Genomic DNA, 72089 nt, shown 5'->3' on the forward strand with positions numbered 1-72089 from the left:
CATGCATGCATAGAGCTGCTGCTACAGACAGAGCAGAGGGAGAGAAGAGAAGAAGGAAACAGATCTGGTAGTGATGGACATGGAAGCAGCTGTATTATGGGCAAAATGGACCTTCCTCCCAATGAAGCCACTCCCTGAGATGTGTATGGTATCTTCCTAATTTGCTCCCTTTCTTGTAGCATCTCTGACAATTCTCACTTAGCTCTGGCTACTGATGGGCTATGCGCTAAAGAACAAAGATATCTTAGCATGCAATGGGTGCTGGGCTTGGGAAGGTACCCCAGACAGCTTGAATCCTCGTGAGTAGATTTTCCTCAACTGAATGCTATTTTACTAACCCCCTTTGCTACCTGCTGCTGCATACGTATCTGTCTCTTAGCGCATCTTAATTTTTAAACATTCTCATTCCTACCCTGGAATACCTTGTCCATCTAAATTCATATTGATCATCAATGCCCACCTGGAATCTTGCTTTTTCCCATCCATCCTCTTAAACTAATGTGATTCTCATGCAGTTGCTGCACTCTGAGTCCTGGAGCTGCTGGTTTGGCTCTCTTGCCTCACTTTCCTTCTCTGTTCCTTTCTCGTGAATCTACACAAGATCTTCCCTTGGGAATTTTACAGTCGTTGAAGAGGAACAGCTCTTTCCTCCAGATATTTCCTTTTGAAAGTGACCCTGCATTTTAGCAGGCTCTGTCATATTGGGAAAACAGTCAGTGTCTCTGATTGGTTGTAAGATAGTGTAGTAATAGGTACCTTAGGAGATGCCTGTGAGAATTAAATGAATCCACATAACCAGCATGGTGGACTGTATCTGATAATTACCAGCAATCAATAAATGCTATCAATAGACATTGGGTTCTTCCGGAAGACATAGATGAGAGACTGGACCAGAGACTAAACAAAGGATGATGGCATTAGGGCATGAGGGGTTCAAACCCCAAAGCTACCTCTGAGCCTAAGGGAAGTTGTTATTCATTTTCTTCATCTGCAGATGAAATAATCATAGAAACTGATTTGTAAAGATCATAAAAATAACCTTTGGAAGCACGGTGGCTTTGCACAAAGCAAACAGTCACCAGAGGCTCTTTTTGTACCATCTCTGATAAAGGAAGTGCGAGCAGTTGGGTGATCTGGATTTCATGCCTAATATTTTGTTTGTTTGTTTGTTTGTTTTGAAAATAGATTCTTCTCTCATACAATATCCTGACCATACTTTCCCCTTCCCTCCACTCCTCTCAGCTTCTGCTGCACCTTCTCTCTCCCCCAGATCCCTTCACCCTCTGTTTCCTCTTCAGAAAAGAGCAGGTATCCAAGAGACTGATGCTTGTGTGTTAACAGTTAGATCTCCAGCAGCAGATGGTGGGATTGGGATAATCTGGGAAGGTAGGAAGGTGAGGGATGAATGGAAGGAGCAGGATATTGAGGTCCTGCCCATTAAGAGCACTGGGGCTCTGGCCTTGTCCCCACTTTGTTTCCTGGCTGCTATGAGATGAGAGCTGTTCTGCCTCAGCACAGTTCTCAAACAATGGAGCCAAGCAACTAGGATGCAAACTTCTGAAACCATAAGTAAACCTTCCCTTGTTTAGGTTCTTAGTTATCTTGTCCTGGTGATAGGCAGCTAACACATGCCTCTTGAGCCTCTGCTTTGGTTTTTTTTGTAGCTTTGGGAAAGTGAGCATCTCTAGGTCCCCTTTCTGTTATCTGGGAAGTGCAATGGTGCACCCATCTTTCAGAGTTGCTTAAAAATTAAAAGCAAAGCAAAGCAAAACAAAACTGGCAACATCACATGTGAAATCTTTTTATTTAACTGAAGGAAAGGAGTGATGTATCCATTTTTCCTCCTTGCCCCATAACCAGACCATAACATTAGCATAGCATGTCTCACATGGCACACTGCAGTAGTTCTGAGGAAATCCTCAACATCTTCTGGGCAGAATAATTGTGGGCAGAGAAGGAGGTCAGAGGCCATGTTACTGGTGCTGACAGAAGCTGGTACGTGCGAGAGAGGGTGGTCCCAAAGTAACCCAGAATGACCCTGATGGCAAGGCTTTACCAGAGCCAGGCTCTATCCTCCCAACACCACCTCAACCCTCTCAATTGTTGGCGATTTATGTTTGTTTAGTTTTTCTTTTTAAATCTACCAAATAGGAAAATGAGTCAAGCCTTGCCCTCTCTTAGAGGCTTTTGTAAGATCAACTGACATGTTAATTCTTGGGGATTCTGTGGCTTGGAACATGTGCTGTGACAGTTTTCAGACCCCTCGCTGCTCCGGAAGGTGTTGGGAGGGATGGGCTCTGTTGGACACTTCCTCAATGCTAATACCACCCCTGGCTGCTTTTAGCTGTGCACTGACCAGCAATACAGAAACCGGGTAGAGATGCCGTGCATCTTCTTAATAACTCACGCTACTTTTACCCCCAAATCCTTGTCCAAAAACTGCTGTTGTTTTAATGAGGCTGTGTGGACAGAGGCTGCTCCCACCACTACTTACTTGTTCCTGCTTATTAAGTGCAGCCTGTGTATACTTAATGTGAGTTATTTTCAGTAGTCACATCTGTCTGTGTGGTAGATATGAAACTCAGCATCAGATGACCGAGGGAAATACTCAGGGTCGTACCTTATTCACATTGAGATGAGGACTTGGGCTTGGCTCATTTGGTTGCAGATACCGGGCTCATTCCCTCATACCCCACCAGAAACCCACCAAGAATCCTAGCTGGCCTGTAACAGGCCTGTGAGGCAGTGGCTCCTCCTGTAGTCGATCAGAAACAATCTCTCACTCTGGGAATGCAGGGGGCGGGAGGGGCAGGCGGGCCAAGAGAACAGGCTAGGAAAGCAATTCTTCTTTCAGAGAAAACGTCTGTATTTGGGTTCTTTTTTTTTACACATCCAACCCGACAGCAAATTGGCTTGCAGAAGATGTAGGTCGTGCTTTGGGCCCGGCATCTGGACGCCTTATATTGTACACTATATTACCAGGGTAATATCGAAGTCTTTATTAGCACCAGCAGGATTTGGGATTCCCATGGGGACTGTTCTTTGCTGTCGGATGTATGAGGCCATTTAATCTCCTTTATCAGATCTGGTGCTGCCTCCCCACCCCCACCTCCTCTTGCAGACCAATAGAGAGAAATTTTCAGATTCATTGGTTTGAAAACTGGCTTCTAAACACACCTCTCCCTGCCCCCAAACTTGTGTATCTAATAAGCAAACAACCCAAGTCCTTGAAAAGCTGCCCTGCACAATTGAGGATCAATTTTCTTGGGAATTTCTAATTGTGAGTTCATTCTCCGTAAAAAGACTGGAGAGAGAAGCTGTTGCTGTTGGTGCTGAGCTTGCGCTGGCTTCTTCCAGGTGCTGTGGATTTGGGGAACATGGTTGGAGTTCTTTCATCAGACACCTGGTTACACCTTCGGTTTCAGTTGGGAGAAAAAGCGAGAGTGACCCGAAGCAGAGAAAATATTTCCCCACCAGGCACAAGTATATGCTTGTCCTCTGTGGGAGCCATTTTGACAGAACCAGATAAAACACTCAGGGCTCAGATTTGTCCCTCTAGTCCCAGTTGTGTGTTAACTCCCCGTGCTCTGGGGTATTTGTCCATGAATGTAAGTAGTGTGAACTATTTAGGGATTTGGGCTCGGAAGCTTGGGATTTGATGTAGCCTTGCCTTCGGGCATGCCACCGTCTCGGATGGGCGGCACTGTGAGCAAACACTGTTCACCAATGTGGTAAAAGCTGTGAGGGTCTGAAGCAGGTGTTTGGGCAAGTTGCAGGGGGCAGAGCAGGTGTATGGGAGAGGCTGTTGGGGCAGAATGCATCCTCTGGTTGTTTCTTCACCTCTGAGCCTCAGCATTCTTGGCTGTAAACTGGGGGCGGTCATACTTAGTTTGGAGGGCTGTTTGGGAATCCCCTCATGTGAAACACAATGCTCCTGTGCGTGTTTTCCCTGTGCCGCTGACCTCACATGCATTTTGCTGGAAACCAATCCCATGCCCATTAGTCACGGGATCATTGTGAAACAGAACACCTGATCCAAAAATGATGAAGAACAAAAGATTTAAGATCTTCATTGGAAGACATGGAATTGTGTGTGTGGTCATGTGTATTGTATGAAGTTTAGAGAATACTTATCTCAGTGTACTGTATAAGTAAGCAATAGAGATGTAGGGCTAAACATTACTGTGAGTAGTTCTTTCTGTTTGCATGGGAAAGCGCAAGAGAATGCTGAGGAAAAACCTGGAAAGCATACTGAGATGAAGGGCTCAGGTCCTTTGGCGCTGTGACTTTGGGGAAGTTACTCATGTCTTTTTATTGTTCTTGCTGTTTGTGCCTCCTTTTCTTCCAGAAAGGCATAAATTAGAATCAAATAAGAGATAAAGGGCAGGAAACTTGCACATGGTAAGGTATAGTAATCTAGAAGGGGTCTGCTGTGATATCACTGTCATAAGTAACAGGTGGAGGTGATACAGTCAGTTCTGCAGAAATGGGGAGGCTGCTAAATGCCCAGCAGGTTGCTGATTGAACAGGTTCTATACTTAGATCAGCGAGTGACTGTTTGCAGGACCTGATTTTAAGTAACATTCCTCCACCTAAATGGAGAGAGAAAGAGAGAGCAATTATTCAGAAACCCCTTCATAATATACATAATATATATGTATAATATACACACTACATATACAGAACCCATTCCCCCCTTCTCTTTTGTCCACGGAGTACCAGAATCTACAGTGATCATCGGTGGGGTGCATTTACAGTAAACTAATAGCCCCTTCCTTCACTAAAGTTTAGCTCCACAGTTATAGGGTATCGGAAATCCCACTGCATGGTGCACCCGCGTCTCTACCTGCTCTCCTCACCATTTTATGTGATTTACCCGCTGTATAAAGGATTGCTCTAGCAATTAGCAGGCAGATTTGGTTTTTACTGCTCTGCATGTGGGATCTCCTGTGTCTTCCATCAGGGGCGATTGCATAAGCCATCCAGGCTTTCCAGAGCTGTGCTGAAACTGAAGTTCCCAGAAAATCCTAAGTGGTCCAGGATCCTTGCTGGCTCTGGCTACCCTTGGCATACACCTGATGACGAGACATTGCATGCACACACAGTGACTCTTCATATGAAAGTCCCAGGAACATTCTCAGTGCTCTCATTTCACAGATGGAGCAAGAAGGTCCCAGAAGGGGAGGGGACATTCTTTTGGCCACAAAATTAGCAAGGGCTGGCATCACTACTCACCTAGACTACCCGGCCACATGCGCTGGGGCTGGGATGATCGTTGCCTTGGAGGTCTTGATACTGTAAAGGGATGTGGCATGGATCACTTGCAAGGAGGCACTACTAAGTGTTCTTTCAGACAAAGCATGCTCAGAAGTTGGGATCATTTTACAAGCTGACATTAAGAATCTGCTTATACATTTGAAAACTATTGTGCCACTTTCTCTGGCCTCTAATTAAAAATGAAGACCCTACTGCCCTTCAGTTTAACAATCTAGCTGTTTTTAAGATTTTGTCATTTTCTTCAGTTTCCAGAACTTTGGGTATGATTGAGGTTAACTATTTGAGTATAAGTATGGTTGAGGATAACTATGTATTTACTTTTTATTTATTTACTAAATAAGACAATGACTTACTCTGTAATATAGGCAGCCATCCTCCTCCTTCAACATCCTGAGTGCTAGGGTTATAGGCATATTTATCATGCCCTATGGGATCTCTTTGAATTTTTCTTTGAGGTCACATGGCACCTGGATTTTCTACATTTTGTGTGTCAACGTTGGCAGGTTTTCCATTATTATCTGAGTGGTTCTTAGACTCACCTTCTTTCTCTTCTCATTCTCGGACTTCAACCACACAAATATTTGGCCTTTATAATTCCAGAGGACTCTCCACCCTTCCTCTGCTTTTGGTCTCATTCCCCTCTGTAGTTGTTTCTTTTTAATATTTTTAAATAATTTTATGCATTCACTTGTATCCCTCTGTAGTTTTTATCATGTAACCATCCCCTTCTTTTTTTTAAGTTTATTAATTTTTTTCTCCCAATACCTCCCTTCTGCTACTGAGCCCATAATAATCTTCTATTTTAGTTATTTATTCTTTAGTTCTAAAATTTCTACTTCCTTCTTCATTATATCTTCCACTACTTTTCAGTGGCTTTTCCCCCCCACTTGCTTCAGGTACTTTTGAAATTGTTTGTTGAACAATTTTTATGGTCTCTGCTTTAGAACCTTTACAGGGTAATTGTGCTGTCTGTCATCTCTGTGCTCCTGTCAGTTACCTTTTCTTCCCTTTCAGCTTATGGAACTTTCATTATTGGTACATTAAATGATTTTTCTATTAAAGCCTGGACACATGTCATGATTATGTAATGATGCTCTTTTGTCAACCTGCTTTATTTTTAAAGTAAATATAAATTTGTTTCTAAAAAAAAAAAAAGAATCTGCTTATAATTCCACTTCTTTTCGTGTAGACTTCAAATCTTTTTACGCTATCATTTTTGGTCAGGTGTTCAGTTTTACACAGATCTCACAACCCACAGGCAGGTAGATAATTTCTAGAAATATACATACAACCCCACCATCCTTGAGGAGAAGCAATGTTCCCCCCCCCCTCAGGCCAAAGGTCAGTGGGATTACATGAAAATGTTTAAAAAAATCATGTATGTAGGTACATGCTTGTACTCATTTGTATGGCTGTGAATGTTTTTAAGAATACTCAGCCAAATCTCTCCAATGCACATGAGAGAAAAAACAACAACAACAAAAAAAACAAAAAACAAAAAACAAAACAAAACAAAACAAAACAAAAAACAACCTACAATTATCCGAAAAGGTTTCTGGACTTATAAAAGAAAAAAAAAATTTGTTCTTGTAGTTTTCCAGGTGAGTTGGCCAGTCATCACAACGATAATGCTAAATGTTTGCTCTTGCTTTACAGACTGTGTTTACATTGCTAATGTACCCACACACAAAGAAAGTCTGTATCATGGAGGACTCAGGTTGTGCTTGGCACTTGCTGGGCCCGTTTTTATATCTATCTTTTGAATACCTCCATGCTCTATGAGAATTATCATTATCTTCACTATAAACTAGAGATCTGGTCTTAGTAACCTGAGTTTGAACCCCGGTACTCTCGATGATAGAAGAAAACCAACTCCTGCAAGTTGGCCTCTGACCTCCCCACGTGTGCAGTGGTGCAAACATCTTCATATACGTATGTATATGAGCATCTTCATATACTTACTTATAGATAAGTAAGTAAATAAAAAGTACACTGTAATTATAGTAATAAAAACATTTTTCAAACTATCAGGCCACAGTCATGCTGACTTCCATTCGAATCGTCCCTGTTACTAAGTCAATACACTCCAGCTGGAATCCCTCCAGACCCAAGAAATCAGGCTCTCTAGGTTATCAATCATTACGGACATGATTTCAGCCTTCAGATGATTCTAATGCATAGCCAAGATGGAGAGCACCCTATGGAGTCACTGCCCGTTCTCCAGTACCCTTGCACAATGCTCACCTCTCCTGAGCCTGAGGGATGACAGAATGCCCAAGGCCCAGGAGGCAGCTGATTCATTTCTGAATACTCTGAATAGAGTAGAATAGTCTACCAAGTAACAAACAGAAGCCAGTCGCTTTTATGGGTCAGGCAATGTTATGGTTCTATCTAATTTCATTCGGTCAGGATTAGTAATAAAACATTTTCTCAGTCTATAGATGAGAAAACCCAGGCCCCCGATCCCTTCATTCAAGTGCTGTTTCTAGAGAGAGCCCGCACTTGCCGAATGGGACTCTTTGCTGTGCAGTAATGATGAACAACACAGGCACACAGACAACTTTCTAGAGCCAAGGAAGTCATTAACATTCAAACTGGGACCAGAGGTAGAGCATGTGCCAGGGCAGAAATCCTAGCCTCAGCGCCGGGGATGGTTGATATCTTCACCTTGTAGCTGCAGTGACCTGTGGGATGCTAGGGCTTCTCACAGCTGGGTCATCTTCACCCTCAGTCTTGCCCGGGTCCACCAGGAGTTTTAGAACCTGCACATTATCATTTAAGGCACTCTTTCTTTGCTCTCACATTCACCCTGGTTTCAGCACCTAGACCCTGCTCCAGTGGCATTCAGTCCTGTCTCTGTTGTCTGGAGTGTATATCCCCATTCTTTAAGGTCTGCTTGAATATGCTTTCTTCTGTCAGCTCCCTTCTTTCTTCCTCTGGATTGGAGACTGACCAGGCTAGAGGCAAGGGCAGTGTTTTCTATCCCTATACCCCTGATATCTTGCCAGTGCCCTGCAGAACTCAGGTCATATACTGGATATTTATTAAACATATATTAAAATGAGCTCTATGAACACTCATGTGATGTTGATATGTCTTACAGATATAAAATATGTGTATGATGAGCAGCTGAAGAAATGAGTCACAAGTGTGAAATATATGCATGGCAAGTGGCTGAAAAAGTGAGTCACAGGGCGTCAGAACTCCATTACCAACGATTTTCTACTATGCTAACTTAAACGTATCATCTCCATTCATCCAGCCAGTCACTCAAGTAGTAACAGATACCAAATACCAGGATCGTTGTTAGGCACTGTAGGAAATACACATAAAAGACCTTAAAATCACCTGTTACATAATAAGCATATAAAAATCATGGTAAGAAAGAGGACAAGTAGATATGAGGCTTCAGACTCTCCACGTAAAGCTGTACATTAAATGAGAACAGGCCAGCCAAGTTTCTTTTACACCTCCTTGTTCTCATCATGGCTCCCAACTTGCCTGGTGAGGTGAGGAAGGGGAAGCTGCTGCGGGAATGCACTGAATGTAGAAGAGTAAAACTAGTGGGGAAAGGGATGCTATCCTCTCTGCTTGCGTACCTTCCTGCCTGAAGCCGCCATGTCTGCTGGCCTTGTCACCTAGGTCTGGGCATTAGCAGGCTCCGGCTCCGTCGTTCTTCACCCCGGAAGCTGATAGGTAGGTTTCACTCCAGTCTCTTGTTACCTCTGGCCTATAGACCCAGGTAAAAACAGACTGTCAGAGAAGTCAGCCTGGGCACTAGAAGTCAGTCAGTTTTAAGCCAAAGACCCCAGAGGGCCCATTTATGCAGGTGTGGGAGGAGGGATAGAGCTTCTCTCCAAGTGGCCTTTGTCACTCTGGCTTCTCTGACGAAGCCATTGTAAACCTGCTTCTCCAGAGCCCTGCTCTTCTGGGCAGAGTCCCCAGCCCTGGCTCTTTAGCTCTCATGACTAGATTTCTTCCTCATTCCAGCTACAGACAAAGATGCCACAGCCACATGGGCCTGTTGTCCCAAGCAGTCACTTTGAATTTGCTCATCAGGAAATGGCAATCTTTTGGAAAACAATGATTTTATTAGTTTTTGAGAATTTCAAGCATGAGTACTATATTTACACTCTTTTCAGCCCGTAATCTCTAAGCTCTAAGTCCTCTCATATTCTCCCCACTTGCTCTCAGTTTCATAACTTCTTTATTATTGTTTCGTCTCTTTATTATATATACAAACATGTCATATGCATGCATAGATATATAAACATGTATGTATATATATATCTTTACACATACATGTATACATAGACACATACATGTATATGTGTGTATATTTATCCCAATGCCTGGCTGATATGAATCCAAATGAACTAAAATGAAGAAATCTAGAAAACATTCCAGTGCTGTATACCTAGCTTTACTACTCTGTCTTCATGATGTCTTCCTTTTGATTTGGGAATGGGGCATATATATGTATATACACATATGCATATATGTGTAGGCATATATGTAAAGACCTGCATACCTACGTACATATATGTATGTATGTATATATATGTGTTATGTATCTATTACAGATATATGCTATACATTAATTCTCAAAATATTTCTAGGTGTTTTTACCTTCATGCTACCAAAATGGGAGGTTGAGAAAAGTTAAGAGCCTGTCTAAGGGACAGCAGTAGGCTGAGGTCTAATCTCAGGCCTGCTGAGTCTGTAATGTTAGTTAAAGACTTGACCTTGCTCCAACATTAAACATGAGCTCGGTTTTAAAAGTTGCAACAGTGTTAGCTCTACAAGCCTACCACATGAGAACACTCACGAGCAAAATCTGGGTGGGAATTAACTGTGTACTTATTCATCACCCAGCAAACACTGAACGCTGTCTCTCATGGCCATCCACAGTTACTATGTTACACAGCCTGCTGGCCACTCTCCAAAGCACGCTTCAGCAGATGCCCAAGAAGACTTTCAGTGTAAGAGGGCACTGGTGTGAGGGAATGACAGAAGAAGCAGAGAGGAGTGGATGAGGCTGTTGACAGATGTGAGAAGATAGTGGGAGGTGAAGCCATCAGATTGTTGAGTGGGAAGAAGAGGCATCAAAGCTGCGGTCTGGAGAATGGAAAGTGCTAGAGATGAAATGTGGGCACTCCAACAGCTCAGCCAAGTAAATGGTTTTTACCAAACTTAACCGGTAAGCTTACAACCTCCCTCGGTAGAGTAAGTTATCCAGAGGTAAATAGTGATTTATCCATTCCTTATATACCAAACCTGACTTCTAGCCATGGCCAGACCACCGTAGGCTTGTTCCCAGCATCAGACCCACACCTGGATGAAGACTCTGATCTTAAGGACACAGCTACAGATCCGAGAAAGTCTTCCTATTCTCCTGTGAGTACAACTCAAAAGCAGCAGCACTGGGGGTGGGGGTCCTCCCCACTATTGAGTCTAACAACCTGATAACCCACCAGCTGTTGATGCTAATTCAGTAAAAGTTTTCAAAACCTGGCTGATGTGTATCTGAATGAACTGGTGAGGAAATCTAGAAACCATCCCCTGTGCTGTGTGCCCGGCTTCCCTCATGTCTTCAGCATCCCAATGTTGTGTGTCCTGCTTCACTCCTCTGTCTTTGTGATGAGGTTTTCTTTTTAATTTGGGAGAGGGACAACTCAAAGAGAAAAACACCTCAGATATTGAATCTGCCATCAAGTCAATATAAACTGGGATAGACTTAAGTTTCTGCTCACTGACTGCATTTATCTTGATTTCAGGGATCTCTAAGTGTAGGAGAGGTAGTGTTTTTTTTTTTTTACCCTTGATGTACTGAATGAGGATGATTTGCCCAGTCTACAAAGGACACAGATTTGCCATGGATTGGATTGCTGGGATTGCTGTCAGTGCTGCAGAGTTTTAAGGCCTTGCAATCCACCTCCATGGTTTCAAAATGTGCCTCTCATATAAGCCCTGTGGTCTTTGGCAGGTGTCCTAACTATGCTGAGACTCACTCAACCCAACTGTGAAATGGGGATAATCATGACAACCGCACAGGAATATTTTCATATTCCACGAGCAACAAACAAGTGAACGCATGCCATGCGCACAGCACAGTCCTTGGCACCTAGTGGGTGTTCAATCTGTTCTCTGGTTCTGCAATGTGCTGCTGCTGTAAGAGCCTTCCGCTGGAACCAAGGAATGAAGCAGTGGTTCATTAACAACTGGCCCAGGGAGAATACACGCCACAGGAAGCTGCAGGGTCATTAAGCACCAATGGTGGTAACAAGGCTATTAATTTCCCAGGGTTTCCTTTATCGGAGCCACAGAGTGAGGTGATGCTTAGCCCAGCAGGAGGGAAGGAGTTTGGAGTAGGATCTGGGGAGCTTGGGATCACAGCTATTTTGTAAGGTTGTAAGTTTGTGAAACGTGATGGGCTGGAAGAATGTTTCACTGTCTGCCTGCACAGTGGCTCATTCCCCCAAGGACTGAGCATCTGAAAATAATTTCGGCATTTGTTGTGGGCAGTGAGGTGTAGAGCAGAGAGTGTTGGCGTTAGCATCCTAACCTGCTTTTAAATCCCATTGCCACCAACACTACCTATGACACCAGGAGAAGTGACATCATTTCTCATTGCCGACATCTCCTCATCCAAAAAATAAATGGGAAAGTCACGATTTGCGTGAGGCTAAAGTTCAGGAATTCAGGAAAAGTGTTCTGAGGATACTTTTTAAACTGTGAAGTCTCAGGCAATGGAAAGCACCATCTTGTTATGGTTCTGCCACTTTAAACTTGTGTCTTTCCTGACTTATAGGTTTTAATTTTCTTCTCTTCCATTTGTTTGCTTGGACTTCATGGATGGATGAGTTAATTCTGGCAACAGTCAAATCCTCATACTTTGGCTAAAACCTGCTCCAAATCTCACAAAGCAAAGAGCAGGTGCAGTGTGCTCTTCAGAGTAAGTTATCTCATTAGAATGTGTTTCTGGGGTGTGAGAAATCAATATAACTTCAGAGGAAATTTCTAGAAAACCGAATAGACCTACATATCATCATATTGATTTGAATGAAATGTCTGAAATAATTTTAGCTCTGACTTTTTTTAAGCAACTAGGACAAAAAGGGAGAGTTTCTGTAAGTTACGTAGCTGGATGTGCCAGGGAGTGGAAATGTTTCCTTTTGGAACAAATCTTGAGTATGGAAATAATTCTTTAGATCTTTTCACAAGGATCCAGGTACTGGATACCCTTTGGCTTTTGAGGCCTCTTCCAGACCTTCCTAGTCTCTTTGGCTGGTATTTCTATTTGAGATGCTCCTCCATCTTACTATGAAAAGCACCTTAGGGTTAAATTTCTTTCTTTTTTTTTTTTTTTTTTTTTTTGAGCTGACCCCAAACATTTCCTCAGAGAATATGTCTGAGTTCTCAGCTTCCTGCATGGCACCCTCCCTAATAGAGCCAATGCCAGTGTCTGACTTGGTGCTTGGTGGCTATTTGTTTTCTATTTTGACTTTATGTGAATTCTCTTAAAGTGAGGCTCTGTTCATTATGCTTGCCACTAAAGTCCACGTAACTTATACAAAATTCAACACAGAACAAATGCCAGAAAACAGCTGGAATAAAAAACCATTTCTGAACCAGGGGCTGTAACAATAAGCAATACAGCTTTCACAAGCCCTTTGGACCAGAGCCGTCTGATGTTGCTCATTCTCATGCTGTCCGTGGGAGGGGTTTGGTCATGTGTTGTAATGGACCTTTCTGTGCTGGGGGGAAGAACACTGATTAGAATGGAGGCTCCATAATCACCTTTTCCTGATAACCCACTTAGATGTGTCTGGAGTGTGCGAACTATTTCTTAGCACATACAAAATGCTCCACAACATGGCTTTAGGATCCTCTTCCTCTGTTTCCCACATGTCCACATTCCTAGCACACAGATGTGCTCATAACTCATGTGTGCTGATTATAGTCTCTGTTCCTTGCTGCTGGACTCTCTCTCTCTCTCTCTCTCTCTCTCTCTCTGAATGGGGTACCTTTCTCAGGTGACAAAATGTGCAGCGAGAGGCCAAGAGCTTCCTCCTTGCAGTTGAGCTGATACAGATCCAAATCTTTCTGAAACGTAACCAGTAGATCTTAGACTGTATGAGGCTCAGCTGTCACAGTTTAAATATTAAGGTACCATCCACCTCATCCAGCTGCTGTATGTGGTAAGTTAGAAAATGAGTATTGCTTTGAGTGGCACACAGTCTTATTAAGTGGTAAGGGATAACTCCTTAGTGGGATTCAGGTCAAAGGTCACTTGATGCCTTCTCCAGCTGTCCTTGGTAGGGTAAAGAAAACTTTCTCATGCACCTTGGCTTCGTTTCTGTTATTTCATATTTTCCATCACTCTCCAGTTGTCTGCATATCTGTTTCTCCTATGATCTTAAAGAAGACATTGTTCAACTAGTCTCCAAATGTCCTCCTAGCCCTGAATGTAATATCAGATGTATTAATATCTGGATGACTCTCAGTTAATGAAAACATGCATTCTTCCTAAAACAGGTAGACAATGCATTCAATGTAAGAAAGCAAATTGGACTAGGCATTTGATTGGCTACTTAATTTGCTCACAGCTCACGCATGTGTTAATGGAGCATATTTAGCCTTTCTGCTAAAGGATCTGTATAAGGTTGACATTCCTGGTCTTTAAGAGAACATTAAGTAATGACTAAGTGGCAGCTTCTCTTCACTCTCTGTGCTATTTGCATAGGAAAACAGCTACTTAGCACATTTGCCAATGACTTTTTATAAGGTAGGTGTTTTCCCCCAACTTTTTGTTAGCCTCAGGTTCTCAGCATGTGAGAAGACAATGTTTTTGCTTCAGACTTGCAAGTGTAGTAGTGTTAGCTCTCAAATCCATTTGTCGCATGGGTAATGTTCTACAACAAAGGCAATTAATTGTTTTCCCCGATGTAAATGTTTTGAATTGGAAGGAAGCCCTATCTCACTGCATTCTGATAGGCTGTTGCTGCTAGCACTTCAAATAGAGTCCTTCCTTACTTCTACCAAACCTGAACTCAGACTCTACTTCTGCCTTCATCTGAGGTACCATGGCTTTTCACGTCAATCCATGCTGCTGTCCTGGTGTCCAGGCTGATCTCTCAGGACACACAGAATGTCCCTCCTCACTTCCCTAAAAACTCCACTTAGGTCTCTTGGTGCATCTCAGGTGTAGTTTTGTGAGGTTCAGGCTTTAATGCCAGGAACGGAGCACCACAGGCCATGGGACAGAAGACATTGTGGCGATCCATGGGCTGATAAAGATATGTCTTCTTCACCCTGGGAGAAGGCTGCCATACAGACTGTCAGGTAGGTGGCAGATGGGGGGTGGGGTGGGGGAGCCATGCAGGCACAGGTACACACCCTGGCACATAGGCTGCACAGAGCTAGGCACACAGGCCTATAGACAGACATGCACAAGCAGACCACCAAAGGACAAAGGCTAAATGACTTTGCCATTGGTCTTAAAGTCATATTTATATTAAAGTTCACACAAAAGAGCCATTTTGCCAGGATAGTTTTGTAACAGGTTTTTATCACTGCTTACTTTTGTGTTCTCCTGACATCTTGTATCAGATGTTTTGTTTAGCATTAGCCGTCTTGGCCTATCCTGGATAGCTACATGATCTCCATGATGTCTAAACAGAAGCTGGTCCTTACAGCATTCTGTCCCTACACACTTGGTCCAGGAAGCCTTCTTTGAGTAGTCTCACCTGGCTTGGGCCCCATTGCCCTCTCAAGTTCCGGCCTTTGCTTTAATGGGGTGTATACATGTGCAAAGGTAGAGGTGCACGAGAAAATTAGTTCCAGAGTGAGGCAGCCCAGGATAGAATTTTAGTTCTAGTAGTAATCACTGGCCTTTGTGATCTCAGGCAAGTTACCAGTTTGTGATGAGATTCCATTTTCTTCCGTGAAATGATGTGCCTTTATGAATAGGATGTAAGAAGTAACAATGACAACAATGACAAAGTTGTGTGAGCACTTTATATGAGGCTTGACCTGTCAGAATCGTTGTGTACGCTGGACACTGGAATTGGTGATGCTGCTATGGCTGAAGGAACTTCAATTGCCCAGATCAATGCTTATATACATACTAAAATAATCTATTTGGGAATTTACTTCTAAATGTTGGTTGCCAGGCAGTGAGGAGATTCTTGAAATGTGGGACTTCCAGTGTTTTAATTAGGACATTTGCAAAATAAATAAGGATCAGTGACCAGGTTGGTCCTCATTGGATGAAAACTAACTTGAAGAGTTGGACATTGTACCACAATTATTTAAGTACCACTTAAATAATTAAATAATTATTTAATGTACTACTAAGTACATTGTTTTAAATAAAAATGCTTTCTCTTAATTTTATTAATTGTGTGTGTGTGTGTGTGCATGCATATTTGTGCATGTTTGGAAAGTGTAATTTCATTGCTCCATAAAGAATAGTCTGATTCACATTGAACAGGAAAATGTTGCTGCTTGTGTTTTAATATAACAAATCCCATGACTACACAGATGAGATGAAAGAGACTGGACATTTTTACAATCTGTCACAGATCAATAAACATTCAAATTTAAAGCAAGCATATGAGCCACATAATTATCAGACACCTGTTATATGTTTTCCTTACTTTTTTTTTTTTTGTTTTGTTTTTACGAGACAGGGTTTCTCTATGTAGCCTCTAGTCTGTCCTGGACTCACTTTGTACACCAGGCTGGCCCCCAACTCACAGACATCTGCCTTCTGCTGCTTCCCTGAGTGCTGGGATTACAGGCATGTGCCACCTCTCCCAGTTTTCATTACCTTTTTTTTTTTCAAAGCAGCAAAAGCCAGGAAATCTGATGCCTATAAATTAAGGGACTAAATAAGGAATACGTATAATTTTTGCATGGAATTACAGCACAGATTTAATGCAGTGGTGACGTATGCTTGCTGAGAAGGTGCATTCTGAAATGAGGGATCCACAAAGCATCTTCAAAGCTCTGAAGGCCTAGAAGAATACTCAGGTGGTCAGTTGCAGAAAGCCTCATAAGTTGGCATTGTAGAGGAGTATGAACTGGGCACTGACTAAGAAGCTTCCTGCTAGGTATAGGGCAGATTGGGTCTGCTCTTTCTGGAGGAAGAGCTGCCATCAGCGAGGGTTCCTGAGCAAGGAGATAGGCTACTCCTTAGGTTCTGTGCCATCTCGATGTTCACATGCTATTTCCATCAGTCTGCGTCCATCAGATTTTGCTGCCACATCCTTCGTTAATTTAAAGAATTTTTGTGGTTATGTGGTTATGTTGGGGAAATCAGATGGTTTGCATCAATCACTGGTGAAGTAAAAACAAAAGCACTAGGCTAAGGAGGAGCCATTTAATTTGGCTTTTTTTTTTTTTTTTTTTTTTGGTCCAATGACTTAAACAGCTGAATTAATTAAAATCTGCTTTAGGGCCACTTTATGCACTTAACTAGACAAATACGATCTCAAGGCCTCAAGGGGCTGTGGGTGGGAGAACTTCTAAGAGTAGCAGTTTCAGAAACATGCTTGAAAATCATGCCCTTGTGGAGGAGTACTAGAGTCTGATATGAGATGTGGCAATAAGCCAGGTCATAAGCTATGGACTGAGAAGGCCTTGGAGGGTGGCGATTGGGGGGAAATAGATGAATCAAATGGAAGAAGCCTTCACGGAACTTTGCAGCATGTTATCGGACCAGGGTTATAATAGAAGAAAGAATTGCCTGAAGGTTGACTAGAGACAACTATTCCAGGATGGACCCCTGTCCGTCCATGGCTGTGCATGTGGGAGGCTGTTGGGCTGCAGAGTTGGGAGCCTGAGCTGGGGACTAGATAAGCCCCTGAGCAAACCCTGTCCATGGTGCTATGGACAAGTCACAGCAGCCGCCTTGATTGCAGCAGACTTGTCAGTGAAATGGACAGTGCTGTTATATAGAACCTAACTGCTGATATTATCCTGGCGATCCTAGTATTCATGGCTCGCAGCATCATTTAGTGAATTATTTAGGTGGAATTACATCACAGAGGATGATTTTCCTTCACCTTTGCTGTGTCTAGAGGCACTTTTTTTGGGGGGGGAGGGGTAGGTATAGCAAATGTTGCTGGCTGTACCTGCCTGTAAATAAGGCAGGCTAAATCAATATCCTAGGAACAAACAACTAGAAAGAGATCTGGTGAACAAACATCCTGTTTTCTTTGTTGGTTGGGGCAAGTCAGAATCAAATTGTTGTTATTATTTTATTATTGTTGGAGAGATTGCACACGTACGCCACCAGTGTGCTTGATGAGGTCAGAGGACAGTTCTCCGGATTTGGTTCTTTCCTTGCCCCGTGGGTACACACTGGGTACACATTTTGGATCATTTCCCAGGGGTCCCAGGCTTATCCGTGGAGGCCATTGTGTTTTGCCAGCCTTGGGATTGTGTTCCTACAGTATTATGTCCCACTTCTCCAACCCCAGCTCTATAATGCAGCACAGAGCTATAGATGCAAACATGCCATTTACATTTTATCTTTATGCCAAGGGCAAGAGGTTGTGCTGTTGCTGCATCCCATTAAAGCAACCATAGATGACATCCCTGTACCACGGATTTCGAAAAGGTAGAAGAAATGACCTGAAATGTTTTCACCGTAAACAAATGATTACGTACATGTAAATGCTTAATAAGTTTATGTGTGCATCTGTGTGTGTGTACCTAGTACTTATGTTCACATGGTTGTTGGTGGGTACATGGATATATGTCTTCATGTGGAGCCTGGAGGATGACATTGGGTGTCTTCCTCAGTCACCCTCATTTTATTTTCTGAGCCAGGCTCTCTCGTCTAACCAGGAGCTTACCTGTTTAGCTGGGCTAGCTGGCCAGTGAGTCTCAGGGACCTGTCTGTCTGTCTTCCCAGCACTGAGTTAAAGACATGTGTCACTGTGAGCATTTTTATGAAGGTGCCGGGGAACCTGAACTTGGGTCCTTGCGCCCACACAGCAAGCATTCTGACTGAGGAGCCATCTCCCTAAAAACTTTATCTTCCACTCCTAACTTGGGTCCAGGTTTCTTCTGAGGAAAGTCTCAAATGCTGGTAGTTCAAGCCTGAGACTAATAATAAACTTGGCATTTCCTGGTGTCCAGCAAGTGCAATCACTGTGTCAGCCAAGCCATTAGTTTTAAGGTAGAATAAGCAGCTGTGCTCAGATGCCTATTTTTTCTGTGCCCTTTGACTTTAATATGCAATATTTAGTCACTTGTTCAATAAGCATTCCCGACACTACTACACACAGAGTTTGAGGTTGGTGGGGGTTGGGAGGTCAAGATTTACAAAGAAGAAGAAGAAGATAGATGCCTGCACTGTCACTGGAAGACACGGCAGACACCTAATCCATCATTTTAGGTGGAAAGAGATATGCAAAGAGATCAGTGCTGTGTGGTGTGATCAACGTGGTTTTGGCAGGGTTTTCAAAGTGTTGCCTTTGGGTCGACAGCACCGATAGCAGGATTTCCTGAACGTTTGGAATTGCAGGTGTCTCCTGTTGAGTCAGAGACTGGTAGTATGCAGGCGGGTGATCCATGTTTTAACAAGCCCTCTGGTAACTTGGTGTCCCTCATACTTCAGAACCACTGTGACAGCAGAATAGAAGATTTGGGCAGAAGAGAGAAGAGACTGTGGCTTCTGAGTGCATGTTATGCGTGCATGTGGAGAAAACTGGGTGTGTGTCGAAGGAGAAACTGAGGAAGCTTGCCTGGATTATGTCAGTCCAGAACTGTCTTAAGAGACAGTGGGAGTATTGGCTGTGGCTTGACCTGATGCAGACCCGACACATTATCACCTAAAATAATGAAGGCCCCAGACATTCCTGATGCCAAGTCACAATGGATAAAGTGTTTTCAATATGAGCAGGTCTTGATTAAAGAAAATCATTACTAACTTATTATCACACAATGGAAGGTGACGAAACCCATTTTGACATGACAGAAGAGGCTGCAGTTTATTGGAGTGTCACCTGGACGTCCCTCAAACTGTGCCATCTCTCTTTGCTTTTTCTCCACCATCATTTTAAGCCCTTGAGAGCAGGACCTTCCCGACTTGAGTTTCATTGTTCAAATATCCAAGATACCACATAATTCTCTGTGCAGAGTGCTCCACAACTCTTTTTTAGTTTGATTTTCCGGAAACAAGGGGATTTTGAGTGGAAATGGTTGAACTGAAGACGACATGCTTTGCTGCTGCAGATATGTGAACTACCCTTGAAGAGTGATTTGGAAGGATAGGTGCTACGTGTTGTTCCTGAGGCCCCTATGGTCTAAATTACACCTATTGACAACCAAGAGGTCCAACTGAGCAGGTGATCTTTATTGTTATAGAATAATACCTGGCATAATTAGCATGTGTGAATGACAGTAATTCCTGATGCATCCTGTGCTCTCTATTTAAGAGAATGCATCCACATCTATTAACTCATTTGATCCTAGCAAACTAGCAAATTTGGGGTTGGCAGATACTATGACAATCCTTATTCCCTGGGCATAAGAATCTATTGCAAGAACAAATGAAAATGTTGTTTCTTTTGGTTTCTGGAGGACCAATCGATCACTGACCAGCACAGCTTCAGTAGGAGCAGAACTGAGCAGCACTTCTTCATGGGGGGATGCAAGAGGCGCTGCCTCCCCTTGATGACTACCGTGACTACAGTCCCTAATAGGTCGGGGCTGTGGCTGTGTCTGGAGAATGCCGTAATACCTCCATTATAAGGGGTAGAGTAAATTAAAGTAAGGGCAATTGTTTTTAACAGTGGGGAACGTCACTGGTGGCAAAAATATGTGGCAACGTGATAAGGCCTTGTATCTGCCTCTAGTATGATGATCTCAGCTCTATGTTCTTTCTGCCTTAAAATTAACATTTCAGAAAGCATTTGCAGTATGCAAGCTCTGTTTTAGGCGCTTACATTTATCAGCTTGTTCCTCCTGGCCACGCTCTGGGGTTGCTGGGACTGTCCTCCTCATTCCACAGTGGGGTAAACCAAGGCACAGAAGAGTAGAAGAGTCTGATCAGGGTGAATGGTACAAGCAGAGCTTAGCATGGTAATAATCCAGGCACTGAGATGCTATCTTTCTCTCCAGATGTGTCACCTGGATGTCAAGTCATTGCAGAACAGGAGTGTTTACCTGGAAAGTAAATAATTCAGTAGATATATCACAATTTACCCGAGATTTTAAAACAGAGAATTTGAATTCCGCAAGGAAATCTGGAGATTTTTTTTTTTTTTAAATTGAGAAATCTAAGGAAGTCAGAGATCAGTAACTAATAAAGTCTAGGTGAAATTCTGCTAGGAAGTCCTGGTGCCTTCCGGGAAGAAATCATACCTCTGAATAGTCTCCCCTGGGACTGAGGCTAACAGAAGGCTCAGAATACTGAACAGGCCTCTCCGTGAAGCTTGGGAATTAGGGTCCCTCATTTACTTTTAAGTATACATTTGTCAACTTCTGGAATTATAGGCATCCTTGACAGAGTTCCCTAATATCTTCACCTCATGGTGTGAGGAGTACTGAGGTGGGAGGCAGCTGAATTATTCATCAGTTCTGTATATAGACCTTTGGTATTCGGCAAGGTGCACACAAAACTTTAGAAGCACCATGTCCGGAGACTCAGCCTATGGAATGGCCACATTTCTAGTTTGCTGCCTGCATTTTCCGGAATGGTAACCGAATCAACAACAACCAGAATAGAACGTGCCACTTACGGGAAGTAGGGGATTTTGTTACAGACCATGCACCTGGTAAAAACAAACTAAGCTGCTTGCAAGCATCACAGGCAAAATTCTAAACTATAACTTCTTGTTTGTTGTTTCAAGTTTGGCTGCTTATTAGTTTCGAAAGACTTCTGTTTGGTGATACGGGTGTAAAGATAAATATGTTGACAGAACTTGGCTTTTTGATAAAGTGCTTAATACCTCAAATGAGAGCCGCATCTCATTCACCCATTGTAATGGAATAGGCTGTCACTGAAAAGAATAAGTTAAAAATAATCAGTCAATGGAACTGTGGTTCCAGATAGTCCAAGTGTTCCACCTCCCTGTCAGCTCTTGACCTTGTTGTGCACACCCTGTTGCTCTGACTTGGTAATAACAGAGGCACAGACACCTCTAGTCTCATCTTCTCACCTTCAATCCTAGCTCTCAGGAAAGGAGGCAGATGGCACAAGGCAATAAAAGTCTGTGGGCAGAAAAATCCCTGTAAAGGAGCAATAAATTATCTTCCAAAGGCAAACAGCTTGCTAGGACAACCTACAACTAGGTGATAGCTCATCAGATTTGGAGAGGACAACTTAGTTGAGGTTAGAAGTTAGAAGTGGGCTCACTGCCAACTTATACCTAACTGACCTTGGGGGATGCTGGTTGGACTTGACATTCCCTAAGGGGCCTTTGTCTCTCACAATGCCATCATTTTTATGCCTGAGCTATTCTCATTCAGCTAGTTCTTTTGCTCTGTGGTAGGAATTGCTGGTGTTCACCATTGTTTATTTTTTCTGCACCAGGCAGAGATCAGCTTCATTTCTCAGCATCTTCTTATATGACTGTGCGTCTGAGTTCTGGACAATGCCTAGTCCTGACTGGGCAGGACTGACCCATAAGTAACTTTATTTTAACTCCTGCTCTTCTTCCTTGCGATTTGGATGAATGACTGTCATTCCAACACTCTAGGAGAAGGCAGAACCACAGGATAAAAGAAAACTGGATCTTGCGTGACAGACTGGAGGAACGTTCTCCCATCTCATCAATGTATTTTATATTACGGGACATGAGTTAGATGTAACACTGTTTTTTTTTTTTTTTTCAAGATTGTGTATTATATCAATCAATCTTCTTAATGAGAGTAGTTAAACTTAGAGTTTGAAAAGCTAACTGTGATCAGTTGTGTCTTCTAGATAATAATACAATTAGTTTTTATTTCATGTTATAACAGGACTTTCATGGACCTGCCAGTGTTTACATAGAGACAAAGAGATTTATTAATATTTATAAAAACTTAGGCATTAGCCAGGTGCAGTGGTGCATTCCTGTAATCCCAGAACTCAGAGAGGCAGAGACAGGAGGAACTCTGTGAGTTCAAGGCCAGTGTGGTCTACAAAGTAAGTCTAGGACAGCCAATGCTATGCAAAGAAACCCTGTCTCAAAAAACAAGAAGAAAAAAAAGAAAGAAAAAAGCTTAGGCACCATCGATGGGCAGATTCTCAGTTAGCTCATACAAATTAACGCAAACAATTTTGGCATACATCCTGCTCTTTAATTACCTCTCTCTTTCACACAGCCCTGGTATGTCCACCCGTTCCCTTGTCACCCTGGTGTATCTCTCTGGTGTGTGTCTGGTTCTTCTCCCAGTGATCAGCGATCTCTTCTTAGCCCAGAAGTCCTACCTTCCTTTTCCTGTCTATGTATTGGCTGTCAGATCTGTAGTAAGCCACTCGACAGGTGAGGAATGTGTATGTTTATAAAATATGATGCCGGTGATGAGCCATAAGAGTAACAAAGTCCTGCCAGAACTCGGCTCTCTGCTTGAACAGCAATCGGTATTTGAATATACAGAATCAACCTTCAGACAGGGCATAAAAAGATTACCTCAACACCATGTAGTTTAAAAATGTATTCTAGGTTGTAGTAGCTGTAGCGTTATAACAAATATTTTGAGGAAAAGTGTCTGTAGTCTAAGAACCAGCAGTATTTGAACACATTTGCACCTCAGAAGAACTCTACAAGGTACTTTTTTTTTTTTGTAAGAAAATGAAAACACTGAGAAGTTACAAGGGGCAGGTAGTTAACAAAAGACCAACAATCTATCTTCAAAAAGTCTTAAATTGGGCAGCTCATACTTGGTAAAGTGTTCCCACTGATACAATAGTGCCATAAGGGTTATGGGGGTGACCAACTGATTTTTTCAATTGAATATAAAGCTTGTTTTACAGGAGAGATTTCATGCATGGTACTGTAAAGCTGGTGAAAGGCCCATGGCAAGTGAGATTATGAGCTTTGTGAGGAAACCTCCTGTTGCTATTTGCTAAATGGTCATGCTGTCAAATTGCATTCTAAATATTTATGTTTATACCAATACATTTGTGCTGCTCTCAATTTGGTCAGAGAAGCTTCTTTTCAAAATCATTCATATGTGTATGTGAGCGTATCTGCATGTAGTATGTGTCTTTGGGGGTTGTATGTGCATGTGAGTACAGGTGTCCATGGAGGCTGAAGAAGGAATTGGATCTCTCTTGGGCTGGAGTTAGAAGCAGTTTATGAGTATTAGGACCTGAATCAGAAAACACAAAGCACCCTTTCTTTTTGCAGCCATTAGTGACTTAAAACTACCTAAAGTGCTAAGTTGTGCCTGTGTCATGCATATCAACCTACCCCTCCAAGGCTGGGGCAACATTGTAGGGAGAGGAAGGTGAGAAGAATGTAAGAGCTGGTGGATGGGGAGAAAATATGGGACATCCTGACTTCTGGACATGATGTTGGCTATTACACACTTCGATTCACACCAGCCGAGGTTGCTTGCACAAGGCCAACCCAGGCAAAATTCTAGTACTGGTGGAACTGTGCAGCTACTGTCTGTGATGGCTCCTGAGGAAGAGTGAGTCACGCCTCTTTGGGGACATTGTCTATATTCCAGTGGACTGCACCATATTCATGTGCATATAAGGCAGTGCCAGTTGGATTCATGGTGCTAATACTTTATTACTAACAGCACACAGACCTGAAGTTGGGAGAGAGATAGGTGAGAGGCACCAAAAGGAGTTGGAGGGAGGGGTCAATGATGGGTATAATAAAAATATATTGTATAAACGTTCAAAGCTGTCAAGAAATAAATAAGAGCATTAGCACTGTTTAATAAAAAGTAAGCAATGCAAGTCAAACATCAGCTTACGAAAGAAGAGCACATTTATTGTGGGGCCCCTTTACTGAAGGAAATGCTGCCTTCGAGTGTTAGGACAGCTGCCTCTCATCTGCCTTTTCCGCCCCTGGAAGGAGCCTCTCACCCCTTCCTCTATCAGGAAGAACAAAAGATTCAGTGGCATGTTAACATTCCTGAAAGTTTTCAAAACCTAGCTCCCACTGATTTATCCTCAAATCAGAAATGAAAGGTTCAAGTAGCTCTTAGCCCAGAAGTTGTTCTCTATGTTCAAGCCAGGACTCCAGGAGACACCATGAGAGCCAGGCTTCCCTGCCTTCTTGACTTTCCCCTTCTTTGGATTGGTTTCTTTCCCAAATATCTCACTAGGATCAACAGGTCTTCTCTTCCACCATATATCCCCTATGCTTGGGCAACTACAAAAAACTTTTTCTGGGTTTGGTCCTGCAGTCACTCTTGATCCATCATGGTAGCCAAAATCATGGAAATAGCCCTCCTGAGTCAGTTCTTCCAGAAGTGCATGACTGAGAATATCCAAGGAATAGGTGGCAAGAGGAAAACATGCTAATATTACTAAAGAACACTGGGCAGTCAAAACAACATTATGAGCCTTGTTTCAACCCACAACTCAAAGAAGTTGAAGGATGCACCTAAACTCATACAAGTGGCCACAGCAAACTAGCCTTCCTGCTGTGAAACAGTCTCACTTACCTTTATTTATTTATATAAATTTACTTTTTAATTAATTACTGTTTATGCACTTTGTATCCCAGCTTTGGTGCCTTCCCTCATCCTCTCCCAATCATACCCTTCCTTCCTTATCTCCTCCCATACCCCTCCCCAAGTCCACTGATCAGGGAGGTCCTCCTCCCCTTCCCTCTGACCCTAGCCTATCAGGTCTCATTAGGGTTGGCTGCATTGTCTTCCTCTGTGGCCCAGTAAGGCTGCTCCCCGCTCAGGGGGAGGTGAGTTCATATCAGACACAGTCCCTGTTCCCCTTACTAGGATAACCCACTTGGAGACTGAGCTGCCATGGGCTACATCTGTGTAGGGGTTCTAGGTTTTCTCCATGCATGGTCCTCGGTTGGAGCATCAGTCTCAGACAAGACACCTGTGCCCAGATTTTTGGTTCAATTGCTCTCCTTGTGGAGCTCCTGTACCCTCCAGGTCTTTCTATCTTCCCCTTCTTTCATAAGATTCCCACTCTATACCACCCAGCACAGTGACTGGCCCAGCCTGAATGAAGACAGGAACACATATCTTGCTACTAAGCATTGAACCTGTGTCTTCTAATTGGACACCTTAATACTCCTCTAACTGGGTCTCCCCTGAGCCTGTATAGCTTCCCTCAGATTGAAGGTGAAGATTAACAAATGCCTACTGTTTTCTGTAGGAAGTAGTTTTGACTTCCTCAAGGGAAATGCTGCCTTCGAGGGTTAGGACAGCTGCCTCTCATCTGCCTTTTCCACCCCTGGAAGGAGCCTCCCACCCCTTCCTTTATCAGGAAGAACAAAGGATTCAGTGGCATGTTAACATTCCTGATTAGCCCTGTCTACCATGCAATGAAGTTGACAGATCCTTCTTTGAACAGTTACTTCATGGCTGGTGGCATCGGAACTGAAAATATGATTCAGTGTGAACTACATCACTTGGGGATCTCAATCAAACTTGTGAGGATGGGATCAGACTTACATTTACAGCTTTCAAGTACAAAGTGGCATTAATGCACTGTTGAGCTAACGTTATGCCTGGGGTTTAATTTCTAAGTGAGATTTTTGCCAGACAATTATTCTCTCAGAAGCTGTTAAGTAGAAGCTAAGGGGGAAAAAAGTAGAATTCAAATGCAGTTTTGCATTTTACTAGAATCTTGATTATGCCTGTCCTGTAGGTCCATATCTTGTCCTTAAAAGATCTGTAAATGTCTGTATGCTCTTCTGAGATGGGGAGGAGAGGCTATTCTAAGGTCCAAGCTGTAACCTGGTTGGTCTGGTCTATTTTATTTTCCGTGCTATTCTATCTCAATCTGAGTATATCTTATCAGGGTCCACATAGCTTAGCATAGCAATAGCTTCTTATTCCTGTGGTAGGTCAATGTAATAAGTTCTCATCCTTGTAGTAGGTCAGGAAGAAGTGATTCTGTTTCATGGAGTCAGACAGGGACGAGGTTTTCAAGACTCAACCATCAAGAAGGAGAATCCTTCTGCACAAGCCTGGGATATAGAGGGACGATAAGCATCTTTGGGGATACCATGGATCAGACCCAGAAGTGATGTGACTCATTCCCACTTCCATTTCATTAGCATCAATCCTTGTGGGTTTGTCTAAGAGAATGTTGGGAGGTCTTTAGTTCAGCTATGAGCTCAGAAGTTAAAGGATAAAATTTCTTTACCAACTGAAATGGGTTACTCTTCAAACTAACCGGTCTCTTAGACTGGTTTGGGCATATTGTCCTCAGAGATGTCCATTTCTATTTTGCTATCTCCTGCTATTTCAGCAGTTTTCACCACTTGTAAGAGAAAACCCAAATTGCATAGCACGGCATAGCATGGCAGAAGCTCTCTTAATCATAACTCTGTGTCTCCAGTCATTTCCTTCCATGGCCCATCTTCATACCCGGTGCTCCAACATTTTCAAAGTTTTTGATTCTGGAACACAGAGAACCATCTGATTCCTCAATGGCTATCTATGTCTTTCCATGTTTCTCCTCAGTTCCTCTGAGAAAACTTTTGGAAGATTCCCTGATGCCTGGTTGAAATAATTGTCCGTGGCTTTGTTTGTTTGCTTTTTCTAGATCTTTTCAAAGAGCATATTACAATTTAGGGGCAAAATTTCATAATTCTTAAGAGTAAATGGTCAAGAGAGTGTGCTGAATAGTTTTATGTCTACTTGACACAAGCTAACTTTATCTAAGAAGAAGCCTCAAATAATAAAATGCCTCCATAACAGGCTGTAGACAAGCCTGTAAGGTATTTTCTTAATTAATGGTTTTATGGGGTCCAGCCCACTGTGGGTGGTACCTTCCCTGGCCTGGTAGTCCTGGGTTCTATAAGAGAGCAGGCTGCTAAGCAGCACCCCTCCATGGCTTCTCCTTCAGCTCCTGCCTCCAGGTTCCTGCCCTGGCTTCTCTTTATGATGAACAGAAATGTGGAACTGTGAGCCAAATAAATCCTTTCGTCCCCAAGATGCTTTTGGTCATGGTGTTTCATCAGAGCAATCTAACTAAGAGAGTTATCAGGTTTGTTTTTGAATCATGACTTTACTATGTGGAAACGTTACTAATATTTCTAAGCTTCGATGAGCCCTTGCTGATAGAGACAGAAGGGTGTTCCCACTGACACTGCTGTGAAATTCAAATAAAATAACATGGCATAGCGCTTAGTATATAATATATAACACACAGCCAATAAGTGTTAGATTTTAATGCCATGGCTACGGTCCTTTATCTGTCACATTCATGGAGCAAATGATTTGAACAACAGGACAGTTATCTTCCTATTTACCTTTGCTACCAGGTTGCTTTGCATCACATGTTTAGAAATTTAGAAAATTTACTGAATTAAAAAATAAGTGAATGAATATAAGTTAAGCTAATGTTCTCTAAAAATGACTCCTATATCTTAGGGGAGGAGGTCAGAATGTTCTTAGAACTCTTGAAGTAATAGGAGCATTGGTTGTTCAGTTTTCTCCTCTCCCTGTTTCCTCCCTCTCGTTCTTGTTAGACTGCCATCCTAGTAAAAGCTCTCTTTTCTGTATCTTTGTACCAATGTGTCCATTTAAAAATTCTATTAATGAATTTCTGATATCAAACACTGAACCTCCTCAGGTCATTTATCTTTCTTATAGAACTTGATTCTTTCTGTACTGTCAGTGTCTCTGTTCTTGTTTTAATTTTATGAGCTCAACCAATAAATAGACTCCTGCTTTGATGATGTAATGCATGATAGATACTAAGATTCATGCATTCATTTCTCCCTACCGCCTCTGCTTTTCCTCTTGTAACTCTTCTCTGTCTAGTAGCTATGCTTTTCTTTGGATGCCAATCTTAAAAGAATGTAGGCTTTCTGAGAACAAGATCTAACTATGGCTTAAAATTATGTTCTCTGTGATGACTTTTTTTTTTTAAAGATGGGATCTCACTATGTAGCACTGGTTAGCCTAGAACTCCCTGAGTAGACCAGGCTAGCTTTCAATTCACAGAGGTCCATCTGTCTCTGCCTCCTGTCTCTTTGACAGCAAACATTTAATGCATTCAATAGTTGGAGAATAAACAAGACAAAGAAATGATGACCACATTCTGGCTCATCTTCCTGACTGAGAATTGTGTTTACAACAACATAGGAGGTCTGACCGGTAGCATGAGTAGAAAAGGATCTACATCCAGGGACAACTGCAGACCACAGATTGAACGGTGTTCTGGAATGTGAAGCACAACATCAGCACAGGATTTAGGTCACCATTACTTTACTGCATTCAGCCCCAGCAGATACTTAGATGTCTCCTGTGTAGCATGACCATAGCTGGAGTGACAGGATGGATAGCTGAGATGGGCAAAAAGTTGAAATTGTTTAGATTGAAGAAAGGAAGATTGTAGGAAGAAGTTCCATAGAATATAAAGATATGGCCTTTCCACACTGATAGGGCTGGTCATCAGCATTTGAGGCAGAAATGAGAGGCTTTATTTTGAGTGCCCTCCTTTTGACTTACCTGTTACTGTGTAAATCTGGGGCAGGCTCATTTCTAGAGCAGGAGAAGTATGCTACCTCAGGAAGCATAGGAGTTGAGGACAGTAGTTTTAGTCCTCAACTTAAAAAAAAATTGGAATGAGAACAAACCGTTATTAAACCTGGTATGGGCTATTGCTTTTATAGAATTATCTCATTTAGTACATACACTTGTCATGATTCCGATGGCATTTCTATTATATAGACTCAGAGAAGTCAAAGGAAATGTTAGATGTCACATGAACAAACAGTTCTACAGTCTGGATGGGAACTCAGGTTCTATCTAAATACAGAAACACCATATTTTGAGTGTTTATATTGATTGCCTTAACTGGAAAAATCTCTTTTAGTCTAGGTAGCAAATTAAACTAAAAACACATTCTTCTGATTCTATCTTTTAATGATGATGGTAAACTAATACAGATGCAAGGTGAGAGAGAGAGAGAGAAATGGACATAACACTAATCTTCAACCTTTGCCCCAGCAGCACATTTTCTTACTAAACTATCCCCTTTCTTCTCCTTTGCTTACTTCAATGTCTAATCACAGATGCCTCCCTTAAGTTTGTGTTCTGAGTTCCAGTGACTGATAGTTACTTTACCTCTTTGTTACTCACTTTTCTCATTTACAAATAAAGATACTGCCAGTGATACCCTTTTGCTGTGGGGATTAAACAAGGTGAACTGTTTAAAGTAATGATGCTCATCACAGATGAACTGGTACACATTTAGTTATTGATTTTAGATTTTAGTTGTATTCAAATACAAATAACTGTGCTATCTTAGCCATCTTTAAAGCTACAGTTCCATTTTGTGAATTCCATTTGAAATGTTCTGCTGCCACCACTCTCTATGTGGTGCTAAAGAACCCTCCTTTGGAAGGATTCTTCACCTTCCAAAACTGACACTCTGAACCTATAAAAAGCTGCTCCTGTTTCTCCAGCACTGGTCTAGGCACCTCAACAAGGTGATTAGTGAATTATTATTATCATTAGTTATTATTGTTATTGCCACTGCTCAGTAAGTGTTGGAAAATCCGAGGGCAATCTCTACTTTTCAGCTGTGTGTTCTAGCTCTGAGATCCTGAACCTGAAAAACTAGAACAGTCTCCCTCAGTTGTGAAAAATCAAATGTGGTGTGAGGCACAATATTCTTCTGTATTGTCCTTAGTTTTTGTTTTTCTGAAAGGGATTCATGTGCTTATCCATTCATTCCTTTGTCCATTAAACTACCCATCCACTTGATAAGCTTTACTGAGTCCTTCTGCAATGTGAGTCTCTGTGCTTGGGACCCGGGGAGCTACAAAGACATGGTCTTTTCCCACAAGGCCCTCATAGACAGTATAGAGAGGAGGCGGAGAGGATGCAGATGGTGGTCAGTGTCTTAGCTGCCAAATGCACAAAACTGAAGTCCCGGTGGAGTGTGCATAGAGGGAGATGAACCCTTTGAGAGAAATGTCCTCAGCTGCAATGTCCAGTGCTCTGAGGCACTTGGCCTGGGCCCGAGAAGGCTCATGTTCCCAGGGTCACTGTTGGGTAACCCTGGTGGCCTCAGTTGGACCTGCTGCCTACTCAGATCCCCATCAGGTACCCAGGAGCAGGTTTCCAGTTGGCATTGCTGGTTTTCAATGATCTCAAATTCTCCTCACCATCTTGCTTTCCTTATTTGGGTTCCAGCTGAATAAAATGAAAAGTAGCCCATTGCTTTCAAAAGTGTATATCTAACAACCGAATCTTTCTAAACCTCACTTTGCTCCTTTGTCAAATGGGTCTAATAACAGCTCCTGCCTTAGAGAATTTTTGCAAGGCCTTAATCTGGTTATCATCAAACTTGGCACCCAAGAAACCTTAGCTGGCAGGTTCCCGATCATTGTTATTTCGAATACTCTGCCTTTCTGGTTGGGACATTATCTCTTCTCCCCTAGTGACATAAATCTTGCATTGACTTCCACGCACTCCAGATTTCTGTTTGCTTTCTGGCCTCAGGCTTCAGTTTCTTTCTCACATGTCTCCCTCTTAGCTTCACATATTGACAGTCTGGTCAGGGTGCTGGAGTCCAGTAGGACTAGGGCCAGGGACCTTGATGCCCACGTCCATCCTCAGCCTACTCAGGAAGTTGATTTTTCCCCCCTTCCGTCGCACAGACTCATCAGCTGTAAAGCAATCCTTAGCCCCAGATCACTGAACTTGCTCAGTGAGCTAATTACACTGGCTGCACTTCTCTTTTGTTTCATGATCTTGACGATGTGCTATATATAGCATTTCTAAAGATGTTTGTCAGTAGTGTCCCTTTTAAACCCCCTCAAAAATATGACACCCAGAATGAAACAAGCTATAACCAAGCACCAGGGGTCTCTGCCTCCTGGACATTTTGGGTGGGGTAGACAGCACTATATTTTATTTTATTTTTAGCCTAGAATTTTCTCAATAAGATACAATAGATAAGTCGCCAGGCTTTTTAGAATTAAGTAAATAAAATAAGTAAAAGAACAAGAAAGAAATGGAGGAAGAGGAGGGGAGAGAAAAAGAATATAATCAAAATTGTGGCCAGCACCAGCAAGTACACTTGACAGCTGTGAATAAGAAATTAGGAAGTGTCACATACCTGACATGTCTCTGCAGCCCAGCCAGGCAGATGAGATGGCTCATTGTATGGAAGTGTATTTTCTTGGGTAAGAAACCACTCAGCATTCCCTCATGTAGCCAGTCTGGGGTTCTGGCTTTATCTTGACCCAGCATTACAGAACATTTTTTTTCCCTTGCCTGTCACCTGTGAGTAGGAAGCAATCACTTAGCTGTTTGTCTGTTGCACTGGGTTTGCATTCTAGATCTATTTTTCATCAGGTTGTAGGGTGACGAGAAGCCTGTTTAAAAAAAAAAAGAAAAGAAAACAAAAACTACTTTCTCAGACAGCTGAACTCAGTAAAAGTGGCCTGGAAAATGGACCCTCAGGCAACAGTTATATCTACTTTGATACTGGGCACTAAAATCCTAGACAAGTGCCAGGGGCCAAAAGGAATCATAGGAAAGAAGGAAGGTCAGGGCGATGAGCTATTATTGCATTTGTTATCACATCACACCTTGTGAGGTGACTTTCCCACAGTGTTACTCAGTGGCCGATGGAGCCACACAGTTTCAGGATGATCAGACTATGGGTGGGATAGGAAGTAGGAGGGAGAAGAATTATCTGCTATTTTTTCATCTGCCCACACTAAAGGCCCATGGAGGAGAAGTTCCTCTGCACTTCTGGATTGTAATCACCTGACCCCAAATAGATCCTGTCTTGTCTCAGGCCTCAGCAAAAGGTGACTGCAAGGACATCAACAGGACCACAAGTCAAAGAGTTGGGTATTGCTAGAATAGTTGATGTCAAAGTCATGAAGAAAGGATCCAGAGTTAGGCAAGAGCAAGCACATGTCCAGTGCTGCACACTAGGTGTCTGGTACAGACGCTGCTGTCATAGTAAAGGGATGATCAGGGTATCACACTTAGAGACACCTGTCCTAGGTAGCATGACCTTTGGGCAAGCTGCTTCCCAGCGTGTCAGTGCCATCACCTGTGAAATGAGGAGAATGGTGTTTAAACTCACTATGATGAAGACAGCATAAGGGAGCTTCATGAAAAAGCAACAGACGTGCTAGCGTGTCCTGTGCCGCACAACTATTTCGCACTGGAACAGCCCATGGGAAGGATAAAAAGAGCCTCCATTTTCCCTTTTCAGCAGCAGTCACAGGGCTGAACACACTCGTGGCCGACACATTCAGACATCGTCCTTACCCAAGTATGATAAAGCAGAATTTTGTGGACGGAGGCAAGTAAGCAATCCTTTCAACGGTTAACACATTGAGTGATTAATTTTATGCTGAACTGCTAAGGGTACAAAGGCAAATAAAATAGTACTCCATAGACATGTGAGAAAAAAAACAATGAGCAGTTTGGGAATTGTACTTCTGTTTACCCTTCTAATTATAAGGCTAATTAAACCCTGATTAGTGGTCCTAATGTATAAATACTTTTGCTGTGCTTGGTTCCCTGGTGGAACATTCAAGACCCATGAAATTCAGGTACACAAACTTCCATTAACTGAAGGCTTAGCGCCCCTCCAGCTTTGATCATACACATGTTTATAATGGAAAACAACCTGCGAACTACCCCTCCCATACCTCATTTATTTATTTATTTTTTTTTGAGAGCGGCAGGTATATAGAACTACTGTCGCCACTTTTAACATATTAATGATGTAACTGCACAAGTTCCATATTATTAAGATGTCAGAGAAAGGTAAATTTGTCTAACAACTAGGGGAATCAGTAAGTTCCGGACAAGCTAAAAAAAAAAAAAGAATAGAACTATTATATGATCCAGTTCTACCTTCTCCAGGGTGTGCAGTCTAAGACTGCTGAGTTGCCATTCCACAGTGACATTTTACGTTACGGTTTACTGCAGCATTATCTATAATAACCAAGTTATAGAATCACTCTAGGGGTCCCTCCGCAGATGACCAGATAAAGAAAATGCGGTATAAATATACAACAGAATTTTAGTCAGTCACAGAAAAGATCAAAATTATGTCATTTGCAAGAAAAATCAATGTAAGTAGAGAATCTTGTATGAAGCAAAATACAGCCGTTGCTGAATGGTGGGTCTTAGATTTTTATATAGATACATATACAGTCATATATGTAAAGAGGGCGTGGATATAGAAATGAGACTGGGTGAAGAATGGGAAGATTAGGGGTAGAAATGGGAGTGTGAGGGGTGAATATGATCAAACCACATGATGGTTTTGTAGGTAAATACAAAACGTATTTGCATGTTTATAAAATGTATAACTATATACATTAATTATTCACCTATTAAAATATTACAGCTTAGGCTGGGGAAATGGCTCAGCTATTAAAGTGTTTGCCGTGCAAGCATGAGGACCTGATTTTGACCCCTACTACCAAGTAAGGAAGAACTGGATACAGCTTGTGTTCATAATGCCATCTCTGGGAGGGCAAAAGGACCAGGGACTGGCTGGCCAGACAATATAATTGAATTAGTGAGTGCCAGGTTCAGTGGGAGATCCTGTATCAGAGGAAATAGTGGAAAACAGCTGTTATTAACTTCATTTTGCACACACATATATACGAAAAACAACAAAAACATAAATAAATAAATAAATACATACATACATACATAAATAAATAAATAATGAGCAAACAATTCATGGCTTGATTGTTTATTTCTGAACTGCAATAGTCTAATTAGATAAATTATTTAAAAATTCTGGAATGGTTTAATATTCCAGTGTTCAATTGTAATGCATTGAACCAAACATGGCATCTTTAAGAATCCCATGACTGAACTCCACACAGAGTAGAAAGATGCTATTCCCTCGAATGTGTGCTTCTAAGTGATTGTTCATGGTGTCAGAAAATAATACCTGAAGGCTCATTGTCTTTTAGTTTGTGGAGAATTATTGCATGTGATGAAATTGTAAGTTTTAATTTTTAATTATTTTATTTTAGTGTATGGGTGTTTTGCCTGAATGCATGTGTGTGTACCACATGTATGTGCGGTCCTTTGAGGGGTCAGAAGAGGGTGTCAGATACCTGAAGATGAAGGTACAGACAGTAATGAGCCACCATAAGGGTGCTGGGAATCAAACCCCGGTCCATTGGAAGAGCAGCCAGTGCTCTTAACCACTGAGCTGTCTCTGCAGCCCCTAGAAATTGCCAGGCTAAACCCTTAATACAGAGTGGAACTCCTATGTCAAAAAGTCACACTCTGAGTCTACTTTCCAGCAAACATTTCATATAAAAGGCCATGGATTAGATATTTTAGGTTTAACTCAATGTTTTAGGCTTAACTAGATGTTTTAGGTTTAACTAAATATTTTAGGTTTTATAAGACAAACAAACACAGTTTCCGTCTCACATTCCTTGTACTTGTTTCATTTTACAAGCTTTAATTTTCACTAGGTTTAGTATTCGAACAACAGTTTGTGAGCTTTTCATACATATGCCTAACCCTCACACACAGGACATGTGAATATATTATGCAATGATACCTGTGTGTTTTCATACTAGTACATCTTTCTGTACTCATGTTAAGTTAGCATGTATTGTACAAAAATATACATATGTAAGCACATATATACAGACCTATAGATGCATGTATTTGTGTCTAGTAGAATATCTGAGTGTTTTGGAGTCAGATTAAACTAAGTTAATTGTTCATTTCCATAGTTTCTCAAGTTGGGATGCAGAGCAGTTAACTTAATGTCTTTGAGCATCTTTAATAACCTATAAAGTTGAGATCTATATCCTGTAAGAGCTCAAATCATCATTTCATCTTTTCCATTCAGTTTCCCTTCAGTGCTGTCTCACTCTGGTCCTGGCATGCTTAGCCAGTAAAATGTTAACACATGTGATGAAAGCAGAGCACATTCCATTAGTATTTCTGTGTGTCTACCAAGGTCACACAAACCCACCGGGTCAAGTCTGCAGGAGAAGAGTGACAGAGAGGAAGGTAGTTGGCCCAGTCACTCCAGCCAAAGCCAGCCTCGCTTATCCCACAGCCAGTTAGGTTCCAGGCATCTAAAGATGACCACGCTTAGCCAGAAGAACCACCTAGATAATTCAAACAGTTAATCCATTGGTAAGGGTGGTTTGTTATTTGGCGTTATTTAAGAAACAGAGAGCTAATTTGAGGGCCTAACTGTCTAACTATGTAGTTGTTTGGGGATTAAAAAAATTATTTTTTGCTTCTAGATTGTCTTCAACGTTGTTATATTCATTTGTCGTTTTTTTTGTGTTGTGTGTGTGTGTGTGCGCACGTGCACAGATGACCATGTAGGCCAGAAGGGGATGCTGGATCCTCTGGAGCTGGAGTTGGAGTTACAGGTGGTTGTAAGCTTTCCAGCACAGGTGGGGATGGAACTTTACAAAAACTTAACTGCTGAACCTTCTCTCTAGCTCCATTAAAAATATATATTTATCTACTTACTTATTTATTTAGTGGGGTCAGGAGATGTGCACATGCCATAGCAAATGTGTAGGGTTCAAAAGACAGCCTGTGGGAGTGGGTTCTTGTTTTGTATCGGACAAATTCTGGGGATTGAACTCAGGTTGACAAGCTTGGCAGTAGGCATCTTTACACACAGAACCGCTTTGCGGTTCCCAGTGATGTCATGTTTGAAAATGGAACAAAAGTCATTGAAGATAAGTTTGTACCATTTATCTATCTCTTCATTTGTAAGGCATCTTCACATTTCTTCTTGTCTTCCATACAATAGTGATTCCTGGGCTGTTGTCCAGGGGACAGAATCTTCTTTAAGGATTCTGGGAGCAAGGGAGCAAGAGCTCTTCTATGCCTGCTACACAGTGGCTTCTCTTAATGGCTCATTTTCCAGGTGGCACTACTGCCTGGGCAGTGAGGAAAACAAGTCTAGACACTGCTGACATTCCAGAGTGAAACTCCTTTGCCAAAAGTATTGGCAGAGGGATTAGCAGACCTCAGAGATTCACGGCCTTCAAAAAGCTGTGGTAGACCTCACAAGTCAGCATGAAGCAAGACCTTATTGCCAGGCCAGTTGTCCAATCAGGAAAACGGTCCAGATTCCTATGCTGTTTGGAGAGCTTCAGGCTAGAAAGACCCATTCTGGGTGACTGCCACATGGCAGGACCGTGAGATTCGTGCCCAGCATGGGTTTTCTGCAGGCTTTAGAGATGCACCAGGAAGACAGTCCTGTGGTTTCATGTGTGCATTTCCATCACTACTGAAACCTCAGATGTCTGAGCTAATGAAACCATAAACCCATGGCATTTTCTTCATCCTTTCCTCTTCCACTTTTCTCTCTCTCTCTCTCTCTCTCTCTCTCTCTCTCTCTCTTTAGAGCAAGGGAAAGGTTTTCTTTGAGACTAATGACTTGGACCAGGACTAGATTATGTTATGTGGAAATTTCTTATCATACAAGTAGTGGTTTATGCCAGGGAATAGAAAAGATAGCTGGTGTGTGAGGGGAGCTTTTAGGCAGCTAACGAGACAGGAGTCCTTCTGATTTCTTTAGTGAAATAGGCCATTTGGGTTCCATCTGCTCTTCTTCATGCTAAACATGACTAGTCTCTGGCTGTTCCCATAGACACAGGCTCAATCATATGATTCTTACATTTGTCCCCATGCCTCAGCTTTTAAGAGCTTTACCATTGTAGCTTTCAGAAAGGCAAAATGCATTCTGAATTAGTGTAAAAGGGTTTTCATTTATTATTTGAGGCCCATTATGCATGATGACAAAGGACAACTTTGACTTATTTCTCAATGTTAGATAACAAAACATCTGCCAGCCAGAGAAAACATGGCCTTCCACAGAACAGAAGCTCACCTGAATGCCTGCTGGGAACAACTACAGATCTTGCTACAGCCATCAGGGCAAGCATCAAATTGGATTAAAGGACAGAGCATTGCCTTTTTTTTTTTTTTTTTTTGTAACATATCATTTTCCAGTGGTTAGTACTGCTTGGATTTTCTATGTTTGATGTAGGGCCTGAGACCTCCAACTCTTTCTTTTTACTTATTCTCATTACAAACCAAGAAACAGAAGAGGAGGTATGACGGTCTAGTTGCATGGAGTTTGAAGAATTCAGAGTTGAGCTTCTAGTCACACTTATTGGGACCTATTTTTCACAAAACACCTAACCCAGCAATCTCAACCTGTGGGGTCATGACCCCTTTGGGGATCAAGTGACCCATTCACAGGGGTTGCCTAAGACTATCCTGCATAACAGATGTTTACACTGTGATTCATAACAGTAGCAAAACCACAGTTATAAAGTAGCAATGCGAATAATTTTGTGGTTGGGGGTCACTACAACCTGAGGAACTGTATTAAAGGGTCACAGCATTAGGAAGGTTGAGAACCACTGGTTTAACCTGATCTTTTCAGAGATTAGAGGTTAAAAAAAAAAGAGCACGCCACATTAAAAAATGTATCTTAAAAATAAAACTTCTGTTGATGAATGTAGTGTGTATTTATATGGGAGTTTCTAAGTTACAGAATGAGAAGGACTTTCCATGTCTGATATAACACACAGGGAAGATCCAACCCCATAAAAGAAGACTCACACCAGTAGAGCTTATGGTAGATTTAGGGGGAAACAGTAAATTTTTTTGCTTATGATTTTTTTTTTATTTATGATACGTTTGTAAGGACATATTATCCATATACAAGTCATTTAAAAATAGACATGGACAGTTCTTCCTCTTAAAATTGATTGACCTAGTAAACAGAAATCAGAAAATAGGCAGATGACTTGAGCAGCCCAATGAATCAGCATGACCTATTGAGGACTCCTTCTTAATTAAACAGTAGCAAAATGCAGTCTCTTTTAAAGCACACGCAATTTTAGGGTAGAGCTACAAGAGCAAACTAGGCGCCAAAAAGTTGAAAATAAGATAAATTTACACAGTATATTTTTCAAAGATACATGTCAAATTGAAAATCAACACCTGAAAGAAATTTGGGAATACAACTCTAAAGTATAAATCAGAAAAAAATCACAAAGAACAGTGTAACACATTTTTTTTTAATTGATGAAAATGAAATCGAACATCAAAATTTACAGGGTTGAGTTATGTCAGTCCAGAGAGACACTTCTACCTTTTCATTTTTACTTTTTCTATTGTTTGACAGTTTTATACACTTATGTAATGAATTTTAATTAATTTTTTACCTCTCATTCTCTTGTCATCACCCGCTCCCATCCACCAACAGCTTCTTGCCAAGAAGTCCTCTCCTACTTTCTTGTCCTTTCTCGTGTGTGTGATCCACTGATTTTAATTGGACTTCCATCCCCCAATTATGAGCGGGGAATTATTTTCTGGAGCAATTGCAAATGCTTACTACCATAAAACAAACAAACAAACAAACAAACAAACATGGTACTCCTTCCTCCACAACCATAACTGCCAACTGCCAAGAACTCATCAGGGAGGAATGGGGCCACGTGGAACACCCCCTCTTTTTGATGAGACGCTCGTAATAAGCTTAGCTTTGTACAGGTGTTGACCACAGAACCGCAGTTGCAATGAGTTCATGCACACTGAGTTTATGTACAGTCTACAATGTACATTGTACAATGAGTTCAAAGGCTATGGTATGTCTAGCAAAAAATTTCCCTAAACATCCCTCCACCTTCTAGCTCTTACGTCCTTTCCACCTTTTCTTCTGTGGTGGTCTGATCTTTGCGGGGAGTGACACAGCTGTCCCATTTAGAGCCGAGCACTCCACTTTCACCTATTGTCAGCTCTACAGCAATCATGGGCTTTTTCATCAGCCACCATCTACTTCAGTTGGAATCATCTCTGATTAGGTTGGGCACAGTGCAAATCTATGGGTCCAAACATGAGTACTTGGAAGGCATTTTGACAACATGACCCTAAGTAGATGAACTAGAAGCTTCCTCCCTGCAGGCTAGTGTTCACGATGTCAGAAATGCAATACAGGCTTTGGGGAAAGAAAAGACATCAACAGTCTTGCCCAGTTGTAAATCCTGCAAGCTACAATAAAGACCTGCTAGATAAGGTGTGCCTTCTAGTGCAAGAGTGGCATTGCCAGGGAGCTCATGTCTGATTCAGTAAACCTGGCTATTTATAACTTTTAATCTGCATATTGGAAAAAAATCTGAAATCAGTGATCTAATTTTACACGTTAAATCATAGAAAAATAAAGACAAGTCAATCTAAAGTAGAAGCAAGGAGCTAATAACAATTTGAGTGGAAAATAATGAAACAAACAAACAAACAAACAAACAAAAAAAACCAGAAAAAGCAATAGAGAAAAATCAGCTCAACGAAAGTAATTCGAATGTAGCAACCCTTCTTGCACACCCAGTTTCTTTTCTACATTTTCAGTTATTCACAGTTCCCTATAGTCCCAAAGTATTAAATGGTAGATCCCAGAATCCAGCAACTCGCTCGTTTTATGTTGTCCGCTGTGCTGAGTCTTATGATGACGGCTTGCCTTGTTGTCCCACTCTCATTCATTGTACAAATTTTACCTTTTGTCCAGTGTATCCACACTGTATAGGCTGCCAATCCACTTGTCAGTCGGTAGCTATCTCAGTTACCACGCCGACCGTAATGGTATTGGCAGTACTTGTGTTCAAGTAACACTTATTCATTTATTAATGACCCTAGAATGTAAGTGTGATTATGCTGGCAATACGGCCATGCCGACAAGAAGCTGTAAAGTACTTTCTATGTAAGGTCATCTCACACTGTTACATGAAACAGAAGGAAAAGTCTAATGCAGTATGATAGAGGAAGAGAGGGAACTCGAAAAATGGAACATTAATTTCGATGTTTTATTATAATTTTTATTCATTTCTGTGCCTAAGCTGTAAATTAAGCTTCTATTATAGACGTGTTTTTAGGGAAACCCGTATTTGTGATAATTTATTTTCTCACATGTTACATCCTGATTGGTTTCCCCTCCCTCCCTCTCCGCGCCCCTTATCGCCCCCCACACCTTCTCCCTCCTCATCCACTCCTCCTCTATTTCCCTTCTGAAAGGGGCAGGCCAGCCAGGGATATCAAACCAAACATGGCATAGCAAGCTGCAATAAGAATAGGCACCTCCCCTTACGTTAAGGCTGGATGAGACAGCCCAATAGGAGGACACGGGTCCCTTTTAAAAAGCAGACAAAAGCATCAGAAACAGCTCCTGCTTCCTCTGTTTAGAGTCCCTGAAAAGTCACCAAGCTACACAACTATAACATATATGCAGAGGGCCTAGGTTAAACTCATGCCGGCCTTCTGATTGCTGGTTCAACTTCAGCGAGCCCCTATTAGTCCAAGTTTATTGATTCTGTGGGTTTCTTGACTCTTCTGGCTCCTACAATCCTTTCTTCCCTTCTTTGGCATGATTCTCCAACCTCTGCCACCTGTTTGGCCTTGGGTCTCTGCATCTGTTCCCATCAGTTGCTGGACAAAGCCTCTCTCCTGACAACTGGGTTCGGCACCAATCTACAAGTATAGCAGAATATTATCATTAGCCATCATTTCACTGGCTTTTTTTCACCAGTCATGTTTGGTTCTATCCTAGGCCTCTGGGCCATCTGGCCTAGGTTTTCTAGTTCTCCAGTCAGTGTCAGGGGTCTCTCAGGGCATGGTCTCAAGCGGGGTCAGTCACTGGTTAACCTCTCCCACAATTTCACCTTCACCCCAGCACATCATGTTGGCAGGACAAATTTTAGATCGAAAGTTTTGAAAACACTGCTACTTAGAGTCTTTCAAATGCACTCAGTAGACTCCTGTCATACGTTCAATGCACATCCAATCTGTCTTTCTAAATGAGAATTGATCATCTTACCCCATGTCCACTCTCTTGATTATCTTTTTTAGGTGTACAGATTTCATTATGTTTATCACATCTTAGCAAAGACTCATGACCAAACCTTTGGCAGAGTACAGGGAATCATAAGAAAGAAGGGGAGTTAGTCTGATGGGGAAAGGATAGGAGCTCCACAAGGACCAAATATATCTGGGCACAGGGTCTTTTCTGAGACTGACATTCAACCAAGGACCATGTATGGATATAACCTAGAACCTCTGCTCAGATGTAGCCTGTGGTAGCTCAGTAACCAATTGGTTTCCTATAGTGAGGGGAACAAGGACTATTTCTAACAGGAACTCAATGACTGGCTCTTTGGCCTCCCCACCCCCCAAAGGAGGAGCAGTCCTGTTAGGCCACAGAGGAGAGCTTTGCAGCCAGTCCTGAAGATACCTGATAAAACAGGATCAGATGAATGGGGAGGAGGTCCCCCCTATCAATGGACTTGGAAAGGGGCACGGTGGAGAGGAGGGAGGGAGGGAGGGACTGGGAGGGAATGAGGGATCGGGGCACGGCTGGGATACAGAGTTAATAAAATGTAACTGATAAGAAAAAAATAAAATTAAAAAAAAAAGAAAGTTTTGTGGCAGGTTCCACCGGAAGTCTTGCTTGGTTATAGGAGACGGCCAGTTCAGGCTCTGTAGCCCTCATTACTAAGAGTTTTAGCTAGGGGTACCCTAACAGATTCCTGAGAGTTTCCACTGCATTAGGTTTCTACCTTGCCTCCAGATTTCTCCTTCCCCCCAATTCCAGTTGCTTCTGCCAGTACTCTCTCCCTCCATTCTCTTCCCATGAGAAACTCTTAACGCTTTAAGAGTTTGGTACAATCCATAGTTTCAGATATCTGCTGGAGTTTTTGTAACATACCTTCTTAAAAAGGGTACACTCATATCAACAAAATTTATAAAATTTCTTAGACCGAATTCTGTGAATGACTTTACCTTAACAAATTAGACAACCAATAGAGAAGATACTATCTAGAGAAATACAAATGAATAAAACAGGTTTGAATAGACTATAATAAGGACTCAAACAAAATAAGTCATTAGTTTTTTGTTTTTTTTTTTTTCTGAGTAAAGCTTGGGGTCTAGCAGACTTTCTTGCTGAATTATGAAAATTCTGAAGAAGATTTGACATCATTTCTTTGCAAATTCTTCTCAGACCTAGAAGAACAGACTTCCCTGCTCATCCAGGGAGGCCGATACTAACCTGGGATCACACCAGGTAGGGACAGTAGAGCTGTAAAGCAAGAGCGCTAATGATTATAAGTGAAAAGCATTCAATGCATTGAAAAATCAGATTCAGAGACATAATGGATGGTGCATCATGACCAACTAGAATTCATCTCAGAGACGCAAGCTTGGGGAGTGACACAATTAGCAGGCCCTGTCTCAACGGAATTTATTGATGATATGGATTGTCTTAATACATGCCAGCAAGTATCTGATAAAGTTCAAGACTCACTTGTGGCAAAAGCTCTTGATAAATTAGGAACGGTATCTTTAAGAGACTTAGTGTGCTTCAGGGTGAAGGGCTGAAGGCTGACCAGAGGGGAGCCTGGGAGCCTGGAAGCCTGACTTCATGGCTGCTTTTTAACGCCGGAGTGGTGCTAGCCCAGGGCTAGCAAGGGGTTAGGTTGATCTGGATCCTTAGTGTCTGCTCCAGCAAATGAGAACGATTGCTACACTTTTAATAACCATAAAAGAAACAAAATAAAGAAGAAAATGCACCAGAGACTTTATATGTCCTGAGAAATCCAAACTACTTCCAGTTTTATCTAACTCTTTATGTAGAAGTTTGCTGGCCTCAGACTGTAGTCAGTAGGAATACCTTGACTAAGAGTAGTGGGACTATTGGCTAAGCTTGCTTTATTTTTCCAGAGATTTTAATTACTTATTTTTAGATTTGTGGGAGAGAGAGAGAGAGAGAGAGGTGGGAGGTGAAACTAGAAAGGGACTGTGAGAAAGAAAGATAATAGAAAAATTGTGATAGAAAATCAGGAGAGAGAAGGGAGGGGAGCAGCCAGAGGAGGCAGGGGACAGCCAAGGAACAAGCCAGAGTGTGGTAGGGGACAGCAGTAGAGAGAGAGGTAAATTAGAACTAAGCATAATACAGATGAAAATGCCACAATGAAACCCATTGCTTTGTATGCTAACATAAAAAGTGGAAAGGTTAAATTAAAAACTGGATTGAAATTGAACATTTGCATATTTATGGGGAGCTATGTGATATTTTGATACATGCATAGGCTATACAATGTTCAAATCAATGTCAGCATCTCTCTCTCTCTCTCTGAAACATTTAATATGTTTTACAGTGAAGACATTCAAAATTCTTTCTTGTAGCTTTTTTGAAATAATTCAGTATGCTATCATCAACTACAGTGATGCCACTGTGCAGAGGCCTTAGAAATCCCTCTGCCTCACAGTAACAGCACCCAAGACTGCCCCCCCTCCCACCCCATGGGTATCTTTAACCATCATTTCTTAGGTGTGGAAAGCTCATACTTTCATGTGTTTACACCTCAGTCTGATGATTTTCAAGGCCAGGCGTTTTGATGGAAGAGTTACACATTCTCCTCTGAGAAAGTTTACCAGAGTGGTTGAGGATGGAATGTGTGAGAATTTATGTACCTGGAAGAAGGTATTTATAGATGTTTGTGAAACATGGATTGGAAAAGAAAGTGTGAGAAGGGAGACGTGAAGGTAGTCTCCATCCACACGGCGTCTCTGAATCCATAGTATTGGACTGGAACAAAATAGAGAAGTGAGAGAAAATGGATGAGAGACGCAGTGTCGAAGAAAAAGGGAGTTGCGCACACGCATGCGCACATCTTTGTTTTCTACACATGCAGTGATGAGGTGCTAAGAGCTAAGCTTAAACAGAGACTTTACTGCCCTGCAGCGCTGGGATCTCAAAGTGTAGGATCACACTGTCCACAGAGATGGCTCCTGGGGATTTTGAGGGAAGCCCCTCTCTGGCTTCCGGTATGCCATGGCCTGTGGCAGTGTGTCTCCCAGTCATCACATGTCTTCTCTAAGGAGGCCACCAGTCCTTCTGGATTAGGACATAGCAAGTGACCTCAGTTTAACTTGAATGTCTCTGTTTCCAATTAAGTACGGGCTGATGTAGTACAGATTTGGACTGCAGAGGAGGAACTGAGGATGCATTTCAGCCCACAAACGTGTATGTACGTGTGTGTGTGTGTGTGTGTGTGCTCGCATGTGCACATGCATAGATTTGTGTTTCTACTTGCAGGAGACAGGGATGAGGTAGAGTTAATTTCAGAAAGAACAGGAGTTAGTGGCTATTTCCAAAAGAGACACCAAGTGGGGAGTACCTGGAAAGGACAGAAGGGTTAGTTCATTAATTGCTCGGTGCTGTTCTGGGAAATAACTGCTTTGAAGATTCCTAGAGGACAGACAGAGGCTGTGTTGCCAGGGTTTATGGTTCCCTTGATCTGTGCTTCTGTCTCTAAATTCTTTCTGCACCTGCTGTAGCTGTTGATTTTCTGGGAAGTGGACCTGTTTGTGCCCATTTTATGGATTAGGAAGTAGCTACACAACCATTCTCCCTTGATAAAGTGGATTTTGAACTCTTATAAAGTTCAGATACCGTGTGTCTCTGTTCTTCATTCCTGGAGCACTCAAATGAATGTAGGTTCTTTTGTGTTATGGTAATAGTTTAGTTTTGCTCATGAGGTGGGAGTGCTTTTATGTACTTTCCAGGGGGCACTGAGTGGAGAGAAATACTAAAGCAGAAAGATACCTCATGGGTCATTTTCCTTCTCCAGAGTCTCCTGCAGGCCAACGTATACCAGGTCCAGTGTGTTTGCATCCCTCGCACTTTTCCTAGTAGCAAGGACAACTGTTGCTAAGGAAACATAGGCTCTGCCTCACCCACCCCACCAACATGTGACTATTAAGATAGTTATGCAGTCACATCGGATTGGCTTTGCTTTTCCATCCCCTCAACTCTTTCACACTGGTGCCTAACAAAATCTAGGGTGGCCCTGGGCGGCCTAGAACTCATTCTCCAGCCAGTGCTTCCCTTCATCTCCTGATGCTGTCGCCTCCAGCTCCCTAGTGCTGGGATTGTAGGTAGGTGCCACCATGCCTAGCTGATAAGACTTTGTACTCACAGAGCAATATAGAAACCAATTGACAGACACCTTCCATGTGAACAGGGCTCAGAGCCACCCACCTGGGCTCCAGCACTACCCCCCTTTCAGATGCATGATTCAGGGTGATTACTGATGTCTTTGTTCCTCAGTTTCTTCTGTGAATTAGGGTGACTGATGGCTCTCATGACACTTGTTTCTTCTGTCAGAGCAGCCCCCGTTGCCTATCTTCTACAGTGGATTTGAAGACACATGTTTGAGGCTATTGTTTTTATACCACGTACAGCGAAGCTTCTCCTAGCTATAAATTCCTGCTGTCATATACTGTACCATCTGCTTCTTACATATATGTGAGTAAAATCAAGTTGACGTCACTCACATATGGAAGTGCCTGTGTAAAATGTCCTGTGTAAGGAGGTGGGCATAGCTTGCGGGTAGGATGCTGCAAATACTGGTCCCCAAGTAGCAGGATGGAATGCTAGAGATGGTGAGCTGGGCTGAGGCCTTCCTGGTAAGTGCAGGCTCTGTCTGGAGGGGGCGACTGCTACACAGCTCTTGCAGAAATCCTTACAGCATAGGAAATGCTGGCCTGCACAGTTAGGCCTTGCTGTTTCACAAGAAGCCAGGAACTTGCATTTCTTTCTGAATTGTTTCAATTTTTAACTTGGTGTGGTTGGTTTCATTTTACTTTTTAAATTTATTTATTTATTGTGTTGGACAACATGTAGCCCCGCCTGTGGGTCGTAATGAGCCACTGACTGCCAGAATACAACAGGGATTAGAGCTCCATGGTTTGCTATTGGCCTGGGGATGACCCAGGGCAGAGATTGAAATCTCTCTCTGATTTACTTTTTCTACAAAATTGATCATCTTGGTACAATAGTGAAAAATACATAGGCAAATCTTAGCATACAATAGCTTCATTTTTAAATGGGCAAAAGTCTGAGTACACATTCTACCAGAAAAATTTTCATATAGTAAACACATAGAAAGAGCTATGTCACCACTTATCATTAGGGAACTGCAAGTTAAAACCGCACTGTATACTGTTATCATGAAAGTTCAAGTGACGGTTGGAAAGGATAGGAAGAAACTGGAGTTTGTAACACACATAATTGTTTTAACTCGTTTAGTGAAAACATAAGATTTTGGAAAACTATTTGAGTTTCTTAAAAAGTTTAACATGAGTTTACCATATAGCCTAGCAATTTTATTTAAATTTATCTATCTATCTATCCCACAAAGGCTTCCCTGGAGATGTGACAAACATTATGTAGAGAATCATGGTAAGTAGACAGGGTTCTGATGATCATTTTTCAATGCAAAGATTTAATATTTAAATTTAATATTTAATATTTTTAAAATTTAATATTTTTGTCTGATCAAAGAGCAATCAACCTAGGAGAAAGCCAGACTATGGATGAGCCTGAAGTCCACCATGCTTAGTAAACCAACACCTAAAGCGTTGTATAAAGGGTTGATTGCACACTGTCTAATTCCCTTTGTAAGAACACACAGAAAAGCAAATCTGCAGAGGCAGAAAGTAACGTAGCGACTGGCTAGCATTGAGCATGGAAACAGGATTGACATAAGGGACGTAAGAGATCTGCTTTGATCTAAAGCTATTCTCATAAATAGTTGCACAATGCTGTGAATCTACTAAAGATCTTGGAATTGCATTTAAATCTGCGAATGGTATCCTATATGGATTATGCTTTGGTAGTGTTCAAAACAAGGCAAATCTAGCCTTGAAGTATTGAAATTACTTAGTAAATCCGGTGTTTTAGTTTTTTCCCACAAGAGGAATGAAGGGAAATTGTTTTGCAGTTAACAAATTCAAGTCTAGTTAGACACCCTTGGAAGGTTTACTTACCTCCTTAAGCTTCAGCCTCTCATCCTTGGAAGACTGAAAAAAGTAATCAGGAAAATGATTTCTTGAAAGAACCCAAGGCAATCATGCACGCAAGATGTGTAAGCAATGCTAAGTCCACGATGACCAACAGTGACATCGCTGCCAGGATTCGTCACCTCCTTCCTGCTCCTTCCTTGTCTTTAATAATAGTGACCCCTCTATAAAAGCTCCCTTTGCTCTTGGCATCCAGACACCAAGCACGGATCTCCTCTCTAGAATTTGGTTGGTTTATGGGTCTGCCAAGCAGCCTGGGCCTCAGGTGCAGCTCAGCATTGTCTGACCATGGGTTTGTTACCCACTTGCCTGAGAGTGTCACCTGACCGTAGATGTAGATAAGCAACTTTAACACCAGTTGACATGTTAACACGTGTGTTCCATTGTACCTGCTTCCATCTGGGATGCTCCTGGCCCTTTACAGATGTTATCATCTGGCTGCAACCTCCTGCCTGTCAGGTGATGCAGAAGAAAGACTTCTTCTACAGGCTGACATGGGGAAATTGGAGAGTTTTGCAGGGTAGGGCTGGGCTGGGCTTGGTGTGTGTGTGTGTGTGTGTGTGTGTGTGTGTGTGTGTGTGTTGCCTTACAGGGGCAGATGTCTGAGCAGAAGGAGGGAAACACACCCTCAGCTCTTAGGGCCAGGCACTTACTGACACAAAGAGCCAATGCTTCCCCAGCATTCCTTTCATTTACTTTCAACGGCAAGAGGTCTGGAGCATGGCGTCCTTCTTTATCTTAAGACTAACAGCACACACGTGTGAATGATGGGGTCCCGACAGCATTAGCATTAGGGAGTGTCGAGAGTAATACACCCCCTGACTGAACATGACTTCACTCTCATGTGACCAGCTGTGTTGGTCTAGAATGTTTAGAGCAGAAGCTGAAAGGAACTGGTGGGGCTGTGACGGAGGGCATTCTGGTGTTAGTAAAGGTTGGGCTGCAGTGTTGGTGAAATTCCCTCTGTCTGTCTGTCTCTCCCTCTCCCTTCCTCCTACCTCCCCTTTGTGTATGTTTGTATGTGAAGTCAAAGGACAAAGAATAGCTAGTGTCCCATGCCCAGGGATTTATTCACACCCCTGCTGTCCTCAAAAGCACACCCCTAGGAGCACTTTTGCTAGAGTGCCTGGGTGAGCCTCACACCAGTGTTCTCTTTGGAGGCAAGCATTGTTTCCCTGATTCCGCAGGCTGAGAAGGAGGCTACTATAATCTCGATTAACCAGACAGGCTTTGGAAAGCCCCAGGCAATTGGGAGATCCTTCACTCTAACTTCTTCCTCTGCATGGGCGCTTGGCTCACCTCAACCCCGGGTGAAGCAGATGCTGCCTAGGAGTGCTGTAGCCACGGTTGTTGCAGTCTTTGCTGACACGTGTGGGACTGGCGATTCCCGTATCTTCCATCTTTAGAACCTCGGTAGAAATGGAGATATCTCCACCCACTGATGCCTGGGCTGTGTGTGTATGGCTTTACAACTGGCCGTGGTATTCAGAGCTCCCAAAAGAAGCTCTTCTTGAATCTTGCCACTCATATATAATGACGTGTGTGCCTTACACATGTACGTAGTTTGCTGGGACCCTGCTGCACAGTTGAATCGCTCTCATGGTATAACTCTGTATATAGCTCCTCCCCTCTTTATGACATGTGAGCCTATTGACATCGGTGGTCAATATTTTTCCATTCTCGTCTTTAAGCCTAACGGGCACCCTCACCCTCTGTTTGCGTAGCTTCAGCGACCAGCCATAACACACAGAGATCATGTCCGAGCACTTCAAACTAGTAAGTACTCTCGAAGTTCAGATGATTTTCAAAGCTGCTGTGGCCTTGGATTTCTCGTACCTAGCCCCCTTTGTGAGGTCTGTGTATTTCCTGTGTCTCATGATCAGCCAGCAACCTATATAAGTACCTTGGACCACCTGAGTGGCCTCAGCTAGGACTATGCTTGTCTTTGATTACTGGTGCCATTGGAGCTGCCTTGCAGACCATGGATTTCAATAAAATCTCCCTTGGGTTAGAATGGGTTTCTGGCTTCCATTCCAATCCACCAAGCTGTTTCCCTAACCAAGGAAGCCACCCTCGGGTTACTTTGCCCTCTTGGAACTTCCTGAGGGGGGTAGGCATGGGAGGGGCAGGGCCAGGCAAGAAGGCACCGATTTCGATTTCCACTTTTCTGAACCTGAGTTCGGGAGATTGGCAAGGATAATTATTTCTGAGACTGTGATATGCTGTTGCCCACTCTCCAGTTTTATCAAAATGGTTAGTTTTGTTAGTCTTATCCAGTCTTACAGCTGTTTGGGGTGGGGGCAAGGATTTGCCCATATCTTTGGTTAGCCGTGATGAAACTCCCAGTAGATTGTGATATACGCAGAGCATGGAATTCTGCCTAGCTACTTAAAAGATAGCTGAGGTCCGTAAGCATGCTTATGACTTTGAAGGGTTCCTGAAATTCAATCAATGGGAAGAAGTTTCCAAATTAGAAAGAACTGACTATGTGCCTCAAGCGGATGTGTGTTTATGCGTGTGCCCTGTGGTTATGAATGGTTACTGAGACCGCATCAACATGCTACTGGTGGATGAGTTTCATGTCGCTTTTATCCTCTTTGCATCTATCTATGTTGTTTGAATATTTTACTTCTGCATGGATTATTCCACTTTTTTTTTAAAAAAAATCCAGGATAATTATATTTACTTAGAAGAGCGGACAAAAGGAGGGGGGAAAAGGGACAGAAGGAAGGAAATAAGCTTGTCATGGGGTTGACAGGCTACTTAAGAATGGTGGTTATTCGGTTCGGCCCTCTCAATTCACACACCTGTGTTCAGAGAGTTGACAGTACTGTCAGTCTCCTGTAAAACTGTCCTTTGTCACGATAAGACTATCCTCTTTTCCCATTACCTTGAAGGCTGTACCTGCCTGTCAAGGTTGAATAGGCTCGTGGAGGCTCATCCTCTATCTTCCTCTCTTTTGCACTCTGCTTCCTATCTGCCATAAAATGCTGTTACCTTGTCCCTTAAGTAACCTGACTTAGCCCTTCTGTGCCTACTGATTGACACTTCCTACCCTTACATGCTCAGCCACTCTTCCTAGCATAGTTACAAGGCCTTCTACCTAGCTATGATGCAATTTGCCTCATATTTCTTGCTTCTCATTCTTTCTATTATAGCCAACTCAGTCTTTTGAGTTAGTTGTTTCCTCCTCCTCTTCTTCTTTTTTTTTATTTTTTTATTTTTTTTGTAACAGAGTCTTACACTGACCCGGGCTTGCCTGGAAGCTGGCCCTGAACTCATGGTAATTCTCCTGACTTAGCCTCCTAAGTGTTAGGATTATGAGCATGAGCCATGAGGCCTAACACAGTTCAATCTTTCCAATAAGAAACTCTGACTCAGTCATTCCTTCTTTTGTCACTCTTTAGTAGACTATTGCCAAATAGTAAAGTCATTAGTCTTGAAGGACCTGAAGTCTCTTAGTGCCCATTCGTGCTTAAGGTCCTAACTCAGGACTCCATATTGTAGTGTTATGACCTTAAGTGAGATACTTAATCTCTTTTCTCTCTTTTGAAATGGGATGTTGATAATATTTACTTAGAAAATTATAGTAAATATGTATATTATATTTTTGCAAAATCACCACAAGCCGTATATGTCACTTGAGTGTTCCATAAATGTAAGCTTTTATTATTGCCCAACTTCCATAACTACCCTTTAATTACTTGTAGTCCAACCTCAGCATAAATTCCTAAAGCACTTTACTTTTCTGGCTAACCTCTTGCCTTCATCTGAAGTGCTCCTTTGTCTTGGAGTTAAAGTTCCCTATTCGAGCTAAGGATATAGCTCGGTACTTGCCTAACATGCCCAAGGCCCTCTTCTGCGTAGAGGTGTGGTTCAATGCTATAGCACTTGTCTCATGCGTGTATGGCTCTGGGTTCTACCTCCAGTACAGGGGGAAAACAACCAAAATTACCAAGCCAAAACAAAGAACCCGACAACCGACTATTTCTAGGCTAATCTGCTTATGTTCATAAATATGCATTACAACTGTTATTTGAAAAGCTTTCCTCACTATTGACTTTGATTTTTCCAAGGTGTAGGCTTTGGCTTGTTTATTACAGTGCCCGCTAAGTGCCCAATATATGGACTGGGACTCAGAAGTTCCATTCTTCCTGCCTAGGTGACAAACACTTCTGTAGTTGGGCAATGGTTCTCATGTGTTCCCTACATGTCCTGGCCTGTACCTCACATGGCTGGGCTTAGTGATGCGTGTGCATGCTCCACCTGTCAGGTTGCATGTTTTCTTCCAAGGCAAGAAGTGTCATGCCCGTTAGGGATTCCACATCCCATTATCTATTAGCGACATAGCAGAAAAGCACTGGGCTAGCATGGGTAGAATCTAGGGGCCTAGTCACTGTGAAGGCTCCATCATAGAGACTTTGTCTTTAAGCCTGGTAAATGTCCTCTGGATCATTTTAGGACAGTAGGATACATGTCATAGCCAAACAATTCAATATTTCATAAATTTGAATTTAAATTAGAATGCCATGCATCCCATTAGCATTGCAGTAGAGCTTATTTCTGGGGAGATCTAACACTCACACACTTGGCTGCTCTTGTGGGAATTTGGACTCGACTTTCGTGCCATATGAAAAGCTGCCACTCAAATGCCAGCGTTATGAAGAAGACTTCTCCTGATCCCTCGTGACAAAGAGCTGGACACTGACCTATCCCAGGGCTCCACACCACTGCTGTGTTCCTTTCCTGTGATGCTGAGTGAGCTGAGCCTAGCTCAAGGAAATGGGAGCCCTGATGGCCAGCCTCCATGTGTAGTGGGCTGCAGGAGGCTCAGCCTCCACACCTTATGTTTATCCCATCCCCCCTGCTTTCTGAAGCCGTTGTGTCACATGATGCATCTTAAGAATGGTGATCAATAAGCTCAGTCATGCCTCCATGATGTGGAATGTACAGCAGGAGGAACGGATACTGATGTGCCCTTGGGGGAATCACCTTATCAATGCCCAGAGCAACTCAGCACCCTGGCAGCATGCCCTGCTCAGTGAATTCCCCCAGAGACAGCCACGCTTCAGAGAACCAGTTCCTTTAGCCTGTTCTTGAATCTTGCTTAACTAGAACAGCGTCGTAGACGCTCTCCATGGCTTCTTTCAGACTGTGAGCACAGATGAATTTGATGTCACTCATTTCACACGTGTTTGGAAATGTTGACTCCCTAAAGTGAGCCAGATACTGTTCTAAGTACTTTTGCGGCAGCATCTCTCTTAGTTCTGTAAGACCTGGAGTCTCACTGCTCAGGATTGCCCCCTTCCCAGGAACTCTCATAGACCACAGCTCGATGCAAAAGCAAGAGGTTTTATTGCTATCACAATAAGGTCGCCCCTCCAAAGATAGGAGACGACCCTGAACATGGAAAGCACAGGGTTTTTATACCTGAAAATCAGATCACTTTTGCTCTATAGTTTACAGCTGGTTGTAGATAGTTTACAGCTGGTTGTTTCTCAGAACTGTTCACCCCACCCTTCAAGAGCTTGCTGCACCTGGCTTCAATTCAAAGAATCACAGTTATTTTTTCTCATTCCCAGGTGGTCCCTCAGTTCTTCATGCTGCCCTAGGGCAGGGGCCTTTAAACAGAAAAGGATCAGAGAAGCAAAGTAACTTACCTCAAGTTCCAGAATTCTCACCCAGTTCCAGCACTGTAGCTTGAGGTCCCTGGCAAGGGCCTGGCGTGCTTTCGGAATTAGGTAAAATTGGATCTTCTTTGTTTTGCACTGGAGGTGTTATGATTATCTTTAATTATTCACAAAGGAATCTCTGTTAGGGTCCTCATTTCCTCTAAATATCCCACCTGAGTCTGTCTTCTTCCTCCCTGGTTATCAGGGCTCTTTTTCATGCAAGTCTTCTTGTAGTGGCTCACTTTGCCTTTGCTGCTCCTGCGTAGACCTGGGATCCAGACCTGCCCCTTCCTGGCCATGGCCAGAGGCTGATTTCTCTGGGCCTTGCCCCCTACCCAAAATGAGGTGCCCAATGGTCCCTTCCTTCTCCTTCTGGGTTGCAATCTTTGATGAAGGACTCAAATGTAGCTATGTCTTACCGTGTGGTACTGGCCTATTCTCAGCTTATGGGGGTTTCTAAGGAAACACTGGAGGCTTTGGATTTTTCTTTTCACAGAGCATAGTTTGACTTACTATAATTTCACTTTATTCCTTGGTGGTAGATGATCTCCTGTCCTGGGTGAGCTTGGGGGCGGTCCAGCCTGTGGCACAGGACTGGAGATACTTTCACATGCTTTGAGCAGTCCAGGCCTGATGCCTGGCCTCAACAGGGTGTGCTGAAAACCTCTCTAGACTCTCCTCTTTTACAAATTCATCCTCTGGATTCATATCTCTGCTGTATGACTTTCCTGCTAAACACAGTATTCGTGCCTTTCCCCCTGGGCTCTGCAGTAATCCATTACGTGTGGATAAGGCGTAGACAATGGTAAATTCCCCCTTGCCGGCTGGAGAATTAAATAGATAATGTGAGCCCTGTTTGGGTCTGTAGCGTACTGCATAAGGTAATTGTTAAGAGGCTCTGGCCTGCATTCTTCAATGCAAATGAAGAGAATAAGTAAAAGCAAAAGCAGCTGGCAGCTGAACCCTTGTGAATCCTGGCGCTGAACTCATGAGGACAGGCAGCCTATGCTTTTCATTTAACCCCTTTGGGCTGCTGTCCCAGTCCCCCCAACAGTGAGGTCCCATAATCAAGAAAGATCAGCGCTTGCACTAATCGCGAAATTGATTCCTACTCGGTGCAAGTTCCGTTCCACGCACGATAAATTGCGCCTTGTTCGTCATTCTATCCCCAGTGCCCGTAAGTGTTAGCTCATAATGGGCATTTAATAAATATTTCTCCAGGATTTGTAGAGCTGTTAATTAGCAGTATGAAAGTTATTTCAGTAGAGAACTATCGTAATGTACGGAGGCCATGGACTGAAAAGATGCCAAGAACCATTGTCTCCATGGTTTCTCAGTCCCTGCCACATTAGTTCTGGATCCCAAAAACTCAGAGCTAACCTGCTTCAGGTGGATAAGCTGCCCCTCTGCCACCTGCCCCCCACCACAGGTTACTCTGTGCCAAGAACACACTCAGTGCAAACTGTCTCCTTTTCTACAATGTCCTCCCTAGGGAGGCATGATGACACAGGCACCCATGCCCTTTCGGGAGTTGTTACAAAAATGTAGTAGCTGGACCTTGGTGAGCTCACAAAGGAGGTGGTGGCAGAGCTTCCTGGAGATGTCAGGGCCTGCTGTCAATTGCTCTTTCCCCGTGCTGGCCTCAGCACGGCCTCTGAGAGCACAGTGTACACAAAATTATAATGTTATCTCGCAGGCTGGTGCTGAGTGAGGACAGCCGCTTAGGAAGATGCACAGCAGAGGCGGGAAGGCACAAAGGCCATTCTGAGGCCATAATCATGTGTGTTTGTGTTCTTAGCAGAGGGGAGTTGAAATATAATTTCCATGAAGATCATATTATGGATTGTGGCTTGAGAAAGCTTTGGCAAAGGACTGAGGGGAGTCTCTTTCTTCCAGGGGGGGGTGTTGCTTTCCTCTGCAGGGCTGAAGGGAAATGAGAGGAAAAGGAAGGCTACCGCTTGTGTTTTACTGACACCGATTTGGGATGTCGTAGTGACGATGCATGCTGGCTTCCTCAGCAAATCTCAGTGGGACGGTGCTTCATCTGAACAGCGCAGACCCTGCTTGGCGGGCAGCGCCCACGTCTGTCTGTCTATCTTACCATCAGTTTCCAGCTATGGAGACAAAAACTCAAGGAAGATAAGTGGCTGTGTTCACATAATTAGTGGCCCCACAAAGCTCAGATTCCTCAGCTTTGCTTACTTTCCTTCCTTCTGTGCCCAGTGTATCACTCTGGTTTTCCATTTATTGTTATCTTGTTCTCAGTCTAAACTCTTCCCATAGTCCACGTGCGGGCCCCGGTGCAGTGAATTTCCTAACTGTGATCATCACACATTCCTGCCTGCATGCTGCCCCCTCTATGCCCATTGCCTTTAGTTTCATTCTTGCCTCATGAAGAAAGACTTTTCCAGTCTGTCATGTCCTGGTCCCCCTGTCTATGTGCCCTGAGCCTAGCACTTGGTGCTGATATCATCCAATTTTCTGTTTTTCAAAGTAGACCATGGCTCTGGGAGAAGTTAATGCCCTGGGCTGCCACGACAACTCCCCAAGTGAGTGGGAATAAAAACATGGGGGAAATTATTGGGGGTTGGCCTGGTGCTATGTATTCTATTGTTAATTATTTTGGTCCCCAAGGTCAGCTCGCTGGCTTTTACGAGCAGACAACCATGTACCTCAAAATCATGTTTGTAATCTTGCCTAAGAAATCATTCCCGACTGGCTGAATAAAAGGCCTACACCTGGGAAGGTCAGAAGTGAGGGCCTGAGCTAAGGTTTGTGGGCTTTGGGGACAGAAGGATGACAGGAGAGAGACAGGTAGGAGGGGAGGAAGGAGAGAGCAGCTATGAGTTAACATGGTGGAGAGAAGCATGTGGCAGGATCTGCACAGGTGGAGGAAGGCAGCCCAGATGAGAAGAATAAGCAAGTATTTATGGATTTATGGATGGGAGGTAGCCCAGATAGAAATGATTAAAGCAGATGGCGTGAGAGGGAATCAGGGAGATAATGAGGTCGCTTGGTGGGTAATATCTGCGCAGTCCCAGGTAAAATAAGGCTATTCTAAGATACAACAGTTGTCTGTGTCTTTATTGATTTGATAGTGGGTTAGATAATACTGCTGTAACAATTACAGGTTTTAATAATAAACATTATTAACCATGTTTTTATATTGTCTACAACAGAAAATGCTGGGGACTAACACTTTATGAAAACTTAGCTATGTTTACACCACGCTTACATTGCAAGTGGCCAAGATAACAGCAATGTCATTCCACTTCAGGCCCCCAAGAAACTACTTTTCCATTACCTTCAGGGGTTCTTTCTTAGAGCACATAGCCCTGCCTACTTTGAGCCTCAGTTTTCACAAGTGAAAATGACTGCGAAGGTGACAGGTGAAATGATTAAGAATGACAGTTTATCATGAGGCATACATGGCAATAAAGACTTGCTGTTGGTACCACACAAAATGTTCTGAGTTATGACTGATGAGCGAATGCTGTGCTCTTGTTAATGTGAAAAGGAACATTCCAAAGTTTGAGGCCTGGACGTTGGGAGCCTGCTTTTGCCCAGCTGGTAGCCGCCAAGCAGTTGCTAGGGAGCTTCTTGTCATGAGGAATCAGAGCCTGAGATTCTCTGTGCTGAATACCAGCACGGGCCAGGATCTTCTCTTGACCCTTCTCCCTGAGAACTCTTCCACTGCCAAGCCAGTTCTGTATCTGCCATCGTGCCCTTAAAGTGTTCTGAGAAGCTGACCTGGGCTGCTTGCACCGTTTTCAGGCTATTGACTGGCACCCTCCAACCCGTCCTTCTATGTTTTGCTTTCAGCTTTCTGGTGAGGGTGGCTCAGACATTTCCCTGCTTACGCTTTGTCCACTGCTTCTTCTTAGGTTCTGCTCATAGGAGGTGCTAGAGGAAGACTCCATGGCTGGATGGAGGAAGATGAAACTTGTTGGGCTTATTAGCTTCCAGCAATAACATAGAACCAGCCTTTGGTGCTGTCTGCATTTGTGGTGGGGTAGTCCTGGCACTGTAGGGTGTTGCCCACTCACTAAACTCCGGAGCAAACCCTTAGTTGTAAAGATTAGGGCTGCCCCTACACATTGTCAGATATCTTCCAGAGGGAAAACTTGTTCCAGCTGAGGGGGCCTCCCTGAAATCAGAGACAGGAGCTTCAGCTGAGTGGAGTTCCCTCCTGAATACTCATTTTGAAGATCTAGACTTCATCCCACCTACCAATGGGGCTCTTCTACCAAGTCACTAAGTTGCCTTTGCTCCTTCAGATGTGAGATGCTGTGTTTGTCATGCCTTAGCTTTGTTACTCTTTCAGTTACTTAACTGACAATATTATATTATTCTGCTTAACACTTTTTGTGCTAAACTTCCCATCCTAAAAGAGTTGAGTTCATTATTTCCTCCTACCTCTGACTAAAACAATTTCATTCCTACTGCCTTCTGCCAGCTCCTACCTTTTCTTTTCTACAAACTCATAGTCTCTATTAGAAGTCTAACACATAGCATCCCAATCTGTGGCTTTTCCTGAGTCTGCAAAGCAGGGCCAGCAACTCTCCTGTAGACTCAGTCACTCTCCATTAGCTCCAACTACCTGGTACAAATGCTACATATATGGTGGAACCTCTGTTCCTTCCACTAGGTTGTAAGCTAACATACACAGAAAGCACATAGCATTTTTTTTTTGCATTCCTGGCACATTGGTAATGAATGAGTGAATGAATAAATGAATGGATGAGTATGTGAATGAATGAATAAATGAATGACACCAGTTCCCTGACCTTTTCCAGTTTACTCATGTAGTATGATTTCCACTCCTCCTTGCTGGGACTGCTGTTACATGGACATCAGGAGGTTTGAGAGCTGAGGCTACAGAAGTAGTTGGGATACAGATTTCAGCTGCATGGGAAAAAATGAGAATGTGTAGAATTTCTGGGGGGAAGCCCTGTGGCTCTGAAATAAGGGATGGCATTATGTATCTCCGTTGAGGGAAAACAGAGTCCCTGGTATGTTAGGAGAGAGACCAGTGGTGGAGCCACCAGGGAGATGCTGTGCACTGAGAAAGCTGACAGGAGCGGTGAATCAAGGGAGCAAGTCTCCCACAATGCTGACAGTTCTATTCTGTAGGAAACAGATTCTTTTTGTGGAAGAAGATGAATACTCCTTGCTATAGACAATGGATACCAAAGGGAGGTGAGAAGAGGGAAGAATAGGAGCTTAACAATCATCCACAGTTACAGGTTGAATGGTTCAGCTTCTTCTTTTTTGTCTAATTATCAGTGAGTTTTTCAGATTTTGGTGCATTTTTTAGAGATATGAAAGCTAATAAAGAAACTGTCTATTTTCACATTTAAACAGACTTGTGCTTGAGAGCTAATATCAATGTGTAGAATTCAGCTGGGTTCTCTTCCAGGAGGTCAGCAAGTGTCCATTATAGTCCTTAAAAGAAAGAGGACACAGCAGCCAGGGTGACCTGCTCTTCTGCTTCTGTGAGATGCAGATAATGAAACCAGCTTCTCTTTATGTTCCAAGGCTTTTTGGAAAATCAAATAAGATGAAGTGTGTGGACACACTTTGTAAGTCATTAGGTGCCTGTCAGACACATCTTCTTTCAGCCGACATGTGTTCAACATGTCCTGTGATGTGACAGGACCATTGTGAGGCACTTGGGGTTACATGCATGAGCTAGACACAGTCTCTGTCTTACAGGTCGTTGGATGGACACACAAACCTTGACAAATAGACTTGCCACGCCACATACACAGAGGCTAACACATCTTATAAGGAACCACTACCAATATTACATTCAGTAGAATGGGTTCTGTTGCTAATGGCTGCTAGGCTAATGTTGTTGTTTTATTCTGAAAGAGCAGAGTTGATGCCATGGGGTTAGAAGGTTGATGACTGAATTTGGATAAGTTCTGATTCTCCTGCATTTAGTGTACTGGATTCCTGTACAACTCATAAGCTTGATGGTAACTAGTACCATCAGCCACCAGATTTTCAAATATTTTAAAGCTGAACCTACTGCTTATCTGTTTGTAGATAACTTAACATAAAAAAGCCTGTGCCTATAATCTCAGCGATAAAAAGAAGAGCTGAGAACTGGTAAAGAGGACGCCTTGTGCTTTATGCGGCGATGGGTGATATCATTCTCCAAACTTCACTTTCCTTCCTGTTCCCCATGGGATGCCATTTGCCTTGCCATTATCTCTATTGAGAAAGTGTGGGAGTTGAGTGGAAACCCGAGGCAAACACGTGTCCAAGAATCAGTCCCTCCCTCACAAACACAGTCAGGGATACAGAGATGATGTGAATGCCCCTTGCAGGAAAGTGGAGGTGTGTCCACTTGTGGACTTAGGAGACTCCCTCAGCACTTGTTGGTAAATCTGACAAAGACACAGAGGAAAGTCCTGCCTTTGCCTTGTTTGCTGGGCACATCTGATTTCCCGTACCCCGACCCATGCATATATCCCATCACTTATCCCCGAGATGGGCCCAGGCCCTGACATCAAGGCCTTTGCTTGTCTTGTTCGTTCTGCTCAAGGAAGGGGAGATCAGATGTGATGACACCTACTTATTTCTGCAGTCCCTGACACAGATCCACTTGCTCTTCAGAACCTGCTCCACAGAAATGGCTGTTTCCCTTCTCTGCAACAACCATATCCTGGCCTTGCTCATGTAGCTACATGGGATTGTGTGTATTTGTCTCTCTCCCTGGAACAGACTGTATGAAGAAGGGAGCTGCAGATGAAGACGATATTTTTCTCGGTACTGGGTTGATTCTTGGAACATAGTGGGCATTCGGGAGCCACAGCTGAATGAGTGTACAAATAGCCAAGCTGCTAGACTCCTAGTGGCTGCTCATAATGGAGCAGCCGGTTCTGTATAGAACTGGTGGTGCTTACAGTGGGCTTTATCCTGGCCTTCACTATTTAAAAACAAACAAACAAACAAACAACAAACAAAATAACTTTATTGTCTTTGTATTTTTCCTGAAGGTAAATTCATTAACTTGGAGAGCTGAGTCCAAGAAGAAATCCATGTGGACCACATTGCATCTATTCTTCTTTACCCACTTTGGCCTGTCATTTTGCTCTGGGCAGGAGAGACTTGCTTGTGAACAGGGAAGGAAAGGGCTATGAGAGTGTCCTGCTCAGACAAAAAGGTCATGTCTTTAACAGCTGTGCTTCTTAATCTTGCCATTGCTTTGGGGTCTGTAGAAGCACAGAATCTATGATTCCAAGACCTCAGCTCTTAAATAGTGAAGGATTGAGACTTGATACTAAACACATGGGCTTGGGCCAGGCATACCTACATTCAAATCTGATACCTCCTGGCTACTCAGCAGGAGTAATTTACTTCTCCTTCTATAAAATGGGCTGATCACCACTTACTTTATTAGCATTTGTAAGCTTACAGATGATGCATTTAAAATGTGGGTTACTGGCCAGTGAGATGGCTCAGTGGGTAAGGTCACTTACTACCAAGCTTAGTATCATGAATTCAGTCTCTGGAAACTACATGGTAGGCGAGAACTGACCCCTGTAAGTTTCTCTCTCTCTCTCTGTCTCACACACAAATACACACATAAATGACTAAATGTAATAAATATTCAAATGCCTGGTACATAAAAAGCTTTTAATAGATTGGCGCAAAAAAAAAAAAAAGTCATTGTCATTCCACCTTGATTTTGAGTAGTATAGAGTTACCATAGAAATTTACTCTGAGTATTTAATCTTTTCCTGAGTCTCCCAGCATCCCTAGAGAACAACCAACATACTACTCCCATGTAAGGAGTTGTTTCTGGTTCTATTAATCTTTATATTAGCTATCCGGATTTCAAAATAAAATAGCATTTTAAGTTTAAACCCATATTTATTAGTACAGCACTACAATATTAATGGAAGGAAGCAGACAATTTAGCTTTACGAACATTCTGTCTACTTTGTAGCCCAGCGGATACACAAGTGCAGCTGCTGGTTCAACACTCAATTGCGACTTGAGCTTCTGCAGGTGCTATTTGCCCTGGGGAGCTGCTTGAGCTGTGTCAAGTCGATGGTTCAGGGCCTGAGTAAGACTCTTGTCAAATTTCAGATCCGAAGCCTTGTATGAACCCAGTTAAGTATTCAGGAAATGTATTCATAGCAGCTGCTGTCAGGGTAACTATCACCAAGGGCAGTGGTTGATGGCTTCCTTCCTGCTCTGTGTCACCCCTAAACAGTCTTAAAGATCGCATACTCATTTGCATGAGATGGGAATGACTTTATGCTGCCTGCAGATCATAGAACTCCTGCCTCCTTGTCTACAATTGTGTGAGAGTTACCTTCCTTCTCAGAGACAGTCACAATTTGAATTTCCTGTTTATGATTACTTATTCACAAAACTTGTAGTTACTGTTCTTACTTTTTGTGTGATGGAAGAGAGAGAGAGAGAGAGACAGAGACACAGAGACACACAGAGATAGAGACACAAAAAGGGCCAGACAGACAGACACAGACAAAAAATTAATATGCAGACATATAGACAAAGTGCTTTTGTCAGGGAGGAATACTATGAAGAAAGTGACAGATGATATTGTGAGGATGAGGAGTGGGGATGGCTGTAATTGCAGGGCGACCAAGGGAGGACTCTTTAGGGAGGTAACATTTGACTGAGCTCCTAATTGCAAGAAGCCGCAGCCATGTGAAGAAACTGGAGAGAGTGAGTCTCCTAGCTGTGGAAGGGTCTACACCTGGTTCTCAGGCTGCAGAGGCTTGGACTTGTAATTAGAACAAACTGTAGTGATCCAGCACGTCAGATGAGGTCAGAGAGGCAGGTAGAGTCCAAGCCATGCAGGACTTTCAGGGCCTCTGCAGGGAGTTCAGCATTTGCTCAAAGAAACAGGAAGCCATTGGCCGTTTAAGGAGAACAGTTTCATGTGACCTGTGCTTGGATAGGTCAATATGGCTGCCATGTGGAGAATACACTGTGGAGTTGTGTGAGGGATAAGATGGTGGTCTTGGTGATCAATTATTGCTGGTGGATCAAGGCAATGCGTTGGGTGGTGATGGTAGAAGGGTTTTCCCATGGTGGGTCAGCCTACAGCAAGGGTGAATATAAAATGAGGAGTTGACCCCTGTCAGTGTGAGTCCATTTGGTTGAGATGATGACTCCATAGGAATCTCTCACGCTTTGTGAAGTTTGAATTTTACTTAACATCAGGTCCCAAATTTGCAGAGGCTTTTGTTGGCATTCCAGACTTCATCTTCTTGCCTCCAGATTCTGTATGTTTTGTTGATGGATTACAGGGCTCAAGTTAAGACAGGCTTATGTGGAATCCTTGCTGTAACACCTGCTAGGTAGCTGACTGGATAACTGTCTTTCTTTCTTAGATTTATTTAATTTTTGTTTATGTTTATACATGTGCCTGGATGCCCGCAGAAGCTAGAGAGAGTGTAGGAGCTATTGAAGTTGGAGTTACAGGCAGTTGTGAACTAACTATATGTGCTGTAAACCAAACTCTAGTCTTTTGCAAAACAGAAAGCTCTCTTAACTATTGAGCTATTGCTCTATCTCCTAGTGGGTAGCTTTAAAACAAAAGATTTATTTATTATTTATACAGCATTCTACCTGCATGTGTGCCTAGATACCAGATCTCACTATAGATGGTTATGAGCCACCATTTGGTTGCTAGGAATTGAACTCAGGACCTTTGGAAGAACAGCCAGTGTTCTTAAACCTCTGAAAAATCTCTCTAGCCCTAGTGGGTAGCTTTCTAATTCAGTGTTTCAAACCCTTAGTTTCCTGGGATGCAAAATGGGCTTAATGATCAGCCAGCTTTTTACAGGTGCGTTCTAAAATGTCAGCTGAGATAGCATTTGTGAAGATGCCTAGCATGTATTAGGATCTAGAGAAGGAATCTTGCTCTGCATAGTCTCCCACAAGTGGGGTTTCCAGGCCATCCAGTCATTTTACTTTTGGCATTTGGGGAATCTTTGTGTTATTGTCCCTAACAGTTATGCCAATCACATTCCTGCCAACGCGTGTAAATTAGTTCTTTTCTCCATGTTCTCGCTGATCCTTGGAATATCATTTCTCTTTGTACTTTTTTCATGAGATGGTGTATCACTATGCAGCCCTGGCTGGCTTTGATAGTAGAACATGTTGGCTTCAGATTCACAGAGACCCACCAACTTTCCCTTGCAAGTGCAATTAAAGTTATGTGCCATCATGCCTGGCTAAATCTTGTGCTTTTATCATAGCCACCCTAAACAGGTGTGAAGTGATCTCATGTCTTTTAACAGCTATTCCAAGTTGCCAAGATCTGGAAACAAACATATAGATTAATGGAATAGATAAGAAAACCATAACACACATAGATAACCAAATAGGCATATGCATGAGCATGCATGCACAGACACAGACACAGACACACACACACACACACACACACACACACACGACCAATAATTTTTAGCCATAAAAAGGAAAGTCAGAACAAAAATATGATTGAATCTTGAGGACAGTATATGAAGTATAATAAGCCACCCCAAAGAGGCGAATCCAAACCCATTATACCTATGCATGGAAATGTCAACACATAAATAAAAGTTTTAAATGATAAATGCCTCATGGTATAGATATGTGGAATCTAAACAAATTAGATTGGACAGGTTACAATAGTGGCTACCAAGATGATGATCAGAAGAAATGGAGAGAGGTAGGTCAAAGAGAGTAAAAAATTAAGGGCATAATGACTGACTGATAACTCAATTACTGCATGGTGAGTAGTTAAAATTTTTTATTAAATGCTAAAAATTTGCTAAAGGACCTTGGGTTTAGGTACTTTTTACAGCTTATGTACCTACATGTGCATGCACATTTTATCTCTTTAAGAGCATGGACATATAAATTTGCTTGCATGTTGGAATTATGTCACTATTTGCCTACATGTGACCATATGATATACCATTCATATAACATGAATGAATGAGTGAATAAATGAATGAAAGAATGAATAAATAAATAAATACATAAATAAATAAATACATAAATAAGAAAGGTCGATGGTTTTGCCATTGAATCAACTCCTTTAACTCTCTACTTGCCAGTTTTGGGGTACCAGTAGTTGCTTCTGTTTGATCCCTTTTAACCTGTAAAGCAAACAGGAGATGGGCCAAGAGATTGGAGGTAGCCTTGCCTTTTACCCTTCTTGCAAGTCCTGCATGAATGTGAATGAGCCCTTTCTCTTCTCTGGATGTCAGCGTCCTCACCTGTCAAATGAAGACACTGGATGGGCCAGTCCGTGTGATGATATCGCTTCATCTGGGGCTTAAAATGGACTAACAATAACAGTTCTCACTACCAGTTATCGAATGCTGTGCACTGGACAGTGAGTGCCATATGCCTTTGTAGAGGATTTGGAGCCCAGCCTTCCCCTTCCCCCCCCTTTCCTCTCCTGCTTCCTTGAGCTAATCAGCTTGGCTTCATCGGACACCTCTACATGCTTTGCATGCATCACTACTGGCTCGTGAAGATGGAGACATGTGAGCACCAACCAAGTCCTTAAACAAAGATAAGTCTTTACTTCACTAAGCTGTTCCCCCCCACACACACCCCTGGTGGCTGAGCACTGAGCAGGGACAAGGCCTCAGGAAGTCCATGACCTAGTCAAGGGAGGTGTGCTCAGCTCTTACAGTTGATTCCTTTGCCAGACAGCACACTCTGACGAGACATCGGTAGTGGGAATTCCTAGGCATCTGAAGTGAGTTTGGTGGCTCAGTTGTACAGCACAACGTGGCCTTTCTAAGTATGACAGAAACAAAAGGCCCCACTTTGTGTCTACGTTCTCACGCTCCAGCCACAGCCCTGCTATCCCTTCCTGCATTGCTTACCTGCTTCCATGGTTGCACTTGTTTCTCTTTCTTTTTCTCCCCTCCTGTCCTTTCTGGGTTGGTTCCAGACGTACTACGTTAGACCTAGACACCGAGATGGAAGAGGTGGCAGAAGGAATAGCAACAGAGGCCAGTGTCTTTCATGGGCCTATCTGTGGGCATAGTGGGAAGAGGTTCTTTACTGCAACCGGAAATCCGGACCACTGTGGGCGACCCATCGTGTATCCCATAACCTGGCTGAGTTTGCAGGGCGCTTTGTGTGGTTCCTTCCTGCCGCTCCTGCATGAGCAGGGTCAAGCAGCTGGGCTTTGCATCACACTGCACTTACGACTGGTGTGACCTTGTGCAAGTCACTTAACCCCAGTTTTTGTTTGTGTTCAGTGAGGACATATACGAGGGTTGTTATGAAGATTAAGTTACCTAATCCTTATAAGGTGCTTGGCATAATGCCTGGAGTATCATAAGCCCTCTATAAATCTCGGCGATTAGTAATGAATGCCCATGCTGGTTAACAGACTTAATGGATAGAAAAGCATTCTGTAAACCGCATTGGCCTGCACACGTGTTAGTTATTACTGCATTCCAGAGACTCTTATCTTGAAATAAGGGGGGGGGGGGGCTTCTGATGAGCTTTGCTTGTCAAGTTCTTTTTATTTTATTTTTTTTTTAATTTGGGTTTTATATTTATCTCCTTCAATAACATGTTGTTAATATTATATGAACTGGCTCCTTCCAGGCCATTCTTCTGGGGCATCAAAGGCCATCCTGTGCCTCTCTATATGCAGAAGTGAGAAATCAGCCAGAAGGCCGCATAATTTCATTTTACCATTTGCATCTCCCATTGAACTTGGTGGTTCCCGTCTGAATGAACTGAATGGCCGAGCCTGAGTGCTTCCCTCAATAGCCCCAGCAAGCCAGAGAACACTGTGATTAAAATGCACCGACTCTCTTTAAAGAAGTAAAAGTGCAGTTAAACTAAATGGAAGGAAAAGAATTAAATGAGGGAAGGGGGAAACATGCTGTCAGGACAAGCTCTTATTTGTACGATGGAAACCTAGTTGAAGACACAAGGAACTGTGCTGTAGGCCAGGGGTGGGGGCTGTGCTAGTGTGCATGGGGCAGGAGATTGCTATCTTTTGTTTTCGCACTAACAGTCTTTGTCATAGAAGGCAAGCAAAATGAACCCCCCTGAAATGCTGGGATTAGAGAGAAATAATGATAGCTTATAGGACAGCTGTGTCATTTCAGGCTCTTATTGTAGGTAGTTTCTGTGTTCTGGGGACCAGGATTTTGACCTGCTTTATATTGGATCCATACCATAATAAGCACTGCGATTGCCTTCCTCCTCTGCCAAGGCTCTTCTCACTACAGGTTCATCCTCTAAGGGTGTGAAACAGCTTTGAATGCAAATGGAGGTCTCAGAACTGTCCAATCAGATGCCATCTTTGATCATAAGGGACTCCTGGTGGTAAATGCTATTGGAAGGTCTCAGAAACAAAGCAGTTATCAGCTGATTTGAACTGATACCTGCTGTTATGTGGAATGATCTTTTGCAACATTTTATGCTGGTTTAAGACGGACTGGTGAGATGAAAAAACTAGCCAGTTCCCTATGTTGCCCTCATCTCTCTTCTTGCATGAATGCTTCTTCAGGCAATTTCTGTTATGTTAGATGCTGTATCAGTTACACACTTCTGACCAAGAAGATGTTAATTGAGGGCCTACTGTGTGTGTGTGTGTGTGTGTGTGTTTATACTCTGCCAGGCACCAATTCTTCCCTGTTCCAACTATTAGATGTGTGTACCTCAAACTTCAGTATGCTTTAGAATTTTCTGGGCCATATATTAAAAGTCTACTTGCTGGGCCCCATACCCAGACCTAACAGACCTAACAGCAAAACACATAAGAATCTATATTTCCAACAAATACAGGGTGATACTTGTGCCCCAGGTCAGGAGCTACTTTGAGAATCGCTGACTTAAATAACTTTTGCCACATAGACTAAAAGGGGCAAACAACTGGTTCTTACACAGATTAGTCTCGAAGCATAATTAAGATGGAGGCCTACCAAACATAATTAAGATGGAGCCACTCTTCTGAATGTGAAGAGAAGGGAGCAATTACTGCACAGCAGGGCAAACAGGAGAAGTGGAGATTGGTGGGAGGCTCACAGCAAGGCCTTGGAGCATGAGTGGAACTGGGCAGGTAAGATGCTACAGAAGGAAGTTTTCACAGAGCACAGAAGATGGTCCCAGTTACCTGCTCTTCCTTTCCTTGTCTGGTCTGGGGGAGTTGAAGGAAGCAAAAGATTAGGTTCAAAAAAAAATCTCCAGCTTGCATTGAAAAGCTCCAATTTCCACTCTCCCAGAGCCAGGAATGAGACTCATCTGAAAGCAGCGCCCATCCCCTAGATAAGACTGAAGAGAATCCATTTCCCTTAGAAACAAAACACCACTGCTTCGTGCCCCAGGGAATTTCAGAAAATTAAAAATGGAATGAACAGTTCATCTGGAAACCTTCCATTTAAAAATCATATGCTTAGCTCACTATTCCATGGAAACCACTTCTGAGGCACTTGCTTAATGCTGCTGCCATCACTTCGCTGCCTCTTCTGTGTCTGACCAAGGGACAAAGGCTAACCAGTTGGCAGAGGGTGCTTGAAGTATGCCAAGAACATGGCTGGAGAGATGAAGATGGGAGAATGCAGGCCTGGCTAAAGATGAGACAGCTGTGTAAAAAGCTATTCCCTACTCCCAGCTTAGGGGACTGAACCCACAAAACAGCTTCTGGTGCATTGACCATGGTGTTGGCTTGTGAAAGCTGGTTGAAATATAGACAGGCAATGAAGATCAGGGGACCAGCATACATAAAGATGTGATGATTGACACTGGCCAGTCATGGTTTTAGGACAGATTGGAGTTGGCATGACTGGATTCAGATAAGGAAATCAGTTGGGAGATTGAAAGTGGAAGGTACAGTTGCAACTGGGAGTTTTTTTTGGGTAAAATATGGGGCTTCCAGCACCAAAAGGCTTGGCTTGGCCACCTTGCACAGAGCACCAATTAAAGAGACAAGTCATGGGGAAAAGCAGAAAATGGCATTTATTCAATGTGGCTTCATGGGAAGAACAGCAGATAAAGGTCTAGTGATCCCAAGTCCTTATTCAGGGCACCAAAACACTTTAAATAGAAGAGTTAGGGCAGGAGTGAGAGACATGAACAATTAATCAGCAAAGGTCTGGATGTGGTGTGGTGGATTGTTAACTCAGCCCTAGTCCTGCAAGGTGATCAGAAAAAATCTTTACTGGTTGAGGGGAGAAGATGACTCTTAGGTGATGATAACTTCTATCCCAGGATGCAGCCTCACCCCATGGGTGATTGTCCTCAATGGTAGATGGTCTGCTCTGGTAGAATTTGCTCTGGCTCCCATCCAAGGTGACCTCAGTGTGAGGCGACATATCTGCTTTCAGCCTTGAAGACAGACGGGGTGGGTTAGGTAGACACTGGAGTGGTTAGCGTATTGACCTGCAGAGGTAAGCAGGTGGCCCAAATGGAAGGAACTGACACAAAAAGGAGTCAGAGATGCCAGGTTTTCATCCTTCCTTTAATCTTCCTTGTGGGTCCAAAGGAGGAGTCTGCTTTTTTAGCCAAGTCAGTTTCTAAGGGTCTGTTTCGCTTTCTGTAGGTTAAAACAATGATTAGAAATTCTCTCGATGTGCCATTTTATAGCTGTTCTTCATGCATGTTCATTCCCTTCACCTCAGGTACACTTCCCAGACTCTCTAGAACTCCTAGACACTAGAACTTTAAGACACAAATCAGTTTTCCTTTCTCTGGGGAAGCCATTCTGGTAGGCTGTTTCCACATCTTCTGCCAGGTCCTACCATGCTTTGCCTTATCTTCTAGTATAATCAGAACTCATACCAGAACTAGCTACAGATACCCCTATATTTACAGAGGGGTTACATCTCAATAAAACTTTTAAAGGTCGCAAGATTGTAAATTGAGAATGCATTGATGCCACCTACCTCCCAAACATCACAACTCAGAGGCACAATGCACTGTCAAGGCCCAGTTGGTCCTACCTGGGTGTAAGTAGCTTGTCGCTCCCTCTCTACTCACCCCCCATTAACAATATGATCATCTGCAAATAGAGTGGTGGCCTCAGAGGGAAAGCTAGGAGGGAATGGCCAAGGTGATGGAGAGCTCGAGTAGCAGGTGAGTGCCAGGATATGGGAGGTAGGCTTTGTTGAGCAGCTCATTTAATTGGGGGGAAGACAAAGTCTATTTAAATCTTTAGGGAGTGTGTAGAGGCTTTTGGGGGTCAGTATATATCATTGGCCGGGGCCAAAGTGCTGGATATGCCTTATTTGCATGAAGAGGAATTCCAGGTGCTTGCTTATAAGGAGAGAGGAAGTTTAATTAACATGGCTGCTACTATGTGTGATCTGGTGTGCACAAAGGTAGAGGGCACAGGACAACATTCTCTAGGACAAGGAGGCCCAAGGCAAGAGAGGGAGTTGTCCTCATTCCTATGACTCTTGAGATGAGATTTTGATGGTTGGACACAGACTGGATACCACTCCTGCTCCAGACAGCTCCTCCTGGTTCCATAGTACCCCAGCACTACAATGGCTGACTGGGAGCTCTGGCTGGCTGCTGCTGCCCAACATCGACAGACTATCTTACCACATGTCCCTGGACTGGGAAGACTCCAGTCTGAAGCATGGTTTCTACTGAAAAGTATTGTGAGTCACGTTTGTCTCATCTATAAACTCCAAAAACTTTAAGTCAAAGAATGCTAAGTTGGTGACTTATCCATATTTCCTTACTTCAAAAAGACATTCATTCAGCCATTTTGTCATTAACAGATGTACCCAGGCACATGTGTGCACGAGAGTCTGCTAGCCTTTAGGATATAGGGCAAACAATGTAACACGGGTTAGGGTTTGGGGACTCCGATCAGTTGGGGAGATGGATTTAACTAGATGCATACAAAATGGGTGCATCATTGGGACCTTTCCCTAATTTGCTTCTGAACTCCTGACGGGGAGAGGTATATCTTGTCAGAGGAAATCGAGTCCCTGTGGTGCCTTCCTAATTTTGTGCTGCTTGGAATTTTCCAAGCCCCTCCAGTACTGTGAGGTTATTGAGCCTGGAGGAGAAGACAAGTGCTTTCAAATGCCTGCCCTTGCTAAGTACACCAGGGTCTGATCACGTGCTGTCCCCTGCAAAGCTTTGCTGAAAATGTCACTTCCCTTCCGTGTCAGTGCTGAAGACACAGTTGTGACACCCGATTGCATTTGGGAATACTTGGGGAAGCAAAAGAGTGTAATTTTCTTATCTAGCCTGACATGGCATCTTAACCAAACAATGAGATTTTGCCTGTGTAGGGAAAGGCTTGAGAAGGAAAAAGGACGGTTTTACCCATTGTTAGATGAAAGATGTTCAGTCTATGGATCTGTGGTAAACCACACAGGTTAATCTTTCAGGTTCACAAAATCTGCTGAGGCAGGATTCTGTGATGAGGGTATCTGGGTGCTAGTGATTCTGGAGGAATACATGGAATTATAAAGCAAAGTAAGATTGCCCTTATCTAATTGTAAAGATTCAAAGAGCCTAATGGTGATTTCTATTTATTAAGTAACTACTATGCAATATTTTATATATTAGCCAATTTAATTCCCAAATACCCCTCTAAATAAAAAATTTATGTAGACAAAGTTGGATGTAATGAAGTATCTTTCCCTAGTGCTCACATCTAAATGGAATGTAAAAGTGTCCTAATGAAGCTTTAACTGTCAACCCGACACAGCCTAGAGTTATCTGAGAAGGGAGTCTCAGGTCAGGGCCTGCTCGCATCAGATTGGCCTATGGGCATCTCTACAGTTGATGGTGGCTACTGGGGCCTCGAGGGGAAGGTCTAAGATCATGTACACTGTTGGTGGAGTTCAAGAGAAGGGAGACACATCCCTCTGGAGAAGGCACAGCCTGAGCGCCATCCCTTCATCCATCCACCTATACACCCCAGCCCCATCTATCCACACATCCACCCTCACACCCATGCCTCCCATCCCTTCATCTTTTGTACTCTTCTGCTCCATTTCCTTCCCACTGCCACCCCTGTACCCTCTAGGAACTCAGTCTTTTTTCCCTGGTCTCTGGAGGAACCATTTTATCATTTTCTGCTAAAATTACCATCTTCCCTCAAGCCTTCGTGTTACTTCTCCCAAGGGTTGTATATCTTGAAAGCACAGATTTTATTGCTCCACCTTGTTGCTCACTCCTTTCGTGAGCTCTTCATATCTTCCAGGGTTGAGACCCTTTGCCATAGCTATCTTGCCTCAGTGCACCATCAGCATTGCCTACGAGCTCTTCTCTGAGCCTTGGCCTTGCTTCTTGTTTCTATGTCATCACTTAAGCTACCTCTTTACTTGGCAATGACTTTTGGAGCCCTCTGTATTCCAAGCTTCTACCATTTTTAGGTAAAAATTAGGAAACTTTTCTGAATTCTATAACAAGGAATTATTTCTTTGTCTTTGGAGCACAGATTATTTGAGAAGCCAGTTTGAGTTAGTATAATATTTATATCCAAGAGCCCTGGGCCAGTGCTGTTGCTTTGCCATTTACTATTGCTATAACTCTGAGCACATTGCCTCTGAGCTTGGCTTGAGTGTCCATCAGGTTAGGTTGGAAAAGATATTAATGTCTCCCTGTTATGTTGATTAAATGAAACACATGAGCATGCATAAATAAACAAATAGCTATGGATGTATACAGATGGAAATGACACCTCTGCTCATTATTTTTTTTTAAATGAAGTTACAATATTGACTTTTCTAAAGAAAACATCCCTTTGGGACAGTTATAGGCTACAACTTTACATCTTCAATAGCTCCCAAGTGTCAGACCACCCTCTTCCCATAATCCCCTGGGCCTAATGTGTGCACATTGGTTTAGCATCAGTATATTTATGGAAGCACTACAGACTGGAAACTGCAAGCTCAAGACCTGAGAATTCATGTCTCCTCTGATATAGTCTATTCTCGGTCTGATACTCGAATATAGAACCTACACTATGGTATAAAACTGTCTCACATTTACTAGCATCTCTACAGATGCATTCTACCACAACAAATAAGAAGCCTGGGGTCTGGATTAGAACAGGACAAAGACATGGGTGGGTAGATAGATGGATGGGTAAGAGATATTGAGGGAAAT

Source organism: Psammomys obesus, unplaced genomic scaffold (genome assembly GCF_907164565.1).
Source record: "Psammomys obesus unplaced genomic scaffold, mPsaObe1.curated_primary_1811, whole genome shotgun sequence".
In the NCBI taxonomy this organism is placed as follows: domain Eukaryota; kingdom Metazoa; phylum Chordata; class Mammalia; order Rodentia; family Muridae; genus Psammomys; species Psammomys obesus.